General features: G+C 39.4%; 1 protein-coding gene across 8 annotated transcripts; it reads right to left on the bottom strand.

Annotated features, from left to right (window-relative positions):
- Positions 1 to 34,528: 34,528 nt before the first annotated feature.
- On the bottom strand, positions 34,529 to 71,145 carry LOC133136745 (probable thiopurine S-methyltransferase). 8 transcript variants are annotated; one of them, XM_061254451.1, is made up of 11 exons: positions 71,009 to 71,053; positions 70,393 to 70,460; positions 69,228 to 69,348; positions 51,963 to 52,061; positions 45,412 to 45,504; positions 45,126 to 45,258; positions 43,648 to 43,700; positions 43,045 to 43,119; positions 42,874 to 42,959; positions 42,610 to 42,654; positions 34,529 to 42,436 (listed from the first exon to the last, which is right to left on the bottom strand). In XM_061254451.1, the coding sequence occupies exons 4-11, from the start codon at positions 52,055 to 52,057 to the stop codon at positions 42,318 to 42,320; spliced, it is 699 nt and encodes a 232-aa protein (XP_061110435.1). In that variant the 5' UTR covers positions 52,058 to 52,061; positions 69,228 to 69,348; positions 70,393 to 70,460; positions 71,009 to 71,053; the 3' UTR covers positions 34,529 to 42,317. The 8 variants fall into 8 exon arrangements, with proteins under 8 accessions (XP_061110435.1, XP_061110429.1, XP_061110430.1 ...); XM_061254445.1 differs by lacking the exon at positions 69,228 to 69,348 and having other exon boundaries at positions 71,009 to 71,075; XM_061254446.1 differs by lacking the exons at positions 69,228 to 69,348; positions 71,009 to 71,053 and adding an exon at positions 71,059 to 71,073.
- Positions 71,146 to 72,089: the final 944 nt, after the last annotated feature.

Genomic DNA, 72,089 nt, shown 5'->3' with positions numbered 1-72,089 from the left:
CAAAGTTTTTCAAAATATGCATTTCTTGAAAGTCAACACTCAAATTTCATCCAAAAAGAAAAGGTTTGATGGTGGGCCGATAATCTATCAGGTGTATGCCCATTTGCCAGAAACCGCGTCCAGAGCTTGTGAAATACATATAAGACGATTTCAAGCTTTGGCACACTAAGTTTCTTAGTAGTTGAAAATGAGCATATCTTGAAGACCGAATACACTAGCTGCTTCCAAATGAAATATGTATGATGGTGAGTGGTTCCATATCATATATTCAAAAGGTAGCCATCTGCTCCTTTAGGAGCTTTAGATATAGGCTTTGTAAAACCTTTAACTTTTCCGTCATTCGGAAACAAAGTTTTTCAAACTGTGCATTTCTTGAAAGTCAACAGTCAAATTTCATCCAAAAAGAAAAGGTTTGATGGTGGGCCGATAATCTATCAGGTGTATGCCCATTTGCCAGAAACCGCGTGCAGAGCTTGTGAAATACATATAAGACGATTTCAAGCTTTGGCACACTAAGTTTCTTAGTAGTTGAAAATGAGCATATCTTGAAGACCGAATACACTAGCTGCTTCCAAATGAAATATGTATGATGGTGAGTGGTTCCATATCATATATTCAAAAGGTAGCCATCTGCTCCTTTAGGAGCTTTAGATATAGGCTTTGTAAAACCTTTAACTTTTCCTGCATTCGGAAACAAAGTTTTTCAAACTGTGCATTTCTTGAAAGTCAACACTCAAATTTCATCCAAAAAGAAAAGGTTTGATGGTGGGCCGATAATCTATCACGTGTATGCCCATTTGCCAGAAACCGCGTCCAGAGCTTGTGAAATACATATAAGACGATTTCAAGCTTTGGCACTCTAAGTTTCCTAGTAGTTGAAAATGAGCATATCTTGAAGACCGAATACACTAGCTGCTTCCAAATGAAATATGTATGATGGTGAGTGGTTCCATATCATATATTCAAAAGGTAGCCATCTGCTCCTTTAGGAGCTTTAGATATAGGCTTTGTAAAACCTTTAACTTTTCCTTCATTCGGAAACAAAGTTTTTCAAACTGTGCATTTCTTGAAAGTCAACACTCAAATTTCATCCAAAAAGAAAAGGTTTGATGGTGGGCCGATAATCTATCAGGTGTATGCCCATTTGCCAGAAACCGCGTCCAGAGCTTGTGAAATACATATAAGACGATTTCAAGCTTTGGCACTCTAAGTTTCTTAGTAGTTGAAAATGAGCATATCTTGAAGACCGAATACACTAGCTGCTTCCAAATGAAATATGTATGATGGTGAGTGGTTCCATATCATATATTCAAAAGGTAGCCATCTGCTCCTTTAGCAGCTTTAGATATAGGCTTTGTAAAACCTTTAACTTTTCCCGCATTCGGAAACAAAGTTTTTCCAACTGTGCATTTCTTGAAAGTAAACAGTCAAATTTCATCCAAAAAGAAAAGGTTTGATGGTGGGCCGATAATCTATCAGGTGTATGCCCATTTGCCAGAAACCGCGTCCTGAGCTTGTGAAATACATATAAGACGATTTCAAGCTTTGGCACACTAAGTTTCTTAGTAGTTGAAAATGAGCATATCTTGAAGACCGAATACACTAGCTGCTTCCAAATGAAATATGTATGATGGTGAGTGGTTCCATATCATATATTCAAAAGGTAGCCATCTGCTCCTTTAGGAGCTTTAGATATAGGCTTTGTAAAACCTTTAACTTTTCCTTCATTCGGAAACAAAGTTTTTCAAACTGTGCATTTCTTGAAAGTCAACACTCAAATTTCATCCAAAAAGAAAAGGTTTGATGGTGGGCCGATAATCTATCACGTGTATGCCCATTTGCCAGAAACCGCGTCCAGAGCTTGTGAAATACATATAAGACGATTTCAAGCTTTGGCACTCTAAGTTTCCTAGTAGTTGAAAATGAGCATATCTTGAAGACCGAATACACTAGCTGCTTCCAAATGAAATATGTATGATGGTGAGTGGTTCCATATCATATATTCAAAAGGTAGCCATCTGCTCCTTTAGGAGCTTTAGATATAGGCTTTGTAAAACCTTTAACTTTTCCTTCATTCGGAAACAAAGTTTTTCAAACTGTGCATTTCTTGAAAGTCAACACTCAAATTTCATCCAAAAAGAAAAGGTTTGATGGTGGGCCGATAATCTATCAGGTGTATGCCCATTTGCCAGAAACCGCGTCCAGAGCTTGTGAAATACATATAAGACGATTTCAAGCTTTGGCACTCTAAGTTTCTTAGTAGTTGAAAATGAGCATATCTTGAAGACCGAATACACTAGCTGCTTCCAAATGAAATATGTATGATGGTGAGTGGTTCCATATCATATATTCAAAAGGTAGCCATCTGCTCCTTTAGCAGCTTTAGATATAGGCTTTGTAAAACCTTTAACTTTTCCTGCTTTCGGAAACAAAGTTTTTCAAACTGTGCATTTCTTGAAAGTCAACACTCAAATTTCATCCAAAAAGAAAAGGTTTGATGGTGGGCCGATAATCTATCAGGTGTATGCCCATTTGCCAGAAACCGCGTCCAGAGCTTGTGAAATACATATAAGACGATTTCAAGCTTTGGCACTCTGTTTCTTAGTAGTTGAAAATGAGCATATCTTGAAGACCGAATACACTAGCTGCTTCCAAATGAAATATGTATGATGGTGAGTGGTTCCATATCATATATTCAAAAGGTAGCCATCTGCTCCTTTAGCAGCTTTAGATATAGGCTTTGTAAAACCTTTAACTTTTCCCGCATTCGGAAACAAAGTTTTTCAAACTGTGCATTTCTTGAAAGTAAACAGTCAAATTTCATCCAAAAAGAAAAGGTTTGATGGTGGGCCGATAATCTATCAGGTGTATGCCCATTTGCCAGAAACCGCGTCCAGAGCTTGTGAAATACATATAAGACGATTTCAAGCTTTGGCACACTAAGTTTCTTAGTAGTTGAAAATGAGCATATCTTGAAGACCGAATACACTAGCTGCTTCCAAATGAAATATGTATGATGGTGAGTGGTTCCATATCATATATTCAAAAGGTAGCCATCTGCTCCTTTAGGAGCTTTAGATATAGGCTTTGTAAAACCTTTAACTTTTCCTGCATTCGGAAACAAAGTTTTTCAAACTGTGCATTTCTTGAAAGTCAACACTCAAATTTCATCCAAAAAGAAAAGGTTTGATGGTGGGCCGATAATCTATCAGGTGTATGCCCATTTGCCAGGAACCGCATTCAGAGCTTGTGAAATACATACATGACGATTTCAAGCTTTGGCACACTAAGTTTCTTAGTAGTTTAAAATGAGCATATCTTGAAGACCGAATACACTAGCTGCTTCCAAATGAAATATGTATGATGGTGAGTGGTTCCATTTCATATATTCAAAAGATAGCCATCTGCTCCTTTAGCAGCCTTAGATATAGGCTTTGTAAAACCTTTAACTTTTCCCGCATTCGGAAACAAAGTTTTTCAAACTGTGCATTTCTTGAAAGTAAACAGTCAAATTTCATCCAAAAAGAACAGGTTTGATGGTGGGCCGATAATCTATCAGGTGTATGCCCATTTGCCAGAAACCGCGTCCAGAGCTTGTGAAATACATATAAGACGATTTCAAGCTTTGGCACACTAAGTTTCTTAGTAGTTGAAAATGAGCATATCTTGAAGACCGAATACACTAGCTGCTTCCAAATGAAATATGTATGATGGTGAGTGGTTCCATATCATATATTCAAAAGGTAGCCATCTGCTCCTTTAGGAGCTTTAGATATAGGCTTTGTAAAACCTTTAACTTTTCCTGCATTCGGAAACAAAGTTTTTCAAACTGTGCATTTCTTGAAAGTCAACACTCAAATTTCATCCAAAAAGAAAAGGTTTGATGGTGGGCCGATAATCTATCAGGTGTATGCCCATTTGCCAGGAACCGCATTCAGAGCTTGTGAAATACATACATGACGATTTCAAGCTTTGGCACACTAAGTTTCTTAGTAGTTTAAAATGAGCATATCTTGAAGACCGAATACACTAGCTGCTTCCAAATGAAATATGTATGATGGTGAGTGGTTCCATATCATATATTCAAAAGGTAGCCATCTGCTCCTTTAGGAGCTTTAGATATAGGCTTTGTAAAACCTTTAACTTTTCCCGCATTCGGAAACAAAGTTTTTCAAACTGTGCATTTCTTGAAAGTCAACACTCAAATTTCATCCAAAAAGAAAAGGTTTGATGGTGGGCCGATAATCTATCAGGTGTATGCCCATTTGCCAGAAACCGCGTCCAGAGCTTGTGAAATACATATAAGACGATTTCAAGCTTTGGCACTCTAAGTTTCTTAGTAGTTGAAAATGAGCATATCTTGAAGACCGAATACACTAGCTGCTTCCAAATGAAATATGTATGATGGTGAGTGGTTCCATATCATATATTCAAAAGGTAGCCATCTGCTCCTTTAGGAGCTTTAGATATAGGCTTTGTAAAACCTTTAACTTTTCCTGCATTCGGAAACAAAGTTTTTCAAACTGTGCATTTCTTGAAAGTCAACACTCATATTTCATCCAAAAAGAAAAGGTTTGATGGTGGGCCGATAATCTATCAGGTGTATGCCCATTTGCCAGGAACCGCATTCAGAGCTTGTGAAATACATACATGACGATTTCAAGCTTTGGAACACTAAGTTTCTTAGTAGTTGAAAATGAGCATATCTTGAAGACCGAATACACTAGCTGCTTCCAAATGAAATATGTATGATGGTGAGTGGTTCCATATCATATATTCAAAAGGTAGCCTTCTGCTCCATCAGGAGCTTTAGATAAAGGCTTTGTAAAACCTTTAACTTTTCCCGCATTCGGAAACAAAGTTTTTCAAACTGTGCATTTCTTGAAAGTCAACACTCAAATTTCATCCAAAAAGAAAAGGTTTGATGGTGGGCCGATAATCTATCAGGTGTATGCCCATTTGCCAGAAACCGCGTCCAGAGCTTGTGAAATACATATAAGACGATTTCAAGCTTTGGCACTCTAAGTTTCTTAGTAGTTGAAAATGAGCATATCTTGAAGACCGAATACACTAGCTGCTTCCAAATGAAATATGTATGATGGTGAGTGGTTCCATATCATATATTCAAAAGGTAGCCATCTGCTCCTTTAGGAGCTTTAGATATAGGCTTTGTAAAACCTTTAACTTTTCCTGCATTCGGAAACAAAGTTTTTCAAACTGTGCATTTCTTGAAAGTCAACACTCAAATTTCATCCAAAAAGAAAAGGTTTGATGGTGGGCCGATAATCTATCAGGTGTATGCCCATTTGCCAGAAACCGCGTCCAGAGCTTGTGAAATACATATAAGACGATTTTAAGCTTTGGCACTCTAAGTTTCTTAGTAGTTGAAAATGAGCATATCTTGAAGACCGAATACACTAGCTGCTTCCAAATGAAATATGTATGATGGTGAGTGGTTCCATATCATATATTCAAAAGGTAGCCATCTGCTCCTTTAGGAGCTTTAGATATAGGCTTTGTAAAACCTTTAACTTTTCCTGCATTCGGAAACAAAGTTTTTCAAACTGTGCATTTCTTGAAAGTCAACACTCATATTTCATCCAAAAAGAAAAGGTTTGATGGTGGGCCGATAATCTATCAGGTGTATGCCCATTTGCCAGGAACCGCATTCAGAGCTTGTGAAATACATACATGACGATTTCAAGCTTTGGAACACTAAGTTTCTTAGTAGTTGAAAATGAGCATATCTTGAAGACCGAATACACTAGCTGCTTCCAAATGAAATATGTATGATGGTGAGTAGTTCCATATCATATATTCAAAAGGTAGCCATCTGCTCCTTTAGGAGCTTTAGATATAGGCTTTGTAAAACCTTTAACTTTTCCCGCATTCAGGAACAAAGTTTTTCAAACTGCGCATTTCTTGAAAGTCAATACTCTAATATAAAGCAAAAGAAAATGGTTTGACGGTGAGGCAATAATATATCAGGTGTATGCCCATTTGCCAGAAACCGCGTCCAGAGCTTGTGAAATACATACATGACGATTTCAAACTTTGGCACTCGTAAGTTTCTTAGTAGTTGAAAATGAGCATATCTTGAAGACCGAATACACTAGCTGCTTCCAAATGAAATATGTATGATGGTGAGTGGTTCCATATCATATCTTCAAAAGGTAGCCATCTGCTCATTTAGCAGCTTTAGATATAGGCTTTGTAAAACCTTTAACTTTTCCCGCATTCGGAAACAAAGTTTTTCAAACTGTGCATTTCTTGAAAGTCAACACTCAAATTTCATCCAAAAAGAAAAGGTTTGATGGTGGGCCGATAATCTATCAGGTGTATGCCCATTTGCCAGGAACCGCATTCAGAGCTTGTGAAATACATACATGACGATTTCAAGCTTTGGCACTCTAAGTTTCTTAGTAGTTGAAAATGAGCATATCTTGAAGACCGAATACACTAGCTGCTTCCAAATGAAATATGTATGATGGTGAGTAGTTCCATATCATATATTCAAAAGGTAGCCATCTGCTCCTTTAGGAGCTTTAGATATAGGCTTTGTAAAACCTTTAACTTTTCCCGCATTCAGGAACAAAGTTTTTCAAACTGCGCATTTCTTGAAAGTCAATACTCTAATATAAAGCAAAAGAAAAAGGTTTGATGGTGAGGCAATAATCTATCAGGTGTATGCCCATTTGCCAGAAACCGCGTCCAGAGCTTGTGAAATACATACATGACGATTTCAAGCTTTGGCACTCGTAAGTTTCTTAGTAGTTGAAAATGAGCATATCTTGAAGACCGAATACACTAGCTGCTTCCAAATGAAATATGTATGATGGTGAGTGGTTCCATATCATATATTCAATAGGTAGCCATCTGCTCCTTTAGGAGCTTTAGATATAGGCTTTGTAAAACCTTTAACTTTTCCCGCATTCGGAAACAAAGTTTTTCAAACTGTGCATTTCTTGAGAGTCAACACTCAAATTTCATCCAAAAGGAAAAGGTTTGATGGTGGGCCGATAATCTATCAGGGGTATGCCCATTTGCCAGGAACCGCATTCAGAGCTTGTGAAATACATATAAGACGATTTCAAGCTTTGGCACTCTAAGTTTCTTCGTAGTTGAAAATGAGCATATCTTGAAGACCGAATACACTAGCTGCTTCCAAATGAAATATGTATGATGGTGAGTGGTTCCATATCATATATTCAAAAGGTAGCCATGTGCTCCTTTAGGAGCTTTAGATATAGGCTTTGTAAAACCTTTAACTTTTCCCGCATTCAGGAACAAAGTTTTTCAAACTGCACATTTCTTGAAAGTCAATACTCTAATATGAAGCAAAAGAAAAAGGTTTGATGGTGAGGCGATAATCTATCAGGTGTATGCCCATTTGCCAGAAACCGCGTCCTGAGCTTGTGAAATACATACATGACGATTTCAAACTTTGGCACTCGTAAGTTTCTTAGTAGTTGAAAATGAGCATATCTTGAAGACTGAATTTACTAGCTGCTTCCAAATGAAATATGTATGATGGTGAGTGGTTCCATATCATATATTCAAAAGGTAGCCATCTGCTACTTTAGGAGCTTTAGATATAGGCTTTGTAAAACCTTTAACTTTTCCCGCATTCGGAAACAAAGTTTTTCAAACTGTGCATTTCTTGAGAGTCAACACTGAAATTTCATCCAAAAGGAAAAGGTTTGATGGTGGCCCGATAATCTATCAGGAGTATGCCCATTTGCCAGGAACCGCATTCAGAGCTTGTGAAATACATATAAGACGATTTCAAGCTTTGGCACTCTAAGTTTCTTAGTAGTTGAAAATGAGCATATCTTGAAGACCGAATACACTAGCTGCTTCCAAATGAAATATGTATGATGGTGAGTGGTTCCATATCATATATTCAAAAGGTAGCCATCTGCTACTTTAGGAGCTTTAGATATAGGCTTTGTAAAACCTTTAACTTTTCCGGCATTCGGAAACAAAGTTTTTCAAACTGTGCATTTCTTGAGAGTCAACACTCAAATTTCATCCAAAAGGAAAAGGTTTGATGGTGGCCCGATAATCTATCAGGAGTATGCCCATTTGCCAGGAACCGCATTCAGAGCTTGTGAAATACATATAAGACGATTTCAAGCTTTGGCACTCTAAGTTTCTTAGTAGTTGAAAATGAGCATATCTTGAAGACCGAATACACTAGCTGCTTCCAAATGAAATATGTATGATGGTGAGTAGTTCCATATCATATATTCAAAAGGTAGCCATCTGCTCCTTTAGGAGCTTTAGATATAGGCTTTGTAAAACCTTTAACTTTTCCCGCATTCAGGAACAAAGTTTTTCAAACTGCGCATTTCTTGAAAGTCAATACTCTAATATAAAGCAAAAGAAAATGGTTTGATGGTGAGGCAATAATCTATCAGGTGTATGCCCATTTGCCAGAAACCGCGTCCAGAGCTTGTGAAATACATACATGACGATTTCAAACTTTGGCACTCGTAAGTTTCTTAGTAGTTGAAAATGAGCATATCTTGAAGACTGAATTCACTAGCTGCTTCCAAATGAAATATGTATGATGGTGAGTGGTTCCATATCATATATTCAAAAGGTAGCCATCTGCTCCTTTAGGAGCTTTAGATATAGGCTTTGCAAAACCTTTAACTTTTCCCGCATTCAAGAACAAAGTTTTTCAAACTGCGCATTTCTTGAAAGTCAACACTCTATTTTCATCCAAAAAGAAAAGGTTTGATGGTGGGCTGATAATCGATCAGGGGTATGCCCATTTGCCAGGAACCGCATTCAGAGCTTGTGAAATACATATAAGACGATTTCAAGCTTTGGCACACTAAGTTTCTTAGTAGTTGAAAATGAGCATATCTTGAAGACCGAATACACTAGCTGCTTCCAAATGAAATATGTATGATGGTGAGTGGTTCCATATCATATATTCAAAAGGTTGCCATCTGCTCCTTTAGGAGCTTTAGATATAGCCTTAGTAAAACCTTTATCTTTTCCCGCATTCAGTAACAATGTTTTTCAAACTGCGCATTTCTTGAAAGTCAATACTCTAATATAAAGCAAAAGAAAAAGGTTTGATGGTGAGGCGATAATCTATCAGGTGTATGCCCATTTGCCAGAAACCGCGTCCAGAGCTTGTGAAATACATACATGACGATTTCAAGCTTTGGCACTCGTAAGTTTCTTAGTAGTTGAAAATGAGCATATCTTGAAGACCGAATACACTAGCTGCTTCCAAATGAAATATGTATGATGGTGAGTGGTTCCATATCATATATTCAAAAGGTAGCCATCTGCTCCTTTAGGAGCTTTAGATATAGGCTTTGTAAAACCTTTAACTTTTCCCGCATTCGGAAACAAAGATTTTCAAACTGTGCATTTCTTGAAAGTCAACACTCAAATTTCATCCAAAAAGAAAAGGTTTGATGGTGGGCCGATAATCTATCAGGTGTATGCCCATTTGCCAGAAACCGCGTCCAGAGCTTGTGAAATACATATAAGACGATTTCAAGCTTTGGCACTCTAAGTTTCTTAGTAGTTGAAAATGAGCATATCTTGAAGAGAGAATACACTAGCGGCTTCCAAATAAAATATGTATGATGGTGAGTGGTTCCATATCATATATTCAAAAGGTTGCCATCTGCTCCTTTAGGAGCTTTAGATATAGGCTTTGTAAAACCTTTAACTTTTCCCGCATTCGGAAACAAAGTTTTTCAAACTGTGCATTTCTTGAGAGTCAACACTCAAATTTCATCCAAAAAGAAAAGGTTTGATGGTGGGCCGATAATCTATCAGGGGTATGCCCATTTGCCAGGAACCGCATTCAGAGCTTGTGAAATACATATAAGACGATTTCAAGCTTTGGCACTCTAAGTTTCTTAGTAGTTGAAAATGAGCATATCTTGAAGACCGAATACACTAGCTGCTTCCAAATAAAATATGTATGATGGTGAGTGGTTCCATATCATATATTCAAAAGGTTGCCATCTGCTCATTTAGGAGCTTTAGATATAGGCTTTGTAAAACCTTTAACTTTTCCCGCATTCGGAAACAAAGTTTTTCAAACTGTGCATTTCTTGAAAGTCAACACTCAAATTTCATCCTAAAGCAAGTAGTTTGATGGTGGGCCGATTATCTATCAGGGGTATGCCCATTTGCCAGGAACCGCATTCAGAGCTTGTGAAATACATACATGACGATTTCAAGCTTTGGCACTCGTAAGTTTCTTAGTAGTTGAAAATGAGCATATCTTGAAGACTGAATTCACTAGCTGCTTCCAAATGAAATATGTATGATGGTGAGTGGTTCCATATCATATATTCAAAAGGTAGCCATCTGCTCCTTTAGGAGCTTTAGATATAGGCTTTGTAAAACCTTTAACTTTTCCCGCATTCGGAAACAAAGTTTTTCAAACTGCGCATTTCTTGAAAGTCAATACTCTAATATAAAGCAAAAGAAAAAGGTTTGATGGTGAGGCGATAATCTATCAAGTGTATGCCCATTTGCCAGAAACCGCGTCCAGAGCTTGTGAAATACATACATGACGATTTCAAGCTTTGGCACTCGTAAGTTTCTTAGTAGTTGAAAATGAGCATATCTTGAAGACTGAATTCACTAGCTGCTTCCAAATGAAATATGTATGATGGTGAGTGGTTCCATATCATATATTCAAAAGGTAGCCATCTGCTCATTTAGGAGCTTTAGATATAGGCTTTGTAAAACCTTTAACTTTTCCCGCATTCGGAAACAAAGTTTTTCAAACTGTGCATTTCTTGAAAGTCAACACTCAAATTTCATCCTAAAGCAAGTAGTTTGATGGTGGGCCGATAATCTATCAGGGGTATGCCCATTTGCCAGAAACCGCATTCAGAGATTGTGAAACTCCCATAATGACGATTTCAAGCTTTGGCACTCTAAGTTTCATAGTTGGTGAAAAAGAGCATATCTTGAAGAGAGAATACACTAGCTGCTTCCAAATGAAATATGTATGATGGTGAGTGGTTCCATATCATATATTCAAAATGTAGCCATGTGCTCCTTTAGGAGCTTTAGATATAGGTGTGGTGGGAATTTTAATTTATTCCTGTAAGAAAACACTCAGAGACAGAGACAGTAAATAAAATCCAATCTTTACTATGCGCATAGGGTCCAAGTTACATGCAAAAACAAGGACAAAGGTTCCAGGACCTTTGTCTGGATATATGTAGGCACAGAGCGCAACAAATGTACGCCCCTTCATTAGTATTCATTCATATTTCTGATAATCAATATTCAAAGACAATCCACCGCTCTTCTCCTTACTGTAGATTGTTTATTCATATCTCCCCCTTCAAGGTACGTCATGCAGATGCATGTTCTCAAAACATTCCAGCATGACGTATACGCAGGGGCCTGTGCATTTAACTTGCGCGTCTGAGAATAATCTCTTATCTTGTTTTAACTCCCTGTTTCTAGGAAGATAATCCCCATGGTAGCTTCCGTCATGAGGTATTATGTTTTTGGTTCTGCAGGCTCTTAGGCACCAAGACAAGATAATCCAGAACACACAGTTAATGGCCGTGGCCTTGGAGGCCCATGGTACAGACAGGGAGAGACATCTCCACTCACACAGTTACAGTATATAATATTGAGTAGCACAAGGCAAGTTATGATACTTTAATAAGTGTGTATACTCTGGATCATTCCAGCATAAGCAACCAATAATAGTATAAGAAATTAGTAAAGGATAAGCAATTAATAATATGATAAGTAATTAATAATGAAATAATCACATGAATATATAATTTCAACAACATAGGCCTTATAAAAACTTTTACTTTTCCCGCATTCAGAAACAAAGTTTTTCATAGTGCGCATTTCTTGAAAGTCAAAACTCAAATTTCATCCAAAACCAAAAGGTTTGATGGTGGGGCGAAAATCTATCAGGTGTATGCCCATTTGCCAGAAACCGCATTCAGAGATTGTGAAACTCCCAAAATGACGATTTCAAGCTTTGGCACTCTAAGTTTCATAGTTGGTGAAAAAGAGCATATCTTGAAGAGAGAATACACTAGCTACTTCCAAATGAAATATGTATGATGGTGAGTGGTTCCATATCATATATTCAAAAGGTAGCCATGTGCTCCTTCAGGAGCTTTAGATATAGGCCTCATAAAAACTTTTACTTTTCCCGCATTCAGAAACAAAGTTTTTCATAGTGCGCATTTCTTGAAAGTCAAAACTCAAATTTCATCCAAAACCAAAAGGTTTGATGGTGGGGCGATAATCTATCAGGTGTATGCCCATTTGCCAGAAACCGCATTCAGAGATTGTGAAATGCCCAAAATGACGATTTCAGACTTTGGCACTCTAAGTTTCATAGTTGGTGAAAAAGAGCATATCTTGAAGAGAGAATACACTAGCTGCTTCCAAATGAAATATGTATGATGGTGAGTGGTTCCATATCATATATTCAAAAGGTAGCCATGTGCTCCTTCAGGAGCTTTAGATATAAGCCTCATAAAAACTTTTACTTTTCCCGCATTCAGAAAAAAAGTTTTTCAAAGTGCGCATTTCTTGAAAGTCAAAACTCAAATTTCATCCAAAACCAAAAGGTTTGATGGTGGGGCGATAATCTATCAGATGTATGCCCATTTGCCAGAAACCGCATTCAGAGATTGTGAAACTCCCAAAATGACGATTTCAAGCTTTGGCACTCTAAGTTTCATAGTTGGTGAAAAAGAGCATATCTTGAAGAGAGAATACACTAGCTGCTTCCAAATGAAATATGTATGATGGTGAGTGGTTCCATATCATATATTCAAAATGTAGCCATGTGCTCCTTTAGGAGCTTTAGATATAGGCCTTATAAAAACTTTTACTTTTCCTGCATTCAGAAACAAAGTTTTTCATAGTGCGCATTTCTTGAAAGTCAAAACTCAAATTTCATCCAAAACCAAAAGGTTTGATGGTGGGGCGAAAATCTATCAGGTGTATGCCCATTTGCCAGAAACCGCATTCAGAGCGTGTGAAATCCCCAAAATGACGATTTCAAGCTTTGGCACTCTAAGTTTCATAGTTGGTGAAAAAGAGCATATCTTGAAGAGAGAATACACTAGCTGCTTCCAAATGAAATATGTATGATGGTGAGTGGTTCCATATCATATATTCAAAAGGTAGCCATGTGCTCCTTTAGGAGCTTTAGATATAGGCCTTATAAAAACTTTAACTTATCCCGCATTCAGAAACAAAGTTTTTCATAGTGCGCATTTCTTGAAAGTCAAAACTAAAATTTCATCCAAAAACAAAAGGTTTGATGGTGGGGCGATAATCTATCAGGTGTATGCCCATTTGCCAGAAACCGCATTCAGAGATTGTGAAATGCCCAAAATGACGATTTCAGACTTTGGCACTCTAAGTTTCATAGTTGGTGAAAAAGAGCATATCTTGAAGAGAGAATACACTAGCTGCTTCCAAATGAAATATGTATGACGGTGAGTGGTTCCATATCATATATTCAAAAGGTAGCCATGTGCTCCTTCAGGAGCTTTAGATATAGGCCTCATAAAAACTTTTACTTTTCCCGCATTCAGAAACAAAGTTTTTCATAGTGCGCATTTCTTGAAAGTCAAAACTCAAATTTCATCCAAAACCAAAAGGTTTGATGGTGGGGCGATAATCTATCAGGTGTATGCCCATTTGCCAGAAAACGCATTCAGAGATTGTGAAATGCCCAAAATGACGATTTCAGACTTTGGCACTCTAAGTTTCATATTTGGTGAAAAAGAGCATATCTTGAAGAGAGAATACACTAGCTGCTTCCAAATGAAATATGTATGATGGTGAGTGGTTCCATATCATATATTCAAAAGGTAGCCATGTGCTCCTTTAGGAGCTTTAGATATAGGCCTTATAAAAACTTTAACTTTTCCCGCATTCAGAAACAAAGTTTTTCATAGTGCGCATTTCTTGAAAGTCAAAACTCAAATTTCATCCAAAACCAAAAGGTTTGATGGTGGGGCGATAATCTATCAGGTGTATGCCCATTTGCCAGAAACCGCATTCAGAGCGTGTGAAATCCCCAAAATGACGATTTCAAGCATTGGCACTCTAAGTTTCATAGTTGGTGAAAAAGAGCATATCTTGAAGAGAGAATACACTAGCTGCTTCCAAATGAAATATGTATGATGGTGAGTGGTTCCATATCATATATTCAAAAGGTAGCCATGTGCTCCTTTAGGAGCTTTAGATATAGGCCTTATAAAAACTTTAACTTATCCCGCATTCAGAAACAAAGTTTTTCATAGTGCGCATTTCTTGAAAGTCAAAACTCAAATTTCATCCAAAAACAAAAGGTTTGATGGTGGGGCGATAATCTATCAGGTGTATGCCCATTTGCCAGAAACCGCATTCAGAGATTGTGAAATGCCCAAAATGACGATTTCAGACTTTGGCACTCTAAGTTTCATAGTTGGTGAAAAAGAGCATATCTTGAAGAGAGAATACACTAGCTGCTTCCAAATGAAATATGTATGATGGTGAGTGGTTCCATATCATATATTCAAAAGGTAGCCATGTGCTCCTTCAGGAGCTTTAGATATAGGCCTCATAAAAACTTTTACTTTTCCCGGATTCAGAAACAAAGTTTTTCATAGTGCGCATTTCTTGAAAGTCAAAACTCAAATTTCATCCAAAAACAAAAGGTTTGATGGTGGGGCGATAATCTATCAGGTGTATGCCCATTTGCCAGAAACCGCATTCAGAGATTGTGAAATGCCCAAAATGACGATTTCAGACTTTGGCACTCTAAGTTTCATATTTGGTGAAAAAGAGCATATCTTGAAGAGAGAATACACTAGCTGCTTCCAAATGATATATGTATGATGGTGAGTGGTTCCATATCATATATTCAAAAGGTAGCCATGTGCTCCTTCAGGAGCTTTAGATATAGGCCTCATAAAAACTTTTACTTTTACCGCATTCAGAAACAAAGTTTTTCATAGTGCGCATTTCTTGAAAGTCAAAACTCAAATTTCATCCAAAACCAAAAGGTTTGATGGTGGGGCGATAATCTATCAGGTGTATGCCCATTTGCCAGAAACCGCATTCAGAGATTGTGAAATGCCCAAAATGACGATTTCAGATTTTGGCACTCTAAGTTTCATATTTGGTGAAAAAGAGCATATCTTGAAGAGAGAATACACTAGCTGCTTCCAAATGAAATATGTATGATGGTGAGTGGTTCCATATCATATATTCAAAAGGTAGCCATGTGCTCCTTCAAGAGCTTTAGATATAGGCCTCATAAAAACTTTTACTTTTCCCGCATTCAGAAACAAAGTTTTTCATAGTGCGCATTTCTTGAAAGTCAAAACTCAAATTTCATCCAAAACCAAAAGGTTTGATGGTGGGGCGATAATCTATCAGGTGTATGCCCATTTGCCAGAAACCGCATTCAGAGATTGTGAAATGCCCAAAATGACGATTTCAGACTTTGGCACTCTAAGTTTCATATTTGGTGAAAAAGAGCATATCTTGAAGAGAGAATACACTAGCTGGTTCCAAATGATATATGTATGATGGTGAGTGGTTCCATATCATATATTCAAAAGGTAGCCATGTGCTCCTTCAGGAGCTTTAGATATAGGCCTCATAAAAACTTTTACTTTTCCCGCATTCAGAAACAAAGTTTTTCATAGTGCGCATTTCTTGAAAGTCAAAACTCAAATTTCATCCAAAACCAAAAGGTTTGATGGTGGGGCGATAATCTATCAGGTGTATGCCCATTTGCCAGAAAACGCATTCAGAGATTGTGAAATGCCCAAAATGACGATTTCAGACTTTGGCACTCTAAGTTTCATATTTGGTGAAAAAGAGCATATCTTGAAGAGAGAATACACTAGCTGCTTCCAAATGAAATATGTATGATGGTGAGTGGTTCCATATCATATATTCAAAAGGTAGCCATGTGCTCCTTTAGGAGCTTTAGATATAGGCCTTATAAAAACTTTAACTTTTCCCGCATTCAGAAACAAAGTTTTTCATAGTGCGCATTTCTTGAAAGTCAAAACTCAAATTTCATCCAAAACCAAAAGGTTTGATGGTGGGGCGATAATCTATCAGGTGTATGCCCATTTGCCAGAAACCGCATTCAGAGCGTGTGAAATCCCCAAAATGACGATTTCAAGCATTGGCACTCTAAGTTTCATAGTTGGTGAAAAAGAGCATATCTTGAAGAGAGAATACACTAGCTGCTTCCAAATGAAATATGTATGATGGTGAGTGGTTCCATATCATATATTCAAAAGGTAGCCATGTGCTCCTTTAGGAGCTTTAGATATAGGCCTTATAAAAACTTTAACTTATCCCGCATTCAGAAACAAAGTTTTTCATAGTGCGCATTTCTTGAAAGTCAAAACTCAAATTTCATCCAAAAACAAAAGGTTTGATGGTGGGGCGATAATCTATCAGGTGTATGCCCATTTGCCAGAAACCGCATTCAGAGATTGTGAAATGCCCAAAATGACGATTTCAGACTTTGGCACTCTAAGTTTCATAGTTGGTGAAAAAGAGCATATCTTGAAGAGAGAATACACTAGCTGCTTCCAAATGAAATATGTATGATGGTGAGTGGTTCCATATCATATATTCAAAAGGTAGCCATGTGCTCCTTCAGGAGCTTTAGATATAGGCCTCATAAAAACTTTTACTTTTCCCGCATTCAGAAACAAAGTTTTTCATAGTGCGCATTTCTTGAAAGTCAAAACTCAAATTTCATCCAAAACCAAAAGGTTTGATGGTGGGGCGATAATCTATCAGGTGTATGCCCATTTGCCAGAAACCGCATTCAGAGATTGTGAAATGCCCAAAATGACGATTTCAGACTTTGGCACTCTAAGTTTCATATTTGGTGAAAAAGAGCATATCTTGAAGAGAGAATACACTAGCTGCTTCCAAATGATATATGTATGATGGTGAGTGGTTCCATATCATATATTCAAAAGGTAGCCATGTGCTCCTTCAGGAGCTTTAGATATAGGCCTCATAAAAACTTTTACTTTTACCGCATTCAGAAACAAAGTTTTTCATAGTGCGCATTTCTTGAAAGTCAAAACTCAAATTTCATCCAAAACCAAAAGGTTTGATGGTGGGGCGATAATCTATCAGGTGTATGCCCATTTGCCAGAAACCGCATTCAGAGATTGTGAAATGCCCAAAATGACGATTTCAGACTTTGGCACTCTAAGTTTCATATTTGGTGAAAAAGAGCATATCTTGAAGAGAGAATACACTAGCTGCTTCCAAATGAAATATGTATGATGGTGAGTGGTTCCATATCATATATTCAAAAGGTAGCCATGTGCTCCTTCAGGAGCTTTAGATATAGGCCTCATAAAAACTTTTACTTTTCCCGCATTCAGAAACAAAGTTTTTCATAGTGCGCATTTCTTGAAAGTCAAAACTCAAATTTCATCCAAAACCAAAAGGTTTGATGGTGGGGCGATAATCTATCAGGTGTATGCCCATTTGCCAGAAAACGCATTCAGAGATTGTGAAATGCCCAAAATGACGATTTCAGACTTTGGCACTCTAAGTTTCATATTTGGTGAAAAAGAGCATATCTTGAAGAGAGAATACACTAGCTGCTTCCAAATGAAATATGTATGATGGTGAGTGGTTCCATATCATATATTCAAAAGGTAGCCATGTGCTCCTTCAGGAGCTTTAGATATAGGCCTCATAAAAACTTTTACTTTTCCCGCATTCAGAAACAAAGTTTTTCATAGTGCGCATTTCTTGAAAGTCAAAACTCAAATTTCATCCAAAACCAAAAGGTTTGATGGTGGGGCGATAATCTATCAGGTGTATGCCCATTTGCCAGGAACCGCATTCAGAGCTTGTGAAATACATATAAGACGATTTCAAGCTTTGGCACACTAAGTTTCTTATTAGTTGAAAATGAGCATATCTTGAAGACCGAATACACTAGCTGCTTCCAAATGAAATATGTATGATGGTGAGTGGTTCCATATCATATATTCAAAAGGTAGCCATGTGCTCCTTCAGGAGCTTTAGATATAGGCCTCATAAAAACTTTTACTTTTCCCGCATTCAGAAACAAAGTTTTTCATAGTGCGCATTTCTTGAAAGTCAAAACTCAAATTTCATCCAAAACCAAAAGGTTTGATGGTGGGGCGATAATCTATCAGGTGTATGCCCATTTGCCAGAAAACGCATTCAGAGATTGTGAAATGCCCAAAATGACGATTTCAGACTTTGGCACTCTAAGTTTCATATTTGGTGAAAAAGAGCATATCTTGAAGAGAGAATACACTAGCTGCTTCCAAATGAAATATGTATGATGGTGAGTGGTTCCATATCATATATTCAAAAGGTAGCCATGTGCTCCTTTAGGAGCTTTAGATATAGGCCTTATAAAAACTTTAACTTTTCCCGCATTCAGAAACAAAGTTTTTCATAGTGCGCATTTCTTGAAAGTCAAAACTCAAATTTCATCCAAAACCAAAAGGTTTGATGGTGGGGCGATAATCTATCAGGTGTATGCCCATTTGCCAGGAACCGCATTCAGAGCTTGTGAAATACATATAAGACGATTTCAAGCTTTGGCACACTAAGTTTCTTATTAGTTGAAAATGAGCATATCTTGAAGACCGAATACACTAGCTGCTTCCAAATGAAATATGTATGATGGTGAGTGGTTCCATATCATATATTCAAAAGGTAGCCATGTGCTCCTTCAGGAGCTTTAGATATAGGCCTCATAAAAACTTTTACTTTTCCCGCATTCAGAAACAAAGTTTTTCATAGTGCGCATTTCTTGAAAGTCAAAACTCAAATTTCATCCAAAACCAAAAGGTTTGATGGTGGGGCGATAATCTATCAGGTGTATGCCCATTTGCCAGAAAACGCATTCAGAGATTGTGAAATGCCCAAAATGACGATTTCAGACTTTGGCACTCTAAGTTTCATATTTGGTGAAAAAGAGCATATCTTGAAGAGAGAATACACTAGCTGCTTCCAAATGAAATATGTATGATGGTGAGTGGTTCCATATCATATATTCAAAAGGTAGCCATGTGCTCCTTCAGGAGCTTTAGATATAGGCCTCATAAAAACTTTTACTTTTCCCGCATTCAGAAACAAAGTTTTTCATAGTGCGCATTTCTTGAAAGTCAAAACTCAAATTTCATCCAAAACCAAAAGGTTTGATGGTGGGGCGATAATCTATCAGGTGTATGCCCATTTGCCAGAAACCGCATTCAGAGATTGTGAAATGCCCAAAATGACGATTTCAGACTTTGGCACTCTAAGTTTCATATTTGGTGAAAAAGAGCATATCTTGAAGAGAGAATACACTAGCTGCTTCCAAATGATATATGTATGATGGTGAGTGGTTCCATATCATATATTCAAAAGGTAGCCATGTGCTCCTTCAGGAGCTTTAGATATAGGCCTCATAAAAACTTTTACTTTTACCGCATTCAGAAACAAAGTTTTTCATAGTGCGCATTTCTTGAAAGTCAAAACTCAAATTTCATCCAAAACCAAAAGGTTTGATGGTGGGGCGATAATCTATCAGGTGTATGCCCATTTGCCAGAAACCGCATTCAGAGATTGTGAAATGCCCAAAATGACGATTTCAGACTTTGGCACTCTAAGTTTCATATTTGGTGAAAAAGAGCATATCTTGAAGAGAGAATACACTAGCTGCTTCCAAATGAAATATGTATGATGGTGAGTGGTTCCATATCATATATTCAAAAGGTAGCCATGTGCTCCTTCAAGAGCTTTAGATATAGGCCTCATAAAAACTTTTACTTTTCCCGCATTCAGAAACAAAGTTTTTCATAGTGCGCATTTCTTGAAAGTCAAAACTCAAATTTCATCCAAAACCAAAAGGTTTGATGGTGGGGCGATAATCTATCAGGTGTATGCCCATTTGCCAGAAACCGCATTCAGAGATTGTGAAATGCCCAAAATGACGATTTCAGACTTTGGCACTCTAAGTTTCATAGTTGGTGAAAAAGAGCATATCTTGAAGAGAGAATAGACTAGCTGCTTCCAAATGAAATATGTATGACGGTGAGTGGTTCCATATCATATATTCAAAAGGTAGCCATGTGCTCCTTCAGGAGCTTTAGATATAGGCCTCATAAAAACTTTTACTTTTCCCGCATTCAGAAACAAAGTTTTTCATAGTGCGCATTTCTTGAAAGTCAAAACTCAAATTTCATCCAAAACCAAAAGGTTTGATGGTGGGGCGATAATCTATCAGGTGTATGCCCATTTGCCAGAAAACGCATTCAGAGATTGTGAAATGCCCAAAATGACGATTTCAGACTTTGGCACTCTAAGTTTCATATTTGGTGAAAAAGAGCATATCTTGAAGAGAGAATACACTAGCTGCTTCCAAATGATATATGTATGATGGTGAGTGGTTCCATATCATATATTCAAAAGGTAGCCATGTGCTCCTTCAGGAGCTTTAGATATAGGCCTCATAAAAACTTTTACTTTTCCCGCATTCAGAAACAAAGTTTTTCATAGTGCGCATTTCTTGAAAGTCAAAACTCAAATTTCATCCAAAACCAAAAGGTTTGATGGTGGGGCGATAATCTATCAGGTGTATGCCCATTTGCCAGAAAACGCATTCAGAGATTGTGAAATGCCCAAAATGACGATTTCAGACTTTGGCACTCTAAGTTTCATATTTGGTGAAAAAGAGCATATCTTGAAGAGAGAATACACTAGCTGCTTCCAAATGAAATATGTATGATGGTGAGTGGTTCCATATCATATATTCAAAAGGTAGCCATGTGCTCCTTTAGGAGCTTTAGATATAGGCCTTATAAAAACTTTAACTTTTCCCGCATTCAGAAACAAAGTTTTTCATAGTGCGCATTTCTTGAAAGTCAAAACTCAAATTTCATCCAAAACCAAAAGGTTTGATGGTGGGGCGATAATCTATCAGGTGTATGCCCATTTGCCAGAAACCGCATTCAGAGCGTGTGAAATCCCCAAAATGACGATTTCAAGCATTGGCACTCTAAGTTTCATAGTTGGTGAAAAAGAGCATATCTTGAAGAGAGAATACACTAGCTGCTTCCAAATGAAATATGTATGATGGTGAGTGGTTCCATATCATATATTCAAAAGGTAGCCATGTGCTCCTTCAGGAGCTTTAGATATAGGCCTCATAAAAACTTTTACTTTTCCCGCATTCAGAAACAAAGTTTTTCATAGTGCGCATTTCTTGAAAGTCAAAACTCAAATTTCATCCAAAACCAAAAGGTTTGATGGTGGGGCGATAATCTATCAGGTGTATGCCCATTTGCCAGAAAACGCATTCAGAGATTGTGAAATGCCCAAAATGACGATTTCAGACTTTGGCACTCTAAGTTTCATATTTGGTGAAAAAGAGCATATCTTGAAGAGAGAATACACTAGCTGCTTCCAAATGAAATATGTATGATGGTGAGTGGTTCCATATCATATATTCAAAAGGTAGCCATGTGCTCCTTTAGGAGCTTTAGATATAGGCCTTATAAAAACTTTAACTTTTCCCGCATTCAGAAACAAAGTTTTTCATAGTGCGCATTTCTTGAAAGTCAAAACTCAAATTTCATCCAAAACCAAAAGGTTTGATGGTGGGGCGATAATCTATCAGGTGTATGCCCATTTGCCAGAAACCGCATTCAGAGCGTGTGAAATCCCCAAAATGACGATTTCAAGCATTGGCACTCTAAGTTTCATATTTGGTGAAAAAGAGCATATCTTGAAGAGAGAATACACTAGCTGCTTCCAAATGAAATATGTATGATGGTGAGTGGTTCCATATCATATATTCAAAAGGTAGCCATGTGCTCCTTCAAGAGCTTTAGATATAGGCCTCATAAAAACTTTTACTTTTCCCGCATTCAGAAACAAAGTTTTTCATAGTGCGCATTTCTTGAAAGTCAAAACTCAAATTTCATCCAAAACCAAAAGGTTTGATGGTGGGGCGATAATCTATCAGGTGTATGCCCATTTGCCAGAAACCGCATTCAGAGATTGTGAAATGCCCAAAATGACGATTTCAGACTTTGGCACTCTAAGTTTCATAGTTGGTGAAAAAGAGCATATCTTGAAGAGAGAATAGACTAGCTGCTTCCAAATGAAATATGTATGACGGTGAGTGGTTCCATATCATATATTCAAAAGGTAGCCATGTGCTCCTTCAGGAGCTTTAGATATAGGCCTCATAAAAACTTTTACTTTTCCCGCATTCAGAAACAAAGTTTTTCATAGTGCGCATTTCTTGAAAGTCAAAACTCAAATTTCATCCAAAACCAAAAGGTTTGATGGTGGGGCGATAATCTATCAGGTGTATGCCCATTTGCCAGAAAACGCATTCAGAGATTGTGAAATGCCCAAAATGACGATTTCAGACTTTGGCACTCTAAGTTTCATATTTGGTGAAAAAGAGCATATCTTGAAGAGAGAATACACTAGCTGCTTCCAAATGATATATCTATGATGGTGAGTGGTTCCATATCATATATTCAAAAGGTAGCCATGTGCTCCTTCAGGAGCTTTAGATATAGGCCTCATAAAAACTTTTACTTTTCCCGCATTCAGAAACAAAGTTTTTCATAGTGCGCATTTCTTGAAAGTCAAAACTCAAATTTCATCCAAAACCAAAAGGTTTGATGGTGGGGCGATAATCTATCAGGTGTATGCCCATTTGCCAGAAAACGCATTCAGAGATTGTGAAATGCCCAAAATGACGATTTCAGACTTTGGCACTCTAAGTTTCATATTTGGTGAAAAAGAGCATATCTTGAAGAGAGAATACACTAGCTGCTTCCAAATGAAATATGTATGATGGTGAGTGGTTCCATATCATATATTCAAAAGGTAGCCATGTGCTCCTTTAGGAGCTTTAGATATAGGCCTTATAAAAACTTTAACTTTTCCCGCATTCAGAAACAAAGTTTTTCATAGTGCGCATTTCTTGAAAGTCAAAACTCAAATTTCATCCAAAACCAAAAGGTTTGATGGTGGGGCGATAATCTATCAGGTGTATGCCCATTTGCCAGAAACCGCATTCAGAGCGTGTGAAATCCCCAAAATGACGATTTCAAGCATTGGCACTCTAAGTTTCATAGTTGGTGAAAAAGAGCATATCTTGAAGAGAGAATACACTAGCTGCTTCCAAATGAAATATGTATGATGGTGAGTGGTTCCATATCATATATTCAAAAGGTAGCCATGTGCTCCTTCAGGAGCTTTAGATATAGGCCTCATAAAAACTTTTACTTTTCCCGCATTCAGAAACAAAGTTTTTCATAGTGCGCATTTCTTGAAAGTCAAAACTCAAATTTCATCCAAAACCAAAAGGTTTGATGGTGGGGCGATAATCTATCAGGTGTATGCCCATTTGCCAGAAACCGCATTCAGAGATTGTGAAACTCCCAAAATGACGATTTCAAGCATTGGCACTCTAAGTTTCATAGTTGGTGAAAAAGAGCATATCTTGAAGAGAGAATACACTAGCTGCTTCCAAATGAAATATGTATGATGGTGAGTGGTTCCATATCATATATTCAAAAGGTAGCCATGTGCTCCTTCAGGAGCTTTAGATATAGGCCTCATAAAAACTTTTACTTTTCCCGCATTCAGAAACAAAGTTTTTCATAGTGCGCATTTCTTGAAAGTCAAAACTCAAATTTCATCCAAAACCAAAAGGTTTGATGGTGGGGCGATAATCTATCAGGTGTATGCCCATTTGCCAGAAACCGCATTCAGAGCGTGTGAAATCCCCAAAATGACGATTTCAAGCATTGGCACTCTAAGTTTCATAGTTGGTGAAAAAGAGCATATCTTGAAGAGAGAATACACTAGCTGCTTCCAAATGAAATATGTATGATGGTGAGTGGTTCCATATCATATATTCAAAAGGTAGCCATGTGCTCCTTTAGGAGCTTTAGATATAGGCCTTATAAAAACTTTAACTTTTCCCGCATTCAGAAACAAAGTTTTTCATAGTGCGCATTTCTTGAAAGTCAAAACTCAAATTTCATCCAAAACCAAAAGGTTTGATGGTGGGGCGATAATCTATCAGGTGTATGCCCATTTGCCAGAAACCGCATTCAGAGCGTGTGAAATCCCCAAAATGACGATTTCAAGCATTGGCACTCTAAGTTTCATATTTGGTGAAAAAGAGCATATCTTGAAGAGAGAATACACTAGCTGCTTCCAAATGAAATATGTATGATGGTGAGTGGTTCCATATCATATATTCAAAAGGTAGCCATGTGCTCCTTCAAGAGCTTTAGATATAGGCCTCATAAAAACTTTTACTTTTCCCGCATTCAGAAACAAAGTTTTTCATAGTGCGCATTTCTTGAAAGTCAAAACTCAAATTTCATCCAAAACCAAAAGGTTTGATGGTGGGGCGATAATCTATCAGGTGTATGCCCATTTGCCAGAAACCGCATTCAGAGATTGTGAAATGCCCAAAATGACGATTTCAGACTTTGGCACTCTAAGTTTCATAGTTGGTGAAAAAGAGCATATCTTGAAGAGAGAATAGACTAGCTGCTTCCAAATGAAATATGTATGACGGTGAGTGGTTCCATATCATATATTCAAAAGGTAGCCATGTGCTCCTTCAGGAGCTTTAGATATAGGCCTCATAAAAACTTTTACTTTTCCCGCATTCAGAAACAAAGTTTTTCATAGTGCGCATTTCTTGAAAGTCAAAACTCAAATTTCATCCAAAACCAAAAGGTTTGATGGTGGGGCGATAATCTATCAGGTGTATGCCCATTTGCCAGAAAACGCATTCAGAGATTGTGAAATGCCCAAAATGACGATTTCAGACTTTGGCACTCTAAGTTTCATATTTGGTGAAAAAGAGCATATCTTGAAGAGAGAATACACTAGCTGCTTCCAAATGATATATCTATGATGGTGAGTGGTTCCATATCATATATTCAAAAGGTAGCCATGTGCTCCTTCAGGAGCTTTAGATATAGGCCTCATAAAAACTTTTACTTTTCCCGCATTCAGAAACAAAGTTTTTCATAGTGCGCATTTCTTGAAAGTCAAAACTCAAATTTCATCCAAAACCAAAAGGTTTGATGGTGGGGCGATAATCTATCAGGTGTATGCCCATTTGCCAGAAAACGCATTCAGAGATTGTGAAATGCCCAAAATGACGATTTCAGACTTTGGCACTCTAAGTTTCATATTTGGTGAAAAAGAGCATATCTTGAAGAGAGAATACACTAGCTGCTTCCAAATGAAATATGTATGATGGTGAGTGGTTCCATATCATATATTCAAAAGGTAGCCATGTGCTCCTTTAGGAGCTTTAGATATAGGCCTTATAAAAACTTTAACTTTTCCCGCATTCAGAAACAAAGTTTTTCATAGTGCGCATTTCTTGAAAGTCAAAACTCAAATTTCATCCAAAACCAAAAGGTTTGATGGTGGGGCGATAATCTATCAGGTGTATGCCCATTTGCCAGAAACCGCATTCAGAGCGTGTGAAATCCCCAAAATGACGATTTCAAGCATTGGCACTCTAAGTTTCATAGTTGGTGAAAAAGAGCATATCTTGAAGAGAGAATACACTAGCTGCTTCCAAATGAAATATGTATGATGGTGAGTGGTTCCATATCATATATTCAAAAGGTAGCCATGTGCTCCTTCAGGAGCTTTAGATATAGGCCTCATAAAAACTTTTACTTTTCCCGCATTCAGAAACAAAGTTTTTCATAGTGCGCATTTCTTGAAAGTCAAAACTCAAATTTCATCCAAAACCAAAAGGTTTGATGGTGGGGCGATAATCTATCAGGTGTATGCCCATTTGCCAGAAACCGCATTCAGAGATTGTGAAACTCCCAAAATGACGATTTCAAGCTTTGGCACTCTAAGTTTCATAGTTGGTGAAAAAGAGCATATCTTGAAGAGAGAATACACTAGCATCTTCCAAATGAAATATGTATGATGGTGAGTGGTTCCATATCATATATAAAAAAGGTAGCCATGTGCTCCTTTAGGAGCTTTAGATATAGGCCTTATAAAAACTTTAACTTTTCCCGCATTCAGAAACAAAGTTTTTCATAGTGCGCATTTCTTGAAAGTCAAAACTCAAATTTCATCCAAAACCAAAAGGTTTGATGGTGGGGCGATAATCTATCAGGTGTATGCCCATTTGCCAGAAACCGCATTCAGAGCGTGTGAAATCCCCAAAATGACGATTTCAAGCATTGGCACTCTAAGTTTCATAGTTGGTGAAAAAGAGCATATCTTGAAGAGAGAATACACTAGCTGCTTCCAAATGAAATATGTATGATGGTGAGTGGTTCCATATCATATATTCAAAAGGTAGCCATGTGCTCCTTTAGGAGCTTTAGATATAGGCCTTATAAAAACTTTAACTTTTCCCGCATTCAGAAACAAAGTTTTTCATAGTGCGCATTTCTTGAAAGTCAAAACTCAAATTTCATCCAAAACCAAAAGGTTTGATGGTGGGGCGATAATCTATCAGGTGTATGCCCATTTGCCAGAAACCGCATTCAGAGCGTGTGAAATCCCCAAAATGACGATTTCAAGCATTGGCACTCTAAGTTTCATAGTTGGTGAAAAAGAGCATATCTTGAAGAGAGAATACACTAGCTGCTTCCAAATGAAATATGTATGATGGTGAGTGGTTCCATATCATATATTCAAAAGGTAGCCATGTGCTCCTTTAGGAGCTTTAGATATAGGCCTTATAAAAACTTTAACTTATCCCGCATTCAGAAACAAAGTTTTTCATAGTGCGCATTTCTTGAAAGTCAAAACTCAAATTTCATCCAAAAACAAAAGGTTTGATGGTGGGGCGATAATCTATCAGGTGTATGCCCATTTGCCAGAAACCGCATTCAGAGATTGTGAAATGCCCAAAATGACGATTTCAGACTTTGGCACTCTAAGTTTCATAGTTGGTGAAAAAGAGCATATCTTGAAGAGAGAATACACTAGCTGCTTCCAAATGAAATATGTATGATGGTGAGTGGTTCCATATCATATATTCAAAAGGTAGCCATGTGCTCCTTCAGGAGCTTTAGATATAGGCCTCATAAAAACTTTTACTTTTCCCGCATTCAGAAACAAAGTTTTTCATAGTGCGCATTTCTTGAAAGTCAAAACTCAAATTTCATCCAAAACCAAAAGGTTTGATGGTGGGGCGATAATCTATCAGGTGTATGCCCATTTGCCAGAAACCGCATTCAGAGATTGTGAAATGCCCAAAATGACGATTTCAGACTTTGGCACTCTAAGTTTCATATTTGGTGAAAAAGAGCATATCTTGAAGAGAGAATACACTAGCTGCTTCCAAATGATATATGTATGATGGTGAGTGGTTCCATATCATATATTCAAAAGGTAGCCATGTGCTCCTTCAGGAGCTTTAGATATAGGCCTCATAAAAACTTTTACTTTTCCCGCATTCAGAAACAAAGTTTTTCATAGTGCGCATTTCTTGAAAGTCAAAACTCAAATTTCATCCAAAACCAAAAGGTTTGATGGTGGGGCGATAATCTATCAGGTGTATGCCCATTTGCCAGAAACCGCATTCAGAGCGTGTGAAATCCCCAAAATGACGATTTCAAGCTTTGGCACTCTAAGTTTCATAGTTGGTGAAAAAGAGCATATCTTGAAGAGAGAATACACTAGCTGCTTCCAAATGAAATATGTATGATGGTGAGTGGTTCCATATCATATATTCAAAAGGTAGCCATCTGCTCCTTTAGGAGCTTTAGATATAGGCCTCATAAAAACTTTTACTTTTCCCGCATTCAGAAACAAAGTTTTTCATAGTGCGCATTTCTTGAAAGTCAAAACTCAAATTTCATCCAAAACCAAAAGGTTTGATGGTGGGGCGATAATCTATCAGGTGTATGCCCATTTGCCAGAAACCGCATTCAGAGCGTGTGAAATCCCCAAAATGACGATTTCAAGCTTTGGCACTCTAAGTTTCATAGTTGGTGAAAAAGAGCATATCTTGAAGAGAGAATACACTAGCTGCTTCCAAATGAAATATGTATGATGGTGAGTGGTTCCATATCATATATTCAAAATGTATCCATGTGCTCTTTTAGGAGCTTTAGATATAGGCCTTATAAAAACTTTTACTTTTCCTGCATTCAGAAACAAAGTTTTTCATAGTGCGCATTTCTTGAAAGTCAAAACTCAAATTTCATCCAAAACCAAAAGGTTTGATGGTGGGGCGAAAATCTATCAGGTGTATGCCCATTTGCCAGAAACCGCATTCAGAGCGTGTGAAATCCCCAAAATGACGATTTCAAGCTTTGGCACTCTAAGTTTCATAGTTGGTGAAAAAGAGCATATCTTGAAGAGAGAATACACTAGCTGCTTCCAAATGAAATATGTATGATGGTGAGTGGTTCCATATCATATATTCAAAAGGTAGCCATGTGCTCCTTTAGGAGCTTTAGATATAGGCCTCAGAAAAACTTTTACTTTTCCGGCATTCAGAAACAAAGTTTTTCATAGTGCGCATTTCTTGAAAGTCAAAACTCAAATTTCATCCAAAACCAAAAGGTTTGATGGTGGGGCGATAATCTATCAGGTGTATGCCCATTTGCCAGAAACCGCATTCAGAGCGTGTGAAATCCCCAAAATGACGATTTCAAGCTTTGGCACTCTAAGTTTCATAGTTGGTGAAAAAGAGCATATCTTGAAGAGAGAATACACTAGCTGCTTCCAAATGAAATATGTATGATGGTGAGTGGTTCCATATCATATATTCAAAAGGTAGCCATGTGCTCCTTTAGGAGCTTTAGATATAGGCCTCATAAAAACTTTTACTTTTCCGGCATTCAGAAACAACGTTTTTCATAGTGCGCATTTCTTGAAAGTCAAAACTCAAATTTCATCCAAAAACAAAAGGTTTGATGGTGGGGCGATAATCTATCAGGTGTATGCCCATTTGCCAGAAACCGCATTCAGAGATTGTGAAATGCCCAAAATGACGATTTCAGACTTTGGCACTCTAAGTTTCATAGTTGGTGAAAAAGAGCATATCTTGAAGAGAGAATACACTAGCTGCTTCCAAATGAAATATGTATGATGGTGAGTGGTTCCATATCATATATTCAAAAGGTAGCCATGTGCTCCTTCAGGAGCTTTAGATATAGGCCTCATAAAAACTTTTACTTTTCCCGCATTCAGAAACAAAGTTTTTCATAGTGCGCATTTCTTGAAAGTCAAAACTCAAATTTCATCCAAAACCAAAAGGTTTGATGGTGGGGCGATAATCTATCAGGTGTATGCCCATTTGCCAGAAACCGCATTCAGAGCGTGTGAAATCCCCAAAATGACGATTTCAAGCTTTGGCACTCTAAGTTTCATAGTTGGTGAAAAAGAGCATATCTTGAAGAGAGAATACACTAGCTGCTTCCAAATGAAATATGTATGATGGTGAGTGGTTCCATATCATATATAAAAAAGGTAGCCATGTGCTCCTTTAGGAGCTTTAGATATAGGCCTTATAAAAACTTTAACTTTTCCCGCATTCAGAAACAAAGTTTTTCATAGTGCGCATTTCTTGAAAGTCAAAACTCAAATTTCATCCAAAACCAAAAGGTTTGATGGTGGGGCGAAAATCTATCAGGTGTATGCCCATTTGCCAGAAACCGCATTCAGAGCGTGTGAAATCCCCAAAATGACGATTTCAAGCTTTGGCACTCTAAGTTTCATAGTTGGTGAAAAAGAGCATATCTTGAAGAGAGAATACACTAGCTGCTTCCAAATGAAATATGTATGATGGTGAGTGGTTCCATATCATATATTCAAAAGGTAGCCATGTGCTCCTTTAGGAGCTTTAGATATAGGCCTCATAAAAACTTTAACTTATCCCGCATTCAGAAACAAAGTTTTTCATAGTGCGCATTTCTTGAAAGTCAAAACTCAAATTTCATCCAAAAACAAAAGGTTTGATGGTGGGGCGATAATCTATCAGGTGTATGCCCATTTGCCAGAAACCGCATTCAGAGATTGTGAAATGCCCAAAATGACGATTTCAGACTTTGGCACTCTAAGTTTCATAGTTGGTGAAAAAGAGCATATCTTGAAGAGAGAATACACTAGCTGCTTCCAAATGAAATATGTATGATGGTGAGTGGTTCCATATCATATATTCAAAAGGTAGCCATGTGCTCCTTCAGGAGCTTTAGATATAGGCCTCATAAAAACTTTTACTTTTCCCGCATTCAGAAACAAAGTTTTTCATAGTGCGCATTTCTTGAAAGTCAAAACTCAAATTTCATCCAAAACCAAAAGGTTTGATGGTGGGGCGATAATCTATCAGGTGTATGCCCATTTGCCAGAAACCGCATTCAGAGCGTGTGAAATCCCCAAAATGACGATTTCAAGCTTTGGCACTCTAAGTTTCATAGTTGGTGAAAAAGAGCATATCTTGAAGAGAGAATACACTAGCTGCTTCCAAATGAAATATGTATGATGGTGAGTGGTTCCATATCATATATAAAAAAGGTAGCCATGTGCTCCTTTAGGAGCTTTAGATATAGGCCTTATAAAAACTTTAACTTTTCCCGCATTCAGAAACAAAGTTTTTCATAGTGCGCATTTCTTGAAAGTCAAAACTCAAATTTCATCCAAAACCAAAAGGTTTGATGGTGGGGCGAAAATCTATCAGGTGTATGCCCATTTGCCAGAAACCGCATTCAGAGCGTGTGAAATCCCCAAAATGACGATTTCAAGCTTTGGCACTCTAAGTTTCATAGTTGGTGAAAAAGAGCATATCTTGAAGAGAGAATACACTAGCTGCTTCCAAATGAAATATGTATGATGGTGAGTGGTTCCATATCATATATTCAAAAGGTAGCCATGTGCTCCTTTAGGAGCTTTAGATATAGGCCTCATAAAAACTTTAACTTATCCCGCATTCAGAAACAAAGTTTTTCATAGTGCGCATTTCTTGAAAGTCAAAACTCAAATTTCATCCAAAAACAAAAGGTTTGATGGTGGGGCGATAATCTATCAGGTGTATGCCCATTTGCCAGAAACCGCATTCAGAGATTGTGAAATGCCCAAAATGACGATTTCAGACTTTGGCACTCTAAGTTTCATAGTTGGTGAAAAAGAGCATATCTTGAAGAGAGAATACACTAGCTGCTTCCAAATGAAATATGTATGATGGTGAGTGGTTCCATATCATATATTCAAAAGGTAGCCATGTGCTCCTTCAGGAGCTTTATATATAGGCCTCATAAAACTTTTACTTTTCCCGCATTCAGAAACAAAGTTTTTCATAGTGCGCATTTCTTGAAAGTCAAAACTCAAATTTCATCCAAAACCAAAAGGTTTGATGGTGGGGCGAAAATCTATCAGGTGTATGCCCATTTGCCAGAAACCGCATTCAGAGCGTGTGAAATCCCCAAAATGACGATTTCAAGCTTTGGCACTCTAAGTTTCATAGTTGGTGAAAAAGAGCATATCTTGAAGAGAGAATACACTAGCTGCTTCCAAATGAAATATGTATGATGGTGAGTGGTTCCATATCATATATTCAAAAGGTAGCCATGTGCTCCTTTAGGAGCTTTAGATATAGGCCTCATAAAAACTTTAACTTATCCCGCATTCAGAAACAAAGTTTTTCATAGTGCGCATTTCTTGAAAGTCAAAACTCAAATTTCATCCAAAAACAAAAGGTTTGATGGTGGGGCGATAATCTATCAGGTGTATGCCCATTTGCCAGAAACCGCATTCAGAGATTGTGAAATGCCCAAAATGACGATTTCAGACTTTGGCACTCTAAGTTTCATAGTTGGTGAAAAAGAGCATATCTTGAAGAGAGAATACACTAGCTGCTTCCAAATGAAATATGTATGATGGTGAGTGGTTCCATATCATATATTCAAAAGGTAGCCATGTGCTCCTTCAGGAGCTTTATATATAGGCCTCATAAAACTTTTACTTTTCCCGTATTCAGAAACAAAGTTTTTCATAGTGCGCATTTCTTGAAAGTCAAAACTCAAATTTCATCCAAAACCAAAAGGTTTGATGGTGGGGCGATAATCTATCAGGTGTATGCCCATTTGCCAGAAACCGCATTCAGAGCGTGTGAAATCCCCAAAATGACGATTTCAAGCTTTGGCACTCTAAGTTTCATAGTTGGTGAAAAAGAGCATATCTTGAAGAGAGAATACACTAGCTGCTTCCAAATGAAATATGTATGATGGTGAGTGGTTCCATATCATATATAAAAAAGGTAGCCATGTGCTCCTTTAGGAGCTTTAGATATAGGCCTTATAAAAACTTTAACTTTTCCTGCATTCAGAAACAAAGTTTTTCATAGTGCGCATTTCTTGAAAGTCAAAACTCAAATTTCATCCAAAACCAAAAGGTTTGATGGTGGGGCGATAATCTATCAGGTGTATGCCCATTTGCCAGAAACCGCATTCAGAGCGTGTGAAATCCCCAAAATGACGATTTCAAGCTTTGGCACTCTAAGTTTCATAGTTGGTGAAAAAGAGCATATCTTGAAGAGAGAATACACTAGCTGCTTCCAAATGAAATATGTATGATGGTGAGTGGTTCCATATCATATATTCAAAAGGTAGCCATGTGCTCCTTTAGGAGCTTTAGATATAGGCCTTATAAAAACTTTAACTTTTCCCGCATTCAGAAACAAAGTTTTTCATAGTGCGCATTTCTTGAAAGTCAAAACTCAAATTTCATCCAAAACCAAAAGGTTTGATGGTGGGGCGAAAATCTATCAGGTGTATGCCCATTTGCCAGAAACCGCATTCAGAGATTGTGAAACTCCCAAAATGACGATTTCAAGCTTTGGCACTCTAAGTTTCATAGTTGGTGAAAAAGAGCATATCTTGAAGAGAGAATACACTAGCTGCTTCCAAATGAAATATGTATGATGGTGAGTGGTTCCATATCATATATTAAAAAGGTAGCCATCTGCTCCTTTAGGAGCTTCAGATATAGGCTTTATAAAACCTTTAACTTTTCCCGCATTCAGGAACAAAGTTTTTCAAACTGTGCATGTCTTGAAAGTCAATACTCAAATATCAACCAAAAGAAAAAGGTTTGATGGTGAGGCGAAAATCTATCTGGTGTATGCCCATTTGCCAGAAAGCGCATTCAGAGCTTGTGAAATACATACATGACGATTTCCAGCTTTGTCACTCTAAGTTTCATAGTAGGTGAAAATGAGCATATCTTGAAGAGAGAATACACTAGCTGCTTCCAAATGAAATATCTATGATGGTGAGTATCATATATTCAAAAGGTAGCCATGTGCTCCTTTTCCCGCATTCATAAACAAAGTTTTTCAAAGTGTGCATTTCTTGAAAGACAATATTTAAATTTCATCCAAAAGGAAATGGTTTGATTGTGGGAAATGCACAGTTTGAAAAACCTTGTTTCTGAATGCGGATGTAATGTTAGAGCCAGAATTATTGCTGATTGGTAGGGGATCAAATACTTAAAATACGATAATAAATTAATAAAATTGATATGATGTTGTTATTGTGGATTATTTTGTGATATTCTGTCTATCAATGTTAAAATGTACCTATGATTAAAATTCTACACAGTTCCATTCTTTGTAAGTGGGCAAACCTACAAAATCAGCAAGGGATCAAATAATTATTGCTCCCACTGTAGTAGTACTAATGTTATTCTAAAAGGAATATTATATACAGTGGTTTAGAAAAAAGTATTCAGCCCTCTTTACTTTCTGCACACTTTATTATGTAGTAGATTTAATTTTAAATGGATAAAATTGGCCTTTTGGAAATTTATTTAAAAAATAAAAAACTTAAATCTCTCATTTACACTCTGCTGTGGTCCGGTAAATCCTGTTTGATTTATCCATCCATCAATCCATTATCTTAACCCGCTTATCCTGAACGGGGTCACAGGGGGGCTGGAGCCTATCCCAGCATATATTGGGCGAAAGGCAGGAATACACCCTGGACAGGTCACCAGTCCATCACAGGGCCTGTTTGATTTATTTATCTTTGAAATGTGGTTAGAACTTGATTGGAGTCCACCTGTCGCAAATTGAATTGATTGGATATAGTTTAGAATGGCTCACACCTGTGTATATAATTCACACTGTATGTCAGGACAAAGACAAAACCATGACATTTGGTGCCGCGATACAATTGTGGCAAGGCATAGATCAGGGCAAAGGTATGAAACCATTTCTAAAGTACCAGCACCCCTCCTTTGATAGTCAGATTTGGTTTTGAATTTTAAATGGAAAAAAAAAATCTATATTCACAATGACTTGGTTGTATTATTTGTTGAAAAATCCAATGTGATTTTACCCCACATAGTGTGACAACTTAGCCACTGATGGGACACACCCTCTAATTAACTATATATAACTCTACTGAAATAAGATATGTCATGATGCCATGTGTGGTGGGAATTTAATTTATTCTTGTAAGAAAACACTCAGAGACAGAGACAGTAAATAAAATCCAATCTTTACTATGTGCATAGGGTCCAAGTTGCATGCAAAAACAAGGACAAAGGTTTTTCTCCTTTGTCTGGATATATGTATGCGCAGAGCGCAACAAATGTACGCCCCCTTTGAATATTAATATTCCCAATGATCAATATTCAAAGACAATCCACCACTCTTCTCCTTACTACAGATTGTTTATTCATACTCCCCCCTTCAAGGTACTGTTTATGCAGATATATGTTCTCAAAACGTTCCCACGATGTATACGCAGGGGCCTGCACTCGTCTGAGAAGTCTATATTATCTTGTTTTAAATCCCTATGTCCAGGGGGGAAGATAATCCCCATGGTAACCTCCGTGGTGAGGTCTTATGTTTTTGGTTCTGCAGGCTCACAGGCTCCCAAGACAAGATAATATAGAACACAAGGCCGTAGCCTTGGAGGCCCACAGTACAGAAAGGGAGAGACATCTCAACTCACACAGTTACAGAAAATAATATTCATTAGCACAAAGCAAGTTATGATACTTTAATAATTATGTTTGATCTGGATCACTCCAGGATAAGCAATTAATAATAGGATAAGCAATTAATAATAAAATAATTACATAAAGGTATAATTTCAACAACACCATGTGCCTTCATTCTTTCATTTGGAATGACATTTATTCTAGTGTTGGGCGATATAAAGATAAAAACAACCTAACAATAGAAATATGGGCCATAATATGGATTTATCTGGCTATATTGTCTATATCAGTACAGAATGGATTTTGATGGTTACGCAGCATCAGGGTAGATAATTAAGCGTTATGGAACAAGGACCGTGGTATGTCATGGATATTGGCACAGCTAACGCGGTGGTTAGGCATGACGCGAAGCGGCCGTTACACTCCCTAGCTATGCCAATATCCACAATATATACCACGGGTTTGAGTTCCATAATGCTTTTATACAACGGTTGCCACATTTATCTTACTAGTTATTATCTTTCTTGAGGGAAAATTGGAAGATAAAAAGTGATTTACTGAACATTAAAATGATAAAGGTATAGCATTAGGTTAACAAATTTAGGTTTAAGAGAACAAACTAATTAGATATTAGCTCACTATGTAATTTCTGATAATTGTTTTATCCTGTTAAAGTGCAAGCATCTGGCCATGAAATTCCAAATGCTCAGGAAAGGAAGTAGACAGATTAGCAACATTTGACATCTGTGATTGTTGAAACCACTCAGAAAGATTGAACTCATCTCTAATTATGGACAACATTCTTTTTGAAACAAGGGGCTCCTTTCACGAAAGCGATCTCGCAGACCGCAATATCTCATTAAAACATGTGTCATGAAAATTCATTCCTTGTGAATCGCAAATAAAACTGCAATGACTACAGACTTCTTGCAGAGCCTATTTTTTCCTCGCAAATATGGCGTTTCTTCTGAACTTCTGCTGAAACAGAGGCAGGTTCCACAAAGTATCTTCCGTGATCATGCCCACCCTTTCAATACTTATGGAGTTAATGAAATAATTGAACGATATAGATTTCCAAATTATGTTTATGCAACCTTCTTGGCAGAAATCTTTGATCAGTTAGGAGCATGTGTATGCTAACAAAAAGTAGGGTACATAAACATTTTTTAAGTAGGCTACAGCTATTTTAATTATTTTTTAACAATTTACTTCTGGAAAGTAAAAAAGAAAGTGCCTCTACTCTATGGTATTTAGTTCAGAAAAAGCACTGACAGCTCCATGTGACCATCAGCTTTCTTGGGCTTGTCAGACGAAGCAATAGAATAAGCAAACCTTCCATCTAGATATTCTGATTAGGTGATCAGAATCAGTTAGATACTTTGGACGCTGCAATTGTTAGGATAATTATTAGATCGCTAGTTTGCATTAGTAATTAGCAGTTTATATAGGCGTGCTCAGAGCGACGCTCCCTCCCATTTTGGAATGGTATGGTGTGTCAGCACCCCATTACAGTCTGCCCTCTCCCCTTCAGAACGCACTTCCAGCAACGTGGCCCTCCACGGCGACGGAACCCCACCAACCTTGCTACCCCTCACTGACCCCCTGTGACATCTTCACAGTTGCAGGGGGGCTATGGAACTGCCAATCTGCCACACGGAAGGCTGACTTCATTACTGGTTATGCCTCCCTCCTGTCCCTACAGTTCCTTGCCCTCACTGAGACCTGGATTACACCAGAGAATACCGCCACCCCCGCTGCCCTCTCATCCTCCTTCTCCTTCTCACACACCCCCCGACCCTCTGGCCGTGGAGGTGGCACTGGCTTGCTGATCTCCCCTTCGTGGAAATTCTCTGCGTTTTCCCTCACTGACCTATCCCTATCCACCTTTGAATGCCACACTGTCTGAATTACTCACCCTGTTAAACTTTATATGGTTGTTGTTTATCGTCCTCCAGGTGCCCTGGGAAGTTTCCTTGATGAGCTTGACACTCTACTTTCCCTGAGGATGGCACCCCATTTATCCTCCTGGGAGATTTCAACATCCACCTGGAAGCCTCCCAGTCTGCTGCCTTCTTACCACTACTTCACTCCTTTGACCTCTCTCTGCAGCACTCTCCCCCAACTCACAAGGCTGGAAACCTTCTCGACCTGATCTTTCTGAGGAATTGCTCCTCTTCTAACCCCACTGTTACCCCTTTACACAAGTCTGATCACTTAATTTCACTTCTCCATCCCCCTAGCCCCTCTGCCTCCCTCCCCTTCTCTCACCCCCACTGTTTCTGTCCGATGTAACCTCCGCTCTCTATCACCCTCCTCCCTTGCCCCCAGAGTCACCGCTTCCTTCCCTCCTCTTGAATCCTTCTCCAAACTACCCACTGATTCCGCATCTTCCGTGCTGCTTTCCTCTCTCCCTTGACTCTCTCTGTCCTCTTGTCTCCCGGCCTGCTCGATCCTCCCCTCCCAGCCCATGGGTTTCTGACCTTCTACCTTCCTCCAGGCCCAGCCTACGTGCAGCTGAGAGGAAGTGGAGGAAATCAAAAGACCCATCGGACCTGTGTTCCTACCAGTCTCTCCTGGCGGAATTCTCCTCCGCTATCACCACTGACAAAAGAAATTACTTCCAAACAAAAATCCAGAATTCCACTTCTAACCCTCGTCAACTGTTCTCCATTTTCTCCTCTCTCCTGAGCACACCTCCCCCACCATCTCAGTCCTTGCTCACTGCTGATGACTTTGCAGTATTTTTTGAAGAGAAGGTTGCAGATATCCGCAGCACCTTCGCGACCACCACCACTTCTATGCCTGTGTCCCTTTCTGTGTCTGCCCCGTTTCTCCTCTTTCTGTCCCCTTACAGATGCTGATGTGTCTCACCTCCTGCTCTCCCACCGCCCTACTACTTATGCCCTGGACCCCATCCCCTCAAACCTCTTTCAGGCAATCACGCCTGACATCCTCCCGTTTGGTACCTCCCTTGATAACTCCTCTCTGTCCTCTGGCTGCTTTCCCTCATCATTCAAGAGGGCCTACGTCACCCCGCTCCTAAAGAAACCCACTCTAGACCCCTCCTGCATTCAAAACTACCGTCCAGTACCTTTTCTATCCAAATCCATTGAACGAGCCGCCTCCAACCAACTCTCTTTCCTTCCTCTCACAGAATAACCTGCTGGACCCCCACCAGTCCGGCTTCAGACCTGGCCACTCCACGGAGACTGCACTCCTCTCTGTCAATGAGTCCCTTCAGGCTGCACGAGCAACCTCTCTCCTCTGTCCTGATCCTTCTAGACCTCTCTGCGGCGGTCAACACGGTCAACCACTCCATCCTCTTAGCCTCCCTGGCATCTACAGGGATCTGTGGCACAGCCTTAGAGTGGATCAAATCTTATCTCTCTGGCCGGTCCTCCCAGGTGTCCTGGGCTGGAGGAGGGTCAACCCCTCGCCCCCTTGTTACAGGAGTCTCCCAGGGCTCAGTCCTCGGACCCCTCCTCTTCTCCATCTACACAAGATCCCTTGGCCCCGTTATCTCTGCTCATGGCATCTCCTATCATTATGTCGATGACACCCAACTCTTTCTCTCCTTCCCCCCATCAGACACACAGGTCTCTACCCGTATCTCCGCCTGCCTGAGAGACATCCAGAGCTGGATGGGCAACCACCACCTAAAGCTCAACCCAGGTAAGACAGAGGTAATCTTCATCCCTGCTTTAACCTCTCCCTTCTCTGATTGCTCCATCTCACTAGGGGATACCACAGTGACCTCATCCCCTAGTGCAAGAAACCTTGGAGTGGTGATGGACAACAGGCTATCCTTCTCCGAGAACATCGCTACGGTGACCCGGGCGTGCAGGTTCTTCCTGTACAACATCCGGAGAATCCGACCCTTTCTCACCACCTACTCCACTCAGCTCCTTGTACAAGCAATGGTCCTGTCCCGCCTGGACTATTGCAATTCTCTGCTGGCTGGCCTTCCAGCATCTGTCATCAGACCCCTACAACTGATCTAGAATGCTGCAGCCCGTCTGGTATTCAATGTTCCCAGGCATTCACGTCACCCCCCTGCTCAGCAACCTCCACTGGCTGCCCATTATGGCTCGCATCAAATTTAAAACTTTGGTGCTCGCATACCAGGCAGTTAAAGGATCAGCCCTGTATATATTCAATCCCTTATCAAGACCTATACACCAACAAGACCCCTCCGTTCTGCCACTTCGTGCCGTCTGGCGCCTCCCCCTCGCCACACCTGCACTTCACGCTCACGACTGCTGTCTGTCCTGGTCCCATGGTGGTGGAATGACCTCCTGGTGGATGTCAGAACGGCAGAGTCTCTGACCTCCTTCAAGCGCAGTCTGAAGACCCATCTCTTCAGGCTACACCTATCCCTCCCCAACTCACCACCATGATTAGCCTTAGACTGTAATGGCACTTATGTATATATATTGTTACTTGTATAGGTATTGTTGTTTTTATTGGCTGTTGTATTGTTGTATTCTAGCTGCCAACTGTGGTATGCTAGTTTGAAAGTTGATTGTACTCTTCAAGGGTTCTGATTTTCTGTATGTTTACACTACGACTCGGAACTGTAGTGTCCTCTCAGGTCCTCTCTGCACTTGTTCTTGTGTTTGAGTTGCACTTTGTTGTACATCGCTCTGGATAAGAGCATCTGCTAAATGCCATGTAATGTAATGTAATGTAAAAATAAAGTGCCGATGTATTGTAAATACTGATTTCATTCAGATTCCCGATCCCCAACAAAGGTGTCAAGTGAAACTTCTATGTAGGACTTGGTCTCCCCAAAGTCCTAACAAACACTCTTTTGTGTAGAAATGGGTAGGTTTCTTCTATGTAAACATCGACCCACAAGTTGTATGTTAGAGTAGACTCGGCTATTATCTACTATTAGCACACACAACTACATTTGCAGAAACTGTGAGATTTGTGTCACTGCTTTGTCACAGGTGACAATAGATGGCTTCTAGGTGGCAGGTAGGTTTAATTTTCATATTGCAAATAGTAAAATGCCTAATGTAGCCCATCTAGTGTTGGCTATTAGGTGTACCAGGGAGACATAATAGTTCAAATAATAAATAAATTGAAATACATTTTTTGTAGTTTGCCTATAATTTTTCAACCGCTTGGACACTCATGACCAGCCCACATAGATTTTAGGACATTTACATTTTTGTTATTTGGCAGACGCTTTTAATCCAAACCGACTTTCAAGTGCATATGTTCTTCCACAAGTTAAAAGCATCAATCCATAACTAGCTAAACACACATGAAAAGCTGTTCTAAACAAAAAGACAATAGTCATTGTAAGTGCAATTTTTGTATTAAGGGTTAGGGTTAGACAAGAGGGATATTGGAATGGGGGGGGATCAGGAGGGAGGACTAAGGTATAGTCTGAAGAGGTGTGTTTCTAGTCTGTGTCGAAATTCTGTTGTCCTGATAGTGGTAGGCAAGTCATTCCACCACTGAGAGTGGGCTTGCTGGGATGTAGGGAGCAATTAAAGATTGGATGTAAAGTGGGGCAGTCCCCTTAGCAGCCTGGAATGCCAACACTAACGCCTTGAAGCAGATGCGTGCGGTAATAGGCAGCCAGTGGAGGCCAATGAGGAGTGGGGTGACTTGAGCTGACCTGGGCTGACTGGTGGTCAGGCAGGCTGCAGGATTCTGGACCAGCTGGAGGGGCTTGATGGGAAACTGGCCAGGAGGGAGTTGCCGTAATCCAGACGGAAGATGACGAGCGTCTGGGACTAGGAGCTGGGTGGCTTTCGCAGTCAGGAGAATCTCTGCCCACCTTCAAGCGCAAACTTAAGACGCACCTCTTCAAGCAGCACCTCTCCCCATCCCTCCCTACCTCCCTGTGAATCTTAATTGTTGTCTTTGTGATTTAAGTAGCGTTTCGGTATTTTTAGTTGGCTAGGTAAGCAGTATTTGGATAGTTAAGTTTGGTCACTTCTGCTTTGTTGTTTGTTTGTTTGTTTATTTGTTGATTAAAAAATAGGCCCTGCTCCTTATCTTTGTTGCAGACCAAATGCATAATAGTTTCTCATTCTAAAAAAAAAACTGTTGATAGAATGTATTGGAACAGCAAGTATTCCTTTTGACAGATGACAGATCTGAATTTCAGTTTTTATTTCCTGGTATCTAGATGTGTTAAACAAGTTAGAATATATCACATTTTGTATCAGACCACCCAATTTTTTGGTGAGCAAAAGTACTGGAACATAACTGACAGGTGTTTCTTGTTGCCCAGATGCGCCCTGTTAGATTGGTTAAACAATAAATAGTTCTTAATGCCTACTGTTGGTTTTAACCTTGGGTCTTGCTTGTGAAGACTTCCATTTTCACTGTGTTTGAGCTTCTGTAACTTTGTTTTGTTTAATTATGTTCAGTAATTTTGACAAGGATTATGCCTGTAATCAAAAGGGTTTAAGATCCAAAAAAAAGTTGTCCAATAAATGTAGTTAATCTAACCAAAATATCCACATTCTACTGACATTGCCTTAAAACGTATAATACTTAAATTATGAATTAAAAACTGTGCAGCTTGTTATTTTTCTTATTAAACTGTGCATGCTTTCTTAAAAACATTAACCAATTTCTCACCATTTAGTTCACTGTAAATAATACACCTTTTGATGTAAATGGTGAACCACTAGAAAATACCAAATGATTTGTGGCTACACCACACAAAAAATGTGTGAAAACATGCAAATAATATGAAATATGAATTTGGCACCTACAATCTGTATAATCTCCTGAAAAAAGGGGTTATATATAATTTGGCAGCTGGGCCAGTGAAAATGTCAGTGTACTCGGGGCAAGTAGAATGCTGACGAAAAAATCCTTAATGTCGAGCTCTGGGCCCTGCTTCACAAAGCAGGATAACTTGTAACTCTGCTTAACTCAAGGGAACTGTTAGTCTTGAGCCTTGTATTGCTATTAAGCATATTCTGTTGAAGTTAGCTGGGAAAAAAAGCATATATCGTGATACATATTGTTACCATCCAAAATTGAAAATATATTGTGATATAAATTTGAGGCCATATCCCCCAGCCATAATTGATTCCATTGTGATGAATTGTGAAATTTAAGAAATGTCCTGCTCGCCCCTATTTCACTCTTGAGTATGCATGATACTCTGTTACATTTCACTAGCACCATAGAATAAAAATAAAAAAAAGACTTGAAAATGTGTTTTTGGTTCCAGAATTTCTCTGAAGAAAATGCTTCATATTTTGACACCAACTGAATAGGAACAAGTGCTAATATAATTAGGGTCTTTGTGTTCCTACAGTTACACCTTGCAGAATGTTGTCAATTTACTTGACCTTTGGAGTGAGAAGATGTACTTTCTCTATCAGGTAATCCAGGCCCCACTCCCTGTGTTTGTCTGTGAAGGCATCAGCAGAATCCAGTAACTGAATGTCACAGGTCTTGCCTGAAATTCAAAGGAGCATATTGTATATCTCAAAACAAAATGCCAACATCCATAATAATCAAAATGTGTGATACAGAAGGTGTATTGTATGGTAGAATTGTATTGACAAACAAAAGATATTACAGTTATATTTAATGTTATTTATTTATATTCACTTATTGCAACAAACCTACCGAATAAATTTTCTACATCCTCATCAGGCACAAAAAATGGTGGACCTGTCAAACAAAAATGTGCACATTTTTTTAGAATGATGTAATAAGCAGTCAATGAAATTGATTTATGGAAGGCAAATCAACGCAGATACATAAAGCCTCAGTAGTCTCCCAGTTTTCAGTCAAATGTTCCAGAAATTATTAGTTATCATGGAGCATGCCTTTAACAAAACCATTTTTCCCCAAACCAGTTTTAGTCAAACTGCTTCCCCAGGATCTTACCTCTACACAACTCTGGATCGTACTGCAATGTGTCTAAGAGGTATCGGCAATCCTGATCCATTAAAGAAGATATTAGGGTGGCATACCTTTTATAAGGAGAAAGGATAGACTTATCTTATTCTCTGCATGCTTTTTAAAAGACACTTATGGGAGGAGGTTATGGTACCTCACCTTTGCCTGTCACATGGGTTGATGGCCACCAAGGACCCTCTGTCCCAGATCCCACCAAACTTCCCTGTAATGGCACTGGGGGTTTACAGAGACATGCATGACATAGTTTCTGTTCCAGTTTTACATATCTTATTATATATTTTTAGCAGCCCAAGTATATAAGAGAGAGAGCCTCAGGGGCCAAAACTGAAAGGGGTTTCAAAATATACAATATAAAAAACATATAGGGCGGCCTGTAGCGTAGTGGTTAAGGCACATGACTGGGACCCACAAGGTCAGTGGTTCGAATCCCGGTGTAGCCACAATAAGATCCGCATGGCCGTTCGACCCTTGAGCAAGGCACTTAACCCTGCATTGCTCCAGGGGAGGATTGTCTCCTGCTTAGTCTAATCAACTGTACGTTGCTCTGGATAAGAGCGTCTGCCAAAAGCCATTAATGTAATGTAATATACAAAAGAGCTATCCCATTGTGATTTTGTAGTGTGTAGTGTGTCAATAATTTACTCTTACAAAACTTTATAAAGTACTTGCAGACCCTATTACAACCACATAGCATAAATAATTGAAAGAGAAAACAATTTTCAGGTTCTCCACGACTCATACCTGGAGAATTTAAACAGGTCACATTGATATAAGGATATTTTGCCATCAGTACTCTGTGAAACAAAAGAAATTGAATTCAGCCAGGACGAGCTGGTTGGTGTGAGTGCGTGTATGAATGGGTGAATAAGAAGCATCAATTGTACAGCGCTTTAGATAAAGGAGCTATATAAATGCCAACCATTTACGACTCACATATTTAGATTACATACAGTGGCTTTAGAAAGTATTCACTTTTTGCACACTTAAATGTGTTATAGATTTCATTCTCAACACATTTTGCATTCTCATTTATATAAGTATTCAGACCCTTATTTCAGTACTTTGTACAAGCCCCATTGGCAGCAATTACAGCTTTGAGTCTTCTTGGGTAAAGCTTCTGGATTTCGGCAGTTTATCCCATTCTTCCTGGGAGATCCCAAGGCCCTTTTTGCCCGGGTACTCAGTTTGGCTCAACTCTAGAAAGTCTTGGTGGTTCCAAACTTCTTCCATTCAACAATTATTGAGGCTACTGTTCTCCTGGGAACACTCAAAGATTTAGAAATTGTTTTATACCCTTGCCCTGATCTATGCCGGTCTATTTTATCACAGAGGTCTATAGAGAGTTTCCTGGACTCCATGGCTTGTTTTTTGTCCTGACATGCAGTGTGAATAGTGGGACCTTACATACACAGGCGTGTGCTTTCTAATCAATTTAATTTGCCACAGGTGGACTCCAATTTCTAGACACATCTCAAGGATAATTAAAGCAAACAGGATACACCTGACCACAATTTGGAGTGCCACAACAAAGGGTCTGAATACTTATGTAAATGAGAGTTTTCAATTTTTAACTTCTAAAAAAAGAAAATTCTAAAAACATGTTTGTATGTAGATTGATTCACAAAGTGTGAAAAAGTGAAGGGGTCTGAACACTTTCTGAAGCTACTGTATTTCAATGAATATGCACTTGTCAGTCAATATTTGATTTGGTGCTGAGTGCAGTAAACTATCAAACAGGGAGCATCTGCCATGTTAAACAGGAGAAATACCAACAATCCCCACTATATAGAAACAGATTCAACAACAGGTGGGTGGTGGCGGGTGAGCAGCAATTCTGTGAGCAGCAGCAATTCTGTGAGCAGCAGCAATTCTGTGAGCAGCAGCAGCAATTCTGTGAGCAGCAGCAAGCAGGGCATGCAATGAGCAGCACTGCATAGGACGGTCAGTGATGTGTGCATATGATAGATTGAGTAAGATAACAAGGAATGGTGCAGCTTATTGGTCGAGTATGAGAATATCCGTTTGCTGAGGCCAAACTTGCTCTGTGCACTTCAATGCACAGCACTCATTACTGAATCATGCACCAGCATGGAGTGAAGACGCATGTCCAGGGTAATACACAGAGGGGCCTTATCACCATATAGAGGGAAATGACTTGATAAATCATTGCATCACAAACCCATCAGAGCTTGCTGTGCAATGCTATGTTTTCCCAGTACCTTAAACACCTTGGCTCCTGGTATGTCTGGAACCAATTCTTCAGAGTAGTTTAAATTCTGGTCCTCAAAGAACTGCTTGATGCCCTTCTCAGAAATTTCTACCCCAACTACCGAGTGGCCCATGTCTGCTAACCTGAAAAGGACATCAGAATTGGGAAGACTTGTACATTACCGGGGGCAAAATGCAAATCCTAATAACCATTCGTCAAGTCTAAAACTACAAATGAAAATTTGAGGAATGCATCTCTGACCGTTGAATTGGATGGAGTAAATGGGAACTCATTACCACTTCATGTCCACAGCTTTCCCACAGAGAGGGAAGAAAACCTGAACACCCTTTCTTCCACATAGAATTTTTTCAATGTTACTTTCCAGCATCCTGTTTCATATAGAGAACAAGCAGAAGACAATGAAATACAAAAGTTAAAGAAAAGAGTGTAATTTATAGCAAAATATGTAAGACATGATGGGCCAGATGTATTAAGCATTTGGCAAAGATTTTCACATGTATATATATGTGATGCATTCTGCCCAGGAAACATCTTATCAATCAAACTGGCACATAAGACTGCATTTAAGGGTGGATCGTACAAATAAAGGGCGGAGATATTAAAAGTCTGGCTGATTATGTTTCCCATTGAATTAACCGAGGCAGAAGCGAGCTTTATAGATAAATAAATATAATAATCTTTGCAGTAGAAATCACACTATTTCAACTCCCAGAGCATAAAATTATCAAACAGATTATTAATCTCCTGAGGAATGTGGTTTATGATTATTGTTGTTTATTGACTATCTAAGACACTAAAACACTTTGATTGATGTGAAATGGAGCAATATGGAAAAATAACTGGACAACTTCCCTGTGTTCGGAAGACCGCATTTCCTATTCTATTCACTGTTATGCAGGCTTATCCATATAAGCCTGCCCGGTTTGTAGTCTCTCGCTAGCAACAGCTTCCCCACCACAATGTCACAGTGGATCACCATTACCATTTCACCAAGTTTTATGACTTTACACACACACACACACACACACACACACACACACAGACACACACACAAAAATAAATAAATCAAGCTGATATGGAAGTACTTTTTTATGTATTCGTCATGAAAGTTGCACTGTTTGTATCAAAAAACGACAAAATATTGTAGCAAATGGGTCAATGACGAATATAGCTTCTAAAAAGGGTTTTTTTTTGCATATTTTTGAAACTGGAAAAATGTGTCTAAACAAGTCTCACTTGTTGTATAACATTTCAAAGTGTTTAAATAATTTTTTTTAACTGTATTTTTAACTTCACCGCCCAGAAAATGTCAGGTGGCGCAACCAAATATTTGTCAATATATTTTCCCACTATTTATTTTAAGTAAAATCTTTGGCAAGTATCCTTTAGAGTGTCTACAGTGCCAAACACATTATTCTTTTGTGGTTGTGTTTTGTATTTATAATAATTTAAGACTATTGCATTCTAGTAGCCAGGTATTTGGTATCTTTAGCATCCTATTTTACATTTAAAGACAGACAGAAAAATAATTTCTAAAATATAGGAATGAATGCATAAAATACAATAGTTATTCACATTTGATTTGATTTGATTATCTTTATTTTGAACTTACATATATTAAAACAAAATGAAACATAATGAAGGCCACAAACTATATTTAATGAAAAATAAAAAATAAAAAAAACAAAATAAATAAAAGTGCGATCATTTCTCATCCCGTGTCCAAAAAGGAGTAGGAAGAAGTAAAGACTTATTTACTCCTACCCCCTTATTTCATTAATCATAATTTCAATAATCAATTCCAAATGCGCTGTATGCTTACTATATATTATGATAGCTATATATAATTTACATAACATCATAGTTATCAACCATTTGTTCATGTTAACCTATTATTTATTGGTTTAAATATGTATTTTACCTGGTCGCACCACCTGACGATTATCAGTTGTGCCACCTGACAACATTAGTAATGACAGGAACTATGGTGAATAATTGCAAGGTTTGAAAGTGTATAATATCTTTAACTTAAAAAGAATAAACATTTGTTAGTAATGTAATAGATAATCTTAGAGCTTTTAAGAACATTATTTATTTCATATAATGAGATTCCTTGCAGACGGCACGGATGGTGCAGTGGGTAGCACTGCCGCCTCACAGCAAGGAGGTCCTGGGTTCGAATCCCCGTCGGCCGGGGCCTCTCTGTGCGGAGTTTGCATGTTCTCCCCGTGTCTGCGTGGGTTTCCTCCGGGTACTCCGGTTTCCTCCCACAGTCCAAAGACATGCAGGTTAGGCCGATTGGAGAGTCTAAATTGCCCGTAGGCATGAGTGTGTGAGTGAATGGTGCGTGTGCCCTGCGATGGACTGGCGACCTGTCCAGGGTGTATTCCTGCCTTTCGCCCCAATGTATGCTGGGATAGGCTCCAGCCCCCCTGCGACCCTGATCAGGATAAGCGGGTTCAGATAATGGATGGATGGATGGAGATTCCTTGCAGTTGCGCCACCTGACTTATTGGTTGCGCCACGTGACTTATTGGTTGCGCCACCTGACTTTTGCAACTAATTTCAAATTAAACAGGCTTCTACTTGGATGCCTGGATTAGCTTTTGCCATTGCTATCAAATTCATACATATAATTAAAAAATGTAATAGAGTTTTGTGATGAAATAACATTTTCCTAGTTTTACACTGGTTGTACCACCTGACATGGAAAGTGTTGCCAGCCTACCTACGTATTAAAACTAGCTATTTTTATCAATATTTGAGAGAGATCTACAAACCTTTTCACTCAAGTATAACTGTCACTTGGGGTCCTCTTGATGATGCAATATCCTGTTTACTGTTATTACCTCTTCATTTCATAATAAAAGCCCCATATTGACGGTTGTGCCACCCTGACATTTGAGAACATACAAATGCCGGACAAAAGTTTTCCAATTATCTCAATAGCTTTAAACCTATTGATACTTGTAAAATTGGTTTATTTGAAAGGTTTCAAACATAAAATCATGCCATAGCATTTTATTTTGAAATTATCATTAAAATACTATTTTTAATAGTTCTTAGTCTGTACCTTTTTACATTACATTACATTATTGGCATTTGGCAGAAGCTCTTATCCAGAGCGACGTACAGTTGATTAGACTAAGCAGGAGACAGTCCTCCCCTGGAGCAATGCAGGGTTAAGGGCCTTGCTCAAGGGCCCAACAGCTGTGCGGATCTTATTGTGGCTACACCGGGATTAGAACCGCCAACCTTGTCTCTCCCAGTCATTTACCTTAACCACTACGCTACAGGCTGCCCCTTTGCCTTTGCTTGGACAGTTGCGCCACCTGACATTTTGGGGGTTTGCGATGCCAAAACATGAAAAAAAAAATATTATTTGAATGTACTCAAAATGTACTCAGACTAAATATGTTTTATAGAAGGACGTGATATGCCATGAATTTATCTAATTGTTTTACAAGGAAATAATGCACTCAGACACAGAAATTTGCACGTCATGTCATTGACCCAAATCCAATTAGAAATATAAAATAAATTACAAAGCCCTAGTATTGTTACTACTATTTTTCAGCACCAGTTAATGGCCTTTATCCAATGAATATTTACAGTCAGGTCCATAAATATTGGGACATCGACACAATTCTCATTTTTTTGGCTCTGTACACCACCACAATGGATTTGAAATAAAACGAACAAGATGTGCTTTAACTGCAGACTTTCAGCTTTAATTTGAGGGTATTTACATCCAAATCAGGCGAACCGTGTAGGAATTACAACAGTTTGTATATGTGCCTCCCACTTTTTAAGGGACCAAAAGTGATGGGACAAACTAACAATCATAAATCAAACATTCACTCTTTAATACTTGGTTGCAAATCCTTTGCAGTCAATTACAGCCTGAAGTCTGGAACTCATAGACATGACCAGACGCTGGGTTTCATCCCTGGTGATGCTCTGCCAGGCCTCTACTGTCTTCAGTTCCTGCTTGTTCTTGGGACATTTTCCCCTCAGTTTTGTCTTCAGCAAGTGAAATGCATGTTCAATCGGATTCAGGTCAGGTGATTGACTTGGCCATTGTATAACATTCCACTTCTTTGCCTTAAAAAACTCTTTGGTTGCTTTCGCAGTATGCTTCGGGTCATTGTCCATCTGCACTGTGAAGCATCGTCCAATGAGTTCTGAAGCATTTGGCTGAATATGAGCAGATAATATTGCCCGAAACACTTCAGAATTCATCCTGCTGCTTTTGTCAGCAGTCACATCATCAATAAATACAAGGGAACTAGTTCCATTGGCAGCCATACATGCTGCTTGCAGGCAGGGTTGAAGGTGTCAGTACAGTCTACCGACTTCCTCCTGAATCGCAGTCAGGTGACACTACCACCACCATGCTTCACTGATGAGGTGGTATGTTTTGGATCATGAGCAGTTCCTTTCCTTCTCCATACTCTTCTCTTCCCATCATTCTGGTACAAGTTGATCTTCATCTCATCTGTCCATAGGATGTTGTTCCAGAACTGTAAAGGCTTTTTTAGATGTTGTTTGGCAAACTCTAATCTGGTCTTCCTGTTTTTGAGGCTCACCAATGGTTTACATTTTGTGGTGAACCCTTTGTATTCACGCTGGTGAAGACTTCTCTTGATTGTTGACTTTGACACACATACACCTACCTCCTGGAGAGTGTTCTTGATCTGGCCAACTGTTGTGAAGGGGTTTTTCTTCACCAGGGAAAGAATTCTACTGTCATCCACCACAGTTGTTTTCCGTGGTCTTCTGGGTCTTTTGGTGTTGCTGAGCTCACCGGTGCGTTCTTTCTTTTTAAGAATGTTCCAAACAGTTGATTTGGCCACACCTAATGTTTTTGCTATCTCTCTGATGGGTTTGTTTAGATTTTTCAGCCCAATGATGGCTTGCTTCACTGATAGTGACAGCTCTTTGGATCTCATATTGAGAGTTGACAGCAACAGATTCCAAATGCAACTTGAAATGAACTCTAAAGGCTACTGCTTGGCTTGAGAAATTTGCATTCGCTAAATAAAATAAAACACCACTACATATCACGTATGTATTATTTTGAGGTGCAGTGGTTAGAGTGTGGAAATGTACAAATGGGCATATTGCTGAATATTGAAACGAAGCAGGAGAAGTTGTAGTACACATGGAAGAAATGCACTCATGACGTCCAGTCATCCGTGGCATTTTCTGTAATGAAATGTGTTCTGTGATGAAAAATGTTTACCTCAAAAGTGAATAGCCTAAGCTTTTGTCATTTTATCGTGCTTTACAGTTGGTGTTCTCGCACATGGCATCGCCCCTCCCTGCCAGAGAATAATGATCACCTTGTTTCAATTCGATTGAGATGGGCAGGAATTCGCGTTGAGCGAAACGCACATATTAATGAGTAAAGATTAAGAAACTGCAATGGTCTTATTCAACTAATTTTAAAACTATTAACATCATAAATATCCATCCATCCATTATCTTAACCCGCTTATCCTGAACAGGGTCGCAGGGGGACTGGAGCCTATCCCAACATACATTGGGCAAAAGGCAGGAATACACCACATATTGTTTCTTCTCATATACCTTAATTATATGGATTGCAACACGATGAATGCAATACCCTCCTTCTTCCATGGCTTTTCCTAAATACAAGTGTTTTTAAAATAAAAAAACTTGACTCACTAAAAGAAATGCACAGTTTATGCCATTTTTATGAGTGAATGGCTATGCTATTCAGCAACGTAATGGTCGATGCATTGAAGCTAATTGCAGAATAAGTGCTGTTGAAAGTAATTTTTCACATAAAATCAATCACTCAAAATGCATTCATTGCAATGGGCCTTGGGACGAGAATTAATTCTTGCGGTCTAATATAAAGTTTTATGATGATGATGCAAAATATAGTACATGTGCTGTTTCAGAGCCTGGAAGATTCAAGCTTAACCAGGCACTCGGTGATATTCTAGTGCCAGTCTCTGGTGAAGCTTCTACCTCATGCACTCTCATGTTTAATTACTGCTGTATTTACACTGTATTTATATTCATACACATATTTAGAGAATTATGAATAAAAGTTCGATTTTTCTAAATTATCCCTAGATTTTCCCAGCCCTATTAATTGCTATGTTAACACTACAGGAGGCCACGTCATTTTGGTGTTTATAAATCACGGAAACATAATGAATGCAATATTCTCCTCCCATGGCTTTTCCCAATTACATGTGTTTTTTCAATAAAAAAACTTGATTCACTAAAGAAATGCAGACAATTTGTGACATTTGTGATATGGTAATGGTGATCGATTGCAACATTGTGGCGGGCTGGCCTTGCCTTGCTTTGGGGAAGCTGTTGCTAACTAGTGACTACGAACCGGGCAGGTTTATACGGCTCAGCCTGCATAACAGAGTGAAAAGTTGTTCAGATCATTATGAGCTTACACGGTCTTCCGAACACAGGGACGTTGTGTAGTTATTTGTAGTTTTCTTGAGAAATATTGGTCCAATCAATCAGTGTTTTAGTGTCAGGGATAGTCAATAATAAACCACATTCCTCAGGAGAAAAACTACCATTGTACAGATGTTAACTTCTGGTGTAAGCGATCACTTCCCCTTATTATATTTAGACCAGGTAAATATAATCTTCGGCCAATCAGTTAGGTGAATGAATAAATTATCTTGAACTAGAACTAGAATTAACTAGAATTGGAAGAACTAGCAGGACTACTGGCCTCAAGGCCCAGGTTTGAGTTTCTGTGATCTGGAGCTTTATGGCAACTATCAATGCAGGAGCTGAGCAGCCCATATCAAGCCTTGTTTACTTGTGCACATGAAGCTGATGAAAGCCGATTCTTCCTTCCTGCCAGCGGTCCTTCCACTCCGATAGGTCCATTACTCTATCCACCTGGGTGTTCATACTGCTGCAAAACAAGGGTATTGTTGGATAACTCGGTAAATCATTTTAACAAACTACCATACAAAGTACCCTGCTCTCATAAACCATGTTTATGGAATGTTTCTGGTTGTTCTGTATCCCCTATGCTAACAATTATATTATCATTCTTTTCTTTTGTGACTCTATGTCTGTACTGTTCTTTGTTTAACGTAGTAGACCCTCGTCTTCTGACTTTGTGGTGCAAAGATGGGAATATTAAGGTGCTGTCCACCATGCGGCAGCTATAACAGCTTGTAAACACTACCTGTAGCCAGCTAAGAGTCTTTCAATTCTAGCTTCTAGGCAGAACACCTTGCATGTACTTCATCTTGGAGATCTCTCCACAGATTTTGAATAATATTAAAGTCTAGGGACTGTGGTAGCCATTCCAAAACCTTCATTCAAAATAAATAAACAACACTATCCCACCCCCAGTCTGTTGAAACTTTCCAGAAGCTCTCCCAAATACAGTCAGGAAGCAAAGTCAAAGCTAACAAAATATAGGGACGTTTGTAGGCTATATATAAATAACTGCGATTTAGAGATTCGTTGGGGCTTTCATTTTGAGGTTATGAATGGGAATGAATTAATTGCTAGATACTACTGCTAGATGTTGGATCAGCAGAAAACCAGTCTTTCCGTAGATATGTCCAATTCGGTATCTCCCATTTGGTCCAAACATTCACATTTCAGCTGTCGGTGTTCTCATATATTCACTGAACTCTACAGATTTTTTACAGTCTCATGTTACCTAGTGATTTGATCAAATCATAACCTGCACCGCGTTGTAAGATCATGACCAATCAGCTATAACATTCAATGTAAAATGCACATATTTATCGGTACAACAGCATTGTTTTTTTCGACAAGCTATAGAGTTCAAGCACCTAATCGACCAGCTAGACATGAAAATGGAAAAATTGAAATGTTTATAAAAATAAGCTAAATATTGGTATAACACTCTGTACCTAGTTAGGGAGTAAAATATTTTCTTGTTATCCTCCAGAAGTTATTTTTTTAATTACTTTCATAATTTTTTGTCAGATGTAAAGGAAGTCTGATGGCACTCTGCTAGCACATTAGCTGCTAAGGGGACTTTCTTTTTCTCTATTTAGCTAAAAGTTTACCCACTCTAAGTGATAAAATGTGCTGTGCATTCAACTCTGATAGCTTTCAAAAAACAACTTGCATTCGTCTGGCAGTTTGAGGGCTGCCGGTTCAATCCCACCCTGGGTGTGTTGAAGTGTCCCTGAGCAAGAGCTAAACCCCAATTGCAGACAGACTGCGTTGACCATGTTGACACAGGGTCAGCAAGGTTTGATGAAGACAGTGCTCGTCAATAGCTAATGATGTGGGAAATAGTTTGGTGTTATTGGTGGTGTAGTACACTGGTTGCTGAATAAAGATCTTGTAGGAATAAACCACAGGTAATGCAAGTTACCTGTGAGTCAGCATCCAGCTGTAATACAAAGGTTAACCAGGTTTGTTGGACATACAGAGATAACATCAGCAGGACCATTGTTACCGCCATCTTGTGACTCTTTATTTGTTGATTTGTTGTTTTCCTGTAAACCCTGGGTATATAGAGGGGAACGTGGAATGGTTCGAGGAGACTCGCTAATACGATCTCCTGCGCACTATTTGCGTATAGCCATTCATATTACAACTTGTAATTCTTGTAACACAATGTCATTCTATTTCTGCAATGCACATTGTTTAATAAATTGTATTAATTTGAACCTGCATCCTCTTGGCTCTCACCACTGCACACATACTAAGTGTATAATTGTAGGCTATACAGGCCACAGGCACGTCCGCGTCTATACAAATAGATAGCGATCATATAGAGCCACACTATTGCCGGACATTTGCAGTTCCTTTTGTTGAACTGTTAGAACAGAGGAGCAGTTGAACTTTTGGAGTCAGATAAACGAGAACAAAATTAAATTGACCCTGTTCCAGTAGCATTGGTCAGACCCCACGCGTTTCCTTCACCTCTCGGATACTTCCGCCTTCTGGTGTATTTGGGGGGTTTCTAACAGTACCAAACAAAATGGCAACATGTCTATAGTCGCTTTTACTAAGGAAAGTATCATATTATTTAAATTATCACCGATAATGCATATGCATTGATGCTAACCATTGTTTCATGAATAAAACATATTAGGGATGGGCCTTTTCTGTATTTTCATGTTTTGGTTAACTAGCAACATTTTATCAATAACCCAACTAAAAATCTATTTTTCACACACTTTATCCGAATAGAAACAGCCTTCAATCAACGCATTATTTCATTCCAAATGTTGGCTTTACTATTACTGTACACTAGCTATGTTGACGCATTGACAGTAGGTAGCCTACTTCAGCAAGCTAGATAACATTAAACCCAGTCAAAATGCTGAAATACAAAATAACATGCCTTTGCAATAAGCATATGTTCTTTAATGTCTGCTTATTTTAATAAGCTTCCTTAACTGTCACGACCGTAACATTCAAAAAGATACTGACGATTAGAAAAAAGGAACCAATTATAGATCACAGATCACCTCCGTGAAAGTTATCTTTGCATATACATTTTTAATACAATCCTATTTCAAATGCCTGTTTTACATAAACATGACAGACGTTACATTAGCGGTTGCAGTCTCACCTTTACAAGATTCTAGAATTATCAATTAAAACTTAACCCTCTTTAACATTCGATTAATTTTGCCTTACAGATTAAATCACTATGACGTCACTACAGCAAAGAACTTAGTTCTGTGTGGAAGGTTGAGGAATGTGAATAGCAGGCAGCGTTTTCTGTGTCATTTAACCAAGGACTTAACACGTAAAATAAATGTTGGAATATAAAAAAAGAAATTACGAAAACTGAGCAAAATTGTTTTATTTATAAGATGCTAGCTAATATAACATTAATGTTAGATGTCTGCAACCCCCTTAACGTTAGCTAGCCAACATCATTAACACGAACACAAGTGCAAACTAGCTAGCTACAGTTATAGCTTACTAGTTTTAGAACAGACAAGGTCGAATTTAACGTTTTATTATTTCATGTTTGTAAAGCTATCATCCCAGTGTTCCTCTGTATGGCCGCCGATGAGCGTCTGGTGTTTATTAGCTAACGTTAGCTGCAAACAATGTTTGTGAAGGACATTCAGGTTAGAAATTCTGGTTTTGTTTTTTGTTTTTCCCCCACTTTCTGACACTTTGAAACTTTCAATCAATTTTTATTTGTATAGCGCTGACAGGAAGACACCTTGAGTAGAAGGGAACCCATCTGCCGCTGGTTGACACCGGTTTGTTGAAAGAATGGTTTTAAATACAAACAGATTAATAATTTGAAGCAGAGATGAGGAAGAGGGATGGCAGGAAGACCAATGGGTAGCATTGTCAGGCAAGGGGACAGGCTTGGTGCTACAGCTGAATCAACAGTGGCAGGAGGGACATGCACAGCTGGTCATGGGCTGGGGTTGGGGCCAGGGCCAGAAAGGGGGTGCTCAGGAAAAGGTGAGAGGATATAGGCTAGAGCAGGGAGCCCAGAGCAGGGAGAAAGTGACATTGTTAGGGAGTTCAGATGGTAATTGGTCAATCACAGCAGGAGAGATTGAGAAACTCCAACCCTACCATTACTGGTTTTTGATGCGTCTGTGTATATTTGACCATCACATTTACATTTTAGTCATTTGGCAGACGCTTTTAATCCAAAGCGATTTACAAGTGCATAGGTTCTTCCACAAGTTAAAGCATCACATCCATAACTAGTAAACACTAGCTGTTCTAAACAAAATAGTCAGGAAATCAGGAGGTAGGACTAAGGTACTGCAGCTCGACCGCTAGGTGCTCGTAGTGAGGGAACCATAAGGCGACCAGAGCTGGCAGACCGGAGTGGTCTAGCTGGAGAGAAGGGAGTGATTAAGGATTGTATGTAAGGTGGGGCAGTCCCCTTAGCGGCCTGAAATGCCAACATTAGGGCCTAAGTGGATGCGTGCGGCAATAGGAAGTCAGTGGAGGCCAATGAGGAATGGGGTGATATGAGCCGACCTTGGCTGACTGGTGATCAGGCGGGCTGTAGCATTCTGAACCAGCTGGAGGGGCTTGATGGCACAAGCTGGGAGACTGGCTAGGAGGAAGTTGCAGTAATCCAGGCGGGAAATGACGAGCGCCTGGACTAGGAGCTGGGTGGCTTTCTCCGTCAGGAGATGACGGATACGGCGTATATTGTAGAGGAAGAACCTGCAGGTTCTGGCAGTGGAGGATACATGTGGAGCCAGGGTGAGGTCATCAAGAGTCACCCCAAGAGTATTGGCTATATGGGAGGAGGATACTACAAAGTCCTCAACAGTCAGTGAGAGGTCGATTGTTGGAGAGGACTTAGCAGGGATGTAGAGAAGCTCAGTCTTGGCAAGGTTAAGATTCAGGTGGTGGGAAGTCATCCACGCAGAGATATCAGCCAAGCAGGCAGAGATCTGTGTGGTGACCTGGGCATTGGGGGGCAAGGAAAGAAAGAGTTGGGTGTCATCAGCGTAAGAATGGTATGAAAAGCCATGGAAAGAGATTACAGAACCAAGAGACATGGTGTATAGAGAGAAGAGGAGAGGACCAAGAACTGAGCCCTGCGGGACTCCAGTTTGTAGGGGGTGGGGGTCAGAGACTGAGCCAATCAGAGGCTGAGGAGGAAAACCATGCCAGTGCAGATCCTGTGACACCCATCCCAGTCAGCGAAGAGAGCAGAATCTCATGGTTGACTGTATCGAAGGCAGCCGACAGGTCGAGGAAGATGAGGACAGAGGAGAGGCATTTGGCTTTAGCAGAGTGGAGTGCCTCAGAGACCACAAGCAGGACGGTCTCAGTGGAGTGGCCACTCTTGAACCCGGACTGGTTAGGATCATGGAGATTGTTCTGGAGAAGATAAGTGGACAGTTGGGAGCAGACTGACAGTTCCAGAGTTTTAGCGAGAAAGGGAAGAAGAGAGACAGGCCGGTAGTTGTTCAGAACAGAGGGGTCAAGAGTAGGTTTTTTGAGCAGGGGAGTGACTCTGGCCCTCTTCAGGGAAGAGGGCATGGTGCCGGAAGACAGGGAGGTGTTGATTAGAGAGGAGAGAAATGTCATTAGGGATAGATTGTAGAAGGGAGGGGATGGGGTCAGGAGGACAGGTGGTTGGGTGGTGGGATGTGAGGAGTTTCAAAGTGTCGGAGTCAGAGAGGGGAGAAAAGGCGGATAGGGAGTTGGGGAAGGTAGGAGGGTCAGCAGGGGGAGACGGTGGGCTGAAGGAATTGCGAATGGCATCGACTTTCTTTTCAAAGAAGGAGACAAAGTCATCAGGTGTGAGTGATGAGGGAGGAGGGGGGCCAGAAGAGAGGAGAAGGCTGAAAACAGTTTGTGGGGATTAGAGGCGGCCGTGTTAATTTTAGAGTGAAAGAGGGAAAGATTTAGCTAGAGAGACAGAGGAATAGAAAGATAATACTTATGTAAAGTGCACTACTGTTCAATTTTTTTTTGAACAGTTATTCTCTCTAAAAGTTCAAACTCAGCCATAATCTCCGGAAAAAACCATGGAGGAACCGCCGGAAAAGGAACGGTTGGACTTCTTCTCCCTAATCTCTATTTCTCTTGTTTTTTGATCAATGACCCACCCAAAGCTCTTATCTTTCTTTTTGCTTTTTCCCCAACAAGGCTCAGAGTTGGATGCTGATTGCTGACCTCGTGAATTTACCCAATCATTTAAATAAAGTTGTGTTCTTCTTAGATTCAGTGGTGCTTCTCCTATATCCACTTGCAATGCTGCTACTGGGGTTGTTTTAATTACACCACAACATAATCTAAATGCCTGATATTGTATTACCTCCAATTCCTTAAACAAACTGTCTGCTGCAGATCCATATACTACACACCCATAATCAAAAACAGATCTGATTAAACTTATATATATATAGCTGCCATTGCTGTTCTTTCTGCACCCCATTCAGTTCCTACTAAACAACTCATCACATTCAATACCTTTTTACATTTATCGATTATCTTTTGTATGTGGACTGCCCACGTTAATCTCTCATCAAACCATAAACCTAAAGATTTCGAACTCTTTCCTATATAATCTTAGATTGAATTGGTTCCCTATCTTCTTCCTTGTAAAAAATAGTGACTTTTCTCGACTGAAAATGTAAAACCCCACTTCAACTTTACTAATTGCCTCTTGCACCTTCTTCACTATAAACTCTAAATTTCTTCCTCTTTTCCACATTGCCCCATCATCAGCGTAAATTGACACTACAATATCTTTTATCTATATTTGAAAATACATAATTAATCATAACAGAAAACAATAAAGGACTAATTATACTTCCTTGTGGAGTACCATTTTCGACAATGTATTTGTAATATACATAACATCTTAATAATAACATCTTCCTACTCTAACTAGAATTGCTCTATCACTGAAGAAATCCTTTATCCACCTGTACATTCTTCCTCCTATTCTTAATTTATCTAACTTCATCAATAATCCTTCTTTCCACAACATATCATACGCCTTTTCCACATCAGAAAAAGACTGCTACTACACTCTCTTTATTTATTTGAGCCTTTGTTATTTCATGTTCTATACAAAGCGTTGGGTCCGTAATTCCCCTTCCTTTCCTGAACCCACTTTGATATTGTGTCATTAAACCTCTTGTTTCTATATAATATGTTAGTCTTTCATTTTTCCATCTTTTCTATTATTTTACATAGATGAGATGTCAGTGCTATAGGTCTATAATTAATTGGGTTGTTATGATCTTTTCCTGATTTACAAATAGGTACAATTACTGCTTCTCTCCAACTGGTGGGTAATCTCCCTTCTTCCCGCACTTTATTATAAAACTCTATTAAAACTTATTTTGATGCTTCACTAAGATGGTGCAGAGTAATGTAGCAAATTTGATCTTTGCCTGGTGATGTAATCCCTGATTTCCTAATTACATAATTAAGCTCCACTTGAGTGAAAAGTGTGTTTATAATCTTGCTCGACTCCTCATTCTCCACTATTCAAAAAAAAAAAAAAAGGTTGGCATTTATATAGCGCCTTTATCCAAAGCGCTGTACAATGTGATGCTTCTCATTCACCCATTCATACACACACTCACACACCAACGGCGATTGGCTGCCATGCAAGGCGCCGAGCAGCTCATCAGGAGCATTTGGGGGTTGGGTGTCTTGCTGAGGGACACTTCGACACAGCCCGGGCGGGGGATTGAACCGGCAACCCTCCGACTGCCAGACGACTGCTCTTACTGCCTGAGCCATGTCGCCCCCTAACTATTCTAATAGTTGTCTCTCTTCCCCTTTTACTTTCGTCATTAATATTGTTTGAGCTGTGCACTTTCACAAATGTCTCAGCAAGTATTTCAGCCATCTCCCCATTAGACACAGCTGACATTTCTCCATTATCTAAAACTGGATATCCATATTCTCTCTTTTCCATTTTTTTTAATCATCCCCCATATTTCTACTACTGGTGTGTCTCTACCAACTGAGTTACAGAAATTCCTCCAATATTTTCTTTTTGCTTTCTTAACAATTTTCCTCACCATGGCTTGTCTTTTTATATACTTTATTAAGTTCTGAAAGTTATGAGTTCCATTCAGAAGTCTGAAAGCTTTATTTAGATTCTTCACTGCCTCACCACATTTTTTTGTCCACTAAGGTACCATTTTCTCTTTACCCCTACCACCTTTCCTTGGAATGGATTGCTCCGTTGCTACCAATACTGCCTCCTATATCCTCTGATTTACTATTTCAATACCTTGTCTCGTGTCAATTTCCATCATTTCTTGCTCACTCAACTCCTTAAATGCATCCCAATCTGCCAATTTAAAATTCCGTACCTTTAGTCTCTCTGTGGTGTCTTTTCCTACTCTCATCCCTACTTTAATTAATATTGGATAATGATCACTATCCAAAGTGGATTCTCTTACCACTTTCCCATGAGCATTTCCTTGCCACAAATTCAGAGGCTAATGTAATGTCTATCGCTGACTCCTTACCTGTATTCAAATTTATTATTGTTCCATTTCCATCATAAACATACTCATTTGTATTCTCCATTAGTTCTTCAATTACCGAACCATTGGCATCATTATGATCCCCCCACATGGTACTATGTGCATTAAAATCACCACACCAAACTATATTCGCTCTAAATGTGTTTCTATTTCGTTAAATGACTCAACTTCCAATCTTCTACAAGGGTTATAATAATGTATTATTTTCAAACTCTCTTCCTTTATCCAAATCTAAACTCCTATATATTCTAAATATTGCCCCTTTCCCAATTATTAGGGCCCAAGCACCGTAGGGTGGGAAGGACCCTATTGTTATTGGAAGGATTATTATTATTATTAGGGCCCAAGCACCATAGGGTGCGAAGGACCCTATTGTTATTGGAAGGATTATTATTATTATTAGGGCCCAAGCACCGTAGGGTGCGAAGGACCCTATTGTTATTGGAAGGATTATTATTTTTATTAGGGCCCAAGCACCGTAGGGTGCGAAGGACCCTATTGTTATTGGAAGGATTATTATTTTTATTAGGGCCCAAGCACCGTAGGGTGCGAAGGACCCTATTGTTATTGGAAGGATTATTATTATTATTAGGGCCAAGCACTGTAGGGTGCGAAGGACCCTATTGTTATTGAAGGATTATTATTATTATTAGGGCCCAAGCACCGTAGGGTGCGAAGGACCCTATTGTTATTGGAAGGATTATTATTATTATTATTATTAGGGCCCAAGCACCGTAGGGTACGAAGGACCCTATTGTTATTGGAAGGATTATTATTATTCTCTCTTCCGTCACATTTTGGAGGGCTTTGCCATGCGTAAAAAGTCTTGAAATTTTGCCCATACATCAGAAGTGGTGGCCGTCAGGATCTATCAGATGCTCAGACCTGGTTGTGGACTCCACAGCGCCCCCTATCACGTTGTCTTCTATTGTGGGCAGGCACTTTGAGCTACAGGCAGCAAATTTGCTTTGCCAGTGGGGTTCCTCAGGACAAACACATTTCTAATTTGCATCCAATCAAATATGTGAACAGGAAGTCAGCCATTTTGGATTTTGTGTGTTTTACACGTACTACACTTTTAAGTACTCCTCCTAGGCAGTTCATCGCATTCACACCAAATGTGGTCAGAATGGTCTCAGGATAGTAATGATCCTAAATTGCCAGGATAGTTTTGATATCTCAAACGGTACGGCCATGGTGAGGCGTAAAATTTTACGTCTCGCCACGCCAACAGGAAGTGGCCATAATTTTGTGGTTTTCATCGTCTGATCTGGCTGATATTTTACAAATACATTAATTGTGGGAGTGTAATCATATCCATATGCCAAGAACGGGTCAATGTTATAGCGCCACCATCTGGCAACAGGAAGTGTGGTTTTTATCATATTTGTATATGTTCCTGCAAGAGCATTCATCACATTCACACCAAATGTGGTCAGCATGATCATACCATAGTCGTGAACATAAATTGTGAAAGGATTTTTGATATCTCAAACGGTTTGGCAATGGCGAGGCGTAAAATACACGTTACGAGCAAAAACAGGAAGTGGGCTTAATTCCATTCTACATCATCTGATCGGGCTGATATTTTACAAATATATTCACTGTTGGAGTGCAATCACATCCATATCCACATTCTTCTGGGCGTGGCTATACAGCGCCCCCTATAATTATTTATTATTTAGCATTTTTGAGGTGCTTACCAGGGATGAAAACTCACGGAATTGTGCACACACATCACGGAATTGTGCACACACATCAGAAGTGGTGGCTGTCAGGATCTTTCAGATGCTCAGACCTGGGCGTTGCCCAGGGACTCCACAGCGCCCCCTATCGCGTTGTCTTATTGTGGGCAGGCATTTCTTTCTTTTTTTCAGCTTTATTGGACAGTATATAGTATAGAGAGGCAGGAAGAATGGGAGCGAGAGAGAGGGGAAGACATGCGACAAATGTCGGACGGTCGGATTCGAACCGCCGACGTCGCGGCTCGCAATAAGCTTGCAGTCAGTGCTCTACAGGCTGCGCCACCGAGACACCCCTGGGCAGGCATTTTGAGCTACCTGTACCTAATTTGGTATGCATGTGGGGCTCCTCTGGACAAACACATTCCTCATTCGCATCGAATCAAATATGCGAACAGGAAGTTTTGGATTTTGTGCGTTTTCCACGTACTACACTTTTAAGTACTCCTCCTAGGGGGTTCATCGCATTCACACCAAATGTGGTTAGAGTGGTCTCAGGATAGTCATGATACTAAATCGGAAGGATATTTTTGATATCTCAAACGGTATGGTCATGGCGAGGCGTACAATTTTCATGTCACACCGCACCAACAGGAAGTAGCCATAAATTCATGGTCTACAACGTCTGATCTGGCTGATATTTTACAAATACGTTCACTGTTAGAGTGTAATCACATCCATTTGCCAAGAAGAGGTCAATGTTTTAGCGCCACCATCTGGCAACAGGAAGTGAGCTTTTTATCATGTTTGTATGCGTTCCTGCTATGGCATTCATCACATTCACACCAAATGTGATCTTAGAATAGTCCTGACCCTAAATTACAAAATCATTTTTGATATCTCAAATGGTATGGCAAGGGCGAGGCGCACAATTTTAGGTCTCGCTGCGCCAACAGGAAGTGGTCGTAATTTCATTGTAGATCATCTGATGTGCCTGATATTACACAGCTATGTTCGTTGTTGGACTGTAATCACATCCATATTCAAAAAACGACTCAATGTTATAGCGCCACCATCTGGAAACAGGAATTGACCTTATTTTCGCTGAACATCTTCCGATTTGGCTGAAAATTGAGAAATAGGTTTATTATTGGAGTGTAATCAAATTCAAAAACCATACACGGCTCAATATTATAGCGCCACCATCTGGCAACAGGAAGTGAGACTTATATCATTGATGCATTCCAATAGCAGCACCAACATATTCATTGATCAAAGGGGAATTTCTGTGCACACTATACGTTGTCCAGGAAGGTGATTATTTCCAAAGTGTGTACATATTGTGAAACATGCCATTGGCACAACTATGCCACCAAGGCGGTTGCGCCATGGTGCTTGGGCCCGTTCATTGCTGCTTGCAGCTATATTTTATATTGTAATCCTTGTTTTATAAATATTGCACATCCTCCTCCATTTCCATTTATTCTATCCCTTCTCATACACTCATACCCTTTGATCACAAACTTTAGCTTTGTATCAAAGATACTCAAAGTTTACTCAAAGATGCTTTGTAATTGTTGTATTTATTTCAAGTATGCCTCTTCTGTACAACATGAATAGAAAATTCAGCTATGTAACAAAAGAATATCTCTCCATAACAAATCTTTGGCTTAAGTTATATCTAATCGAACAAGCAAAGCAAAAACCCGGACATTTGAAGGAATTTGTAAAACCGCCCCAGATATTTTAGGACCCAAAAAGAGGTCGTGTCCGGGTAAAAGAGGACGTTTGGTCATCCTAATATATCTCGATTGGCCAAACTACCTCCACTCATCGTCGCGCCTACCTCACACACACAGAAAGCGCCTACCTCGACCCTATTGTCGCTTTCAGCTCCTTGAAGCATGCAACAATTAGACTTCCTGTACAGTCTTAACTTCCTGTGATTTTCCATCAAAATAAGAGATGCTGAGTAATGTTAATAATGAGAACATAGCTACCACGTTTTCTGCACTTACTCACATAATTACCATTGTTTAAATTAATTGCAATACAACTTATAAACGCCAGCAAGCAACTAGCTTGCTATTTGACTATTTACTATAATGTAGGCCATGCATAAATTGCTTGACACTGTCGGTTCAGTAACAGCTCATTTGTATACCTGCTTACTGTTTGAAAAAAATGTTACCAAATATGAAGGGGCATACATTAAATCTATGTATGATATCTATAAAATTATACATTTATTATCTAAAATCATGTTCACAGCAATTGATGCTGTATTACAGTGTGGGAAGGGCATGCAATGCCGTTGACTGTCAATTCACAAGCAGCTCAACTGCATAGCTGATTAATCAAAAAGTATAAATTGTTACCAAATGAAAGGGGGTATACATTTACTCTACAGACCGAAATCTTTAATACTGTACTGTAATTTCGGTGCAATCATGTTCCCAGCAATTGTTGCTGTGTTTCCAGTGTGGGGTGGCCATACATTGCTATGGACTGTCAGTTACCCCCCAGCTCATTTACATAGCTGATAACTCAAAAACTATAAATTGTTACCAAATGAAAGGGGGTATACATTTGTTAGCTGGACCCATATCTTTAATATTCTACAGTCCTTTCTGTGAAATCATGTTCCCAGCCATTGTTGCTGTGTTTCCAGTGTGGGGGCGGCCAAGCATTGCTATTGACTGCCAGTTGCGGCATGGTTGTGATGGTAGTGAGGGTATCCTCTCCACCAGTAAAACCAGAAGACAAGGGAAATAATAAGGCAGTGGGAAGTAAGTAGGGACACAGATGGGACTTCTAGGAAACAAACCTTAATTGTAAAGGCCTTAATTGTAAGGAGGACTTAGTGTTGGCTAATTCTAGTGAGTAGTTAATTTAGTAAGTCAGCAAGGACAACCTTTCGCATTTTACTTGGACTGCAATTTAACTGATTACTATCAAGTATTATACTTTTAGAAAACAGACAAACGTAAAGTCCACAGCTGCTCCCATCTAACTGACCTGGAAAGGAAGGACATTGGTCAGCATATTCAAAAACTAAATTAACCGGATGTAGTTTACCTGTTATGCCAATGTACTGTACATTACATTACATTATTGGCATTTGGCAGACGCTCTTATCCAGAGCGACGTACAACAAAGTGCATATCCATAACAAGGGATAAGTTCGCTGAAAGACCCTAGAGGGAAGTACAATTTGAACTGCTACCTGTACAACAAAGATAAGGACGAGGGCCAATTTTTTTTTTTTTTTTTTTTTTTTTTTTAAACAAGAAACAAACAAACAGAGCAAAAGTGACCAAAGTTAACTATCAAAACACTGCTTACCTAGCCAACTAAAAAATACAGATACACAAAGCAAGTCACAAAGACAACAATTAAGGTTCACAGGGAGGTAGGGAGGGATGGGGAGAGGTGCTGCTTGAAGAGGTGTGTCTTCAGCTTGCGTTTGAAGGTGGGGAGAGATTCTACAGTTCTGACCTCAACGGGGAGTTCGTTCCACCACCGTGGAGCCAGAACAGACAGCAGTCGTGAGCGTGAGGTGGAGGTTAGGAGAGGGGGAGGTGCCAAGTGGCTTGTGGAGGCTGAACGAAGAGGTCTGGCAGGGGTGTAGGGTCTGATGATTTTTTGCTGGGGAAGACCCCTTAACTGCTTGGAAGGCTAGCACCAATGTTTTGAATTTGATGCGAGCCATGACAGGCAGCCAGTGGAGGGTAGTAAGCAGGGGGGTGACGTGCGAGTATTTGGGAAGGTTGAAGACCAGACGAGCTGCTGCATTCTGGATAAGTTGGAGGGGTCTGATGGCGGATGCTGGGAGGCCAGCCAAGAGGGAATTGCAGTAGTCCAGGCAGGACAGAACCATCGCTTGAACCAGGAGCTGGGTCGAGTAGGGGGTGAGAAAGGGGCGGATTCTCCGTATGTTGTATAGGAAGAACCTGCAAGACCGGGTCACCGCCGCAATGTTCTCGGAAAGGGACAGTCTGCTGTCCATCACCACGCCGAGGTTCCTTGCACTGGGAGACGGCGTGAGTGTGGTGTCCCTGAGAGAAATGGAGAGATCCAGATGGGGAGAGGTATTAGTAGGGATGAATATCATTTCAGTCTTGGCTGGGTTGAGCTTTAGATGGTGGCTGTCCATCCAGCTCTGGATGTCCCTCAGGCAAGCAGAGATATGGGCTGAAACCTGCGTATCAGACAGCGGGAACGAGACGAAGAGTTGGGTATCGTCCGCGTAGCAGTGATAGGATAGCCCATGTGCAGTGATCACAGGGCCAAGGGAGCGAGTGTAAAGAGAAAAAAGAAGCGGGCCTAGGACTGAGCCCTGGGGAACTCCTGTGGCGAGGGCCCGAGGTGTCGATACCGAACCAGCCCAGGCAACCTGGAAGGAGCGACCAGAGAGGTAGAACTCAATCCAGTCCAGGGCTGTGCCACAGATGCCCGTTGCTGACAGGGCAGACAGGAGGATGGAGTGATCCACAGTGTCGAAGGCAGCAGAGAGAATGAGGACAGAGGAGAGGGAGGCTGCTCGTGCGGCATGGAGTGACTCACTGACGGAGAGGAGCAGTCTCTGTCGAGTGGCCCGATCTGAAGCCAGACTGATGGGGGTCTAGCAGGTTGTTGTTAGAAAAGAAAGAAGAAAGTTGAGTAGAAGCGGCTCGTTCGATAGTTTTAGAAAGGAAAGGAAGAAGAGATACCGGGCGGTAGTTCTGGATGATGGAGGGATCCAGAGTAGGCTTTTTTTTAGCAGCGGAGAGATGTAGGCCCTCTTGGAGGATGCCGGAAAACAGCCGGAAAACAGGGAGGAGTTGACAAGAGAGGTGACAAATGGGAGAATGTCAGGTGTGATAGTTTGGAGAAGAGAAGAGGGGATAGGGTCAAGGGCACAGGTTGTGGGGCGGTGGGAGAGCAGGAGTTGAGAAACATCAGAGTCTGTAAGGGGGGAGAAAGTGGAAAAGGAAGGGATGGGCCTAGAGGGGGGGGAAGGGCACAGTGAGGGGGGCGGTGGTTGTAAAGGATCTGCGGATGACTGTGACCTTCTCATCGAAGAAATCAGCAAAGTCATCAGCAGCGAAGGAGGACTGAGGAGGAGCCGGTACGTTGAGGAGAGAGGAGAAAATAGAGAAAAGATAAATAGAGTGACAGACGGTCAAGAACTGCTGATCAAGATGAGTTGTGGTGTTTCAGTGAATCCATTAATACTGCTTTTAAAAATATTTTTCCCTCTAATATTCTGCAATGTTCCATTGTAATATGAGTCATGGTCCAATATAACGAATATAAATTCACTGGAACAAATTCAAAAAAATGTATGGATGTGATTAAATTTAAATTTGGTAAATTTGGCAAGACCTGAATTGTCTCGCAGTATAAACTATACAGTTCCTGGCTAAGAAATGTAGAGGGGACTGGAAGAATTCTTTTTTCGGGTACTAAAATGACAGGTATGTGTATATAATGGAATCATCTAGCCAATTGTTTCCTTTAAGAATTGCTAGATCATGCGATTCTAAGTTAATGGGAAAATTTATTTTTGAGCTAATACATATATTTTGGTGAGGAAATTTGGACATGCATCAAGCAGAACACAAGTGAGCAACTTCTGCTTTACACTGCTCTTCTTGTTCTCTTGAAGATATGCACTCAAATATGCATATTATAAATTTTCACTTTACTATATATATATATATATATATATATTTTTTTTTTCCATCAAAAGAGTACTCAAAAAACCCACAATGTCATTTCCAGGTATTGTCATTTTTAAATATAATCACATGTGGGTAATAATGTAATCCAATTAGTACAGCTACCAATGTTTACTTTTGCTCTTTAAATACAGATCTAAGGCTAACATTTTGATATACCTCAAGCGGTACTGGATTACATGCAACGATAAGTGTTTGTGGAAGATGAACAATTGCTCTGTGTTGATCAAAATCATTATTTTTGGAATTTCCGCAGTTGCACAAGTACTTTGTTTGACAAACATATTCGTAATCTAATGCAGTTTCAATATTCTCTTGTGTTAAATCGGTCAAATTTGTCATTAGAAAATCTTTATGTTTATTATTTGCACTTGTCCACATTTGCAGATTGTAGTGAATATTAATTTTGTGTACAGCAGATCCACTGCAAGGAAACGTGAAGATGTGGGTCTATAGAGTAAATATTTCATTTCATTTTCATTTGGTAACTTCTAATTTCTAGTTTTTGAGTTATCAGCTATGCAAATGAGCTGGTTGGCAACTCACAGTCCATAGCAACATATGGCCACCCCACACTTGAAACACAGCAACAATTGCTGGGAACATGATTTCACCAATAATACCGTAGAATATTAAAGATATGGGTGTATAGAGTAAATCTATACCCCCTTTCATTTGGTAACAATTTCTAGTTTTTGAGTTATCAGCTATGCAATGAGCTGGATGGCAACTGCCAGTCCATAGCAACGTATGGTCCCCCCACACTGGAAACACAGCAAAAATTGGTGGGAACATGATCTCACAGAAACTACTGTAGCATATTAAAGATATGGGTCCAGCTAACAAATGCATAACTTAAAAACGGTAAATTGTTACCAAATGAAAGGGGGTCCTTTCATTTGGTAACAATTTACCGTTTTTAAGTTATCAGCTATGCAAATGAGCTGGGTGGCAACTAGGGATGTGTATCGTTAGGATTGTATCGATACCAATACCAATTCCGATACTCCTTATCGGTGCCGGTATTTATCGATACACTTATCGATACCACGGCGTGTAATTTAGTGTATAAAATAAAGACGTTACAAGATAATAAAAGATTCAATCGTTTTTTATTACCACAAGGGGGGTAACACCAGCAACATCATTAAGCAATTTACAGCACCTGCCTTTTAAGCCCTTAGCAAGTCAACGGGCAGTGTGAGGTATGTCAGAAAAATGAGCAGGCAGCTCCATACAGCCTTAAAGGTAACTGTCAATGTGATAATGCTTCAATAGAACAGAAGCTTAACTTAAAATTACAAATGCTTCTCAGAATAGATTAAATTTAAAAAAAACCTAGGGAGATGACCAAAGCCCTTGCCTACATGTTCAAGCCAACAGACACATACATGTAAACAGAACAGTGTAGGGGTGGCGCGTCTCCTGACGCATTTAGCCCTAACAGTTTTTAAGGAAAAGCAACATATTTACTTTCTCTGGCAGCAGCCGAGATCCCTCTGGACAGTGACGTCACGCTATACGCTCGGATAAAATGGCGCTGCGCATGTTTTAAAAAAGGGTAATTTAATTACTTATTATTTTTAATCCAGCTTTACTGGCAGTTTTAAACCTTTAATGATGTATATTTGGGAATCAATCTTGTAAATTATGCCAACTTAATCTAGTATTTCACTTCCCCTTTAATGATTCATACACTCACCGTGACTTGATGAAGAAGCACTGTCGGAGTCTGCCTGCACGGAGGAGGGCACGGTGTTGTTAGCGTCTGCCGGGTTGACATATTGACTACTTGAGAAAACAACGGGGCGCTGCATCATAACCTGTCGACGGCGGCAGTGTCATAATTACGCGACGGTTAGGTAGACTCTTAAAAAATACCGAAAACCATAGCTGCCAACTCTCACGCTTTCGGCGTGAGACACACGCATTTGCCTGTTTTCACACGCACATGCAAATGCGTGTCTGCGTGGCAGCTATGGAAAACAGTATCGTTTGTCCAGAATCTTTAGCTGTACTCTGGTACCGACCAATTAGGAACTGGTACCAAAAAATACCGGCTCTCGGTACACATCCCTAGTGGCAACTGCCAGTCAATAGCAATGCTTGGTCGCCCCCACACTGGAAACACAGCAACAATTGGTGGGAACATGATCTCACAGAAACTACTGTAGAATATTAAAGATATGGGTCCAGCTAACAAATGTATACCCCCTTTCATTTGGTAACAATTTATAGTTTTTGAATTATCAGCTATGCAAATGAGCTGGGTGCCAACTGACAGTCCATAGCAATGCTTGGCCGCCCCCACACTGGAAACACAGCAACAATTGGTGGGAACATGATATCACAGGAAGGACTGAAGAATATTAAAGATATGGGTCCAGCTAACAAATGTATACCCCCTTTCATTTGGTAACAATTTCTAGTTTTTGAGTTATCAGCTATGCAAATGAGCTGGGTGGCAATTGACAGTCTATGACAATGCATGCCCATACCACACCTGAAAGACAGCAACAACTGGTAGCAAACAGTTTTTATGGAAATTAGTGCGCAATTTTATATTCTCTGCAAATACATCACAATTATATCCAACTGTAAAAATTTAAAAATGAAAATTGACAAAATTACTTTTATTTTGATAAATGCGAACCGGAAGTCTCCAATTGTGGCCAGCAACATTTGCCAACTTCACGGAGCTGTCGCTTTTCTCTGCGTGACCTCTAACATAGCTACTTGCTCGGAGCCCAGCAGCAGTAGCCTATTGCAAACGGTTGGTCATCATGCATGTCCCCGAATTAAAACCTTGACTGTTGTTATGTTCTAGGCCCAAAGAGATGTGGTCGTCAACATCGCATCTTACTTACTTCTTCTCGTTATTTACGCCACATCCTACTTCTGTCCATTCATCCATTACCAGACAATATAGTGATTCCTAGTGGCCAAGAATACATATTCAGCTAATAAGCTTAACATGTGTTCATTACGAATTACTCTGCTATACAACATACTCCCCCTTTATTTGAAAGCATTTCTACCGTCAGAGATAATAAATGTATTCTGCTGGTGTATTAACAAATGTAATTTTCCCCAAATGAACGGATTAGTATTTCTTGAATTATTTTCCAACAACATTCCGGTCTCCTTTAGCTCAGGGTATACGCAAAATATAGCCTATGTAAGCATAACAAGGTACAGTATGGCAGTTTAAAACATTAACACGTCAACATTTCAAGCTTTGTGTCCATAACGTAATTATAAGCTTTACGTAATTATAACCGTTGGCTAACGTTGGAATGTGACATTGTGCCATGTGCAATGTTGGGTCAAAACAAATTATTGACTGAATAGTTGGCTTGCTAACTCGCTAAAGTCAGTTTCGTGAGCTATCGTTATGCGACGTATTTTAATACAGACGTCGCATAATGGAAAATATAACGTAGCCATATCTTGAACCTGACAAAACACAAGGTTGTAACTTACTTGCAATGTCTAATCGCATGGATTGACGATTCACTTTTTTTTTTACTTACTTCTTCTTCTTCCTCTTCTTCTTAAAACGGCGGTGTCACAGCAAATTGTATCCCCCTTACGAAACTTATCCCCTCCGGGGTCACGTTTCCGTAGTGTTGCGCTTCATATGTAATATCTAGATTATTTATATACATTGAACCACCATATATATATAGGCTACATCTAGCTAGCTAGATAGATCCCTAGCTAGCTAGGAATAAATAAATAAAAACAGCTATGGCTTATGTTCCTAGTTAGCGAGCGATCTATCCGTCTGGCTGTCTCGCTAGCTAGATATTTCTTATTTTGCTAGCTAGGGCGCTAACTTAAATATATATATACCTATGTCATGCTTATCTACTTCTCTACATATATTTATTGCCGAATGGTTTGCTGTCCGTTTCACTAACTAGGTAGCGGTACTGATATTAGTCCACCGAGAGATGAGCACTAGCTATCTCTTTCGCTATCTTAAACTGTAGGGAAATTGGCACTTTATATGTTTCGCTAACTTACATACACCGGACTAAATAAATGCTTATTGACAGAGTAATGATTAAGCATATGCCGTTCACAAAAAGACACGCTAGCCAGTTGACGCTACCGAACGCATCGGGAATGTATCTTATAGATCGCATCATAGCAACCAACAGACAAAGCTTGGCAACCACGCTGTCGACCTGACGCTAACTCATGACGCTAACTTACGCATGAGGGGAACGTAACCGGAAACGTGACCCCGGAGGGGATAGGTTTTGAAACGGGGGGATAGAATTAGTTGTGACATAGGTGCAAAGCTTATCCCCTCCGGGGTCACGTTTCCGGTTCCATCTAATGACGTCAATCTTTTTTTCTTTCTGCTGTGTGTGTAGGTGCTAGCTACCCTTAATGCCAGGGGGCTAAAAAACATAGTTAAGCGCAAAGCCTTATTTTTATTTCCAAGAGACTCACTCCGTTGTCAAGGATGTCAATTTTTGGAGGGCACAATGGGGCAATGACCTATGGTTGGCACATGGCTCTGAACGCTCTGCAGGTGTAGCTAACCTGAGAA

This window comes from Conger conger, chromosome 9, assembly GCF_963514075.1.
Source record: "Conger conger chromosome 9, fConCon1.1, whole genome shotgun sequence".
Taxonomy (NCBI): domain Eukaryota; kingdom Metazoa; phylum Chordata; class Actinopteri; order Anguilliformes; family Congridae; genus Conger; species Conger conger.
The sequence above is the reverse complement of the archived record's forward strand: the minus strand, read 5'-3'. Positions and strand labels throughout refer to the sequence as shown.

Excerpts from the sequence above, each read along its gene's own strand:
- LOC133136745 (XM_061254445.1), bottom strand. The coding sequence starts at position 70,439 with ATGGATGAATGGACAGAAGTAGGATGTGGCGTAAATAACGAGAAGAA. Across the intron at positions 43,701-45,125 it reads CAGGAGCCAAGGTGTTTAAG|AGTACTGATGGCAAAATATC; the intron begins GTACTGGGAAAA and ends TTTGTTTCACAG. Across the intron at positions 42,960-43,044 it reads AACCCATGTGACAGGCAAAG|GTATGCCACCCTAATATCTT; the intron begins GTGAGGTACCAT and ends TCCTTATAAAAG.